The sequence below is a fragment of the Ipomoea nil genome, unplaced genomic scaffold, assembly GCF_001879475.1.
Source record: "Ipomoea nil cultivar Tokyo-kokei standard unplaced genomic scaffold, Asagao_1.1 scaffold1361, whole genome shotgun sequence".
Classification (NCBI taxonomy): Eukaryota; Viridiplantae; Streptophyta; class Magnoliopsida; order Solanales; family Convolvulaceae; genus Ipomoea; species Ipomoea nil.
This window is the reverse complement of record NW_017617789.1, coordinates 83384-155472: the sequence shown is the minus strand read 5'-3', so window position 1 is coordinate 155472 and position 72089 is coordinate 83384. Positions and strand designations below refer to the sequence as shown.

Sequence of the window (72089 nt, the reverse complement as noted above, 5' to 3'; positions counted from 1 at the left end):
CTCTCTTTGTTTTTTATTTTTTGTTCAATGACTTAATTGGACTTTGTTCTCCAGTTCATAACCTATTTGCACATTTTCCAATTTAAAATAAATCATACTTTCTTATATCCTCTTTTGAAAGTCACTAGAAATCAAACTAGATAGAATAATTTTGATTTAGAAAATATTTTGGAGATGCTATAACAGTTTAGGTTCGGTTTGGAACTTGAAAAATGACTCTCAAAAGTAATTTTTTGATTTTTTTTTTGTTTTTGTTTTTTTTTTTTTTTTTTGTTTTTGGGCATTCAAAAAAAAATAAAGTAAAATAAATATTCATTCTTGTCAACCAAAAAATGTCCATTTTGACGAAAAATATCTTCCTATATTTTTAACTAGTATAGAAAACATTTTATAGATTATTTATTCTCTTGTCTCTCTCATCTCTCGTCAAGTTGGTTTCCGAGTATTACTATCACTATAAAATAAATTAACTTTTTTTTAATAACAAATAACTTTTATAATATATTTATGTTCATTTTTAGAAAAGTAAATCAAATAAAAAATATAAATTCTTAATTCTCAACCAAACAAAAAATATATAATTTTATGATCTTCAAGCAAATACCAAAAAATTAAAATATTATCCCAAAAATGAGCCATTTTTTGTAATCATTTTATGGAAAACATTTTTTAAGTTTCTAAATTGACAAAATCCAAACCGATGGATCAATAAAAATTGAAGAATAAATAATAACGTAAGTGTTTAAAGTAAGGCCACACTAGTGTGTGACCGTCTCACAGATCCTTGTCGATGAGACGGGTTGGGTTAGGTCAATATGAAAATGTAATACGTATAATGAAAAATGTAATACTGATTAGGAATAAAGTGTTTGTTACTTACAAGTGAAAATGTAATACTTTTGAGAACAAATGCAATAATATTACATATTGATGTAAAAATATTATTTTTTTTTATCAAAAGTATTACATTTTCTCTTAGTGGCAAGTGTTTGTTACATATAAGGGAAAATGTAATACTTTTGAGGAAAAATATAATACTTTTGGAGTCCATTTGAAATTATTTCCAGAAAATGACTCATTTTCTGAAAAATATTTTAATTTTCTAGTGTTTTGTTGAATGTCATAAAACTATCTTTTTCTGATTTGCTGAAAGTTAAAAAATTGAAATTTCCTGTTTTGTTAATTTTCCTAAAAATGAACATATTATTTAATTTGTTATAATAATAATATTATTATTATTATTATTAATATTAATAATATGTGGTGATGGTGGTGTGGTGTGGTGGTGGTGGTGATGGTGGTGGTGGTTGTGGTGGTGATGTTGGTGTTGGAGGTGGTGGTAGTGATGGTGGCCGGTGTGGTGGTAGTAGTGGTGTTGGTCTTGGAGGCGGTGGTGGTGTTGGTGTTGGTGGTAATGTTGTGGTGTTGGTGATGGTGGTGATTGTGGTAATGGTAATAATAATAATCTAGAAATTAACTTTAAAAAAAATATATGGAAGAAAAATGGAAAATAAAAAATTCAGAAAATGTCTTCCGACTAAAAAACTAGAAAGACATTTTCTGTCAAATTGGACCATTTTTCCCGTTGATCAGAATGAATATTTTCCTTTGACTTAATTTCCTTGATTATTCAAACATTGAAAAATATGAAAAATGATTTCTAGAAGTCATTTTTCAGGTTTCCATACGAACCTTTAAATCAAAATGTAAAAGAATTACATTGTTTCAAAAATATTATATTTTCTCATATAAGTAATAAACATTTTATTCACCAGTGTTGATAATTGACCAGTGCAAGACAATGATGTCTTTGTTTAATTTTATTTCGTTAAGCTATGTGCCTAGACAGTTTAATTTACATGCTCATACTTTAGCTTCGTTAGCTTTTACTCAGGAACATTCTATGTATTGGGATTCTATCCCTCCTAACGCTATTATAGCTTTCATCAATTAATACAATCGACAGATTGGTTTTTTCAAAAAATAAACATTTTATTCCTTATTAATATTACATTTAATCTTGACCTTACCGTCTCACGGATAAGGATTCCGAGACGGTCTAACACAAATTTTTGCATTATATAATAATTAATATCGTAAACAAAATTTCAAAAAGTTAAATCTTACCTAATCAGGAATAGAGGCTAGGTACTTGTTGGTTTGGTGGCACACAGAGATTGAACCTCCTAGATGCCTAGATTTGCTTTTATATACGGAGTAAATCATATTAAATTATTTAATAATGATTTTCAGTTTTGATTTTTTGAATCAGATGTTTTTATACATAATCTCAATTATATATAACATTTTGACTTTGAATTTCTTCCTACAAATTTTCTGTCCAAATATCACATTGAAGCTAAGACGATGTGCACAGCATATGACTATGTAATGAGTCTAAAATCATCAAGACGCGTTGCATAGTAATTCCTAAGTTGACGATTTTAGCCAAATATATATCACATAAAGCTAAGATGTGCACATCACATGGCTCAACTAAAACACAAGGTCAAATGACTAAAATTAGCAACAATATTATTATCAAAAGGCTAATTCAATTCAGTGGGCAAGGTTGTAAAAATCGCGCCTGAGCGCTAGCCGGCTCCCTAGAATTTCATCATAATTAGTATTCTAGGCGGTCGGTCACTTAGGCCCTGACTAGGCAGTGGCGGCCTAGGTGGCCAATTAGCTATTGTTCTATTTTTTAAATGTGTTATTTTGCCAAAACGACTTCATTTTGTGCGAAATAATCCTAGATTGTTCAAATCGATCTCAAACTAAAAAAAAAAAAATGTATTAAAAAATCTAAATCAGCTATTCTAATATTAATACTTTCTGAGTTGCTTTGTGGAATTGTGTTTTGATTTTTTAAATCTTTATACAATTTACAATTCTAGTTGTTTTTTAGGTTAATATTTAATATTTTAGTATTGACTACTAAAGTATTAAATAGTTTATAATTATCCAGTCTTAAAATTTTTTATTTTTTTTTTAAACGAGCATCTGAGGATCGCCTAGCAATTTTTGCAGCCTTGCTGGTGGGTTGCTTGTGCGACTCATAATTTACCACCGCTATGACTCTAGGGGCGAGATCCTGTGAGTTTAGGATTATCTCCAACAATGCATATATCTTGACTCTCCCTGAATTCATGCTTGTATATATCCATCAATATTCTTCTGAAAGGTTGAACCACAACCCTAAGGGCCCTTCACACCTCGGCCCGACAGAGAATCTGGGAAAATATAAATCATGGTAACTCAACTGAACGTAAATCACAGAGGCTAGATATTTGCTTACTGTGCACAAGGAACCCCTCACTTTGAGAGGATATATCCATCAATATTTATATACTGAATACAGTAATAATTATTTTAAATTTGGAATTCAATTTAGTACTAAATAAAATTTCAACTACTAAGTAGTCGAAAATTGCCAACAATCACCAATCATCATCAGTGACAACAATGTAACCGTTCAAATTTTATGATGACCTTTTTAAGTAGTTAGTATTTCTAACCACACTTGTAGGTGGTTGGTATTACTCAACACATGATTTTTACGGATTCTAGAAGTGGTTAAAAAATTGATTACAAACTTAATTTTTGACTATAAAGCCTCAATATTTTTATTTTTCAATCACTTTTCAATAATTATATATGAAGGCATTTCTTCTTTCTCTAAAGGCATTTGGTCGAGACAATTCTTTATTATTTCTTAGTAACAAACAATATTCCTTTTCGTACTCCAAAAAAAAAGATTCCTTTTCTATTTGTCTGCTTACTTTGATTACTTTGGACAGATAAAGCCAGCGAGAGATCGTATTCAACATAACCACGCCTTTAAGGCAATTTATATCCTACACCACGGCGCGCGTTACACTATGCGCTCAGATGCAAAACGACGTCGTTTTAATTTTTTTTTTTTTTTTTGAAATTTCCCGCCCCAGTGAATGGCAGTAGTTTTTTCTTTTAAAAAAAAACTCGCTGTTCAAGAATGTACATAATGTTATACTAGAATACACATAATTGTATACATGAATGTACATAATTATATAACAAAATATACATACACTTTTTAAAAGATAATACGCATAATCTAACATAATACATAATAAACATAAATTTTTAACATAATACACATCAACTATTAACATAAACAAATTTTCTGATTCGGATGTACATAATTGTATAAAAAGAATGTACATAATTGTATAAAAAATGTACATAACTGTATGAACCAATACACATAACTGTATGAACAAATACACATAACTGTGTGAACAAATATCCATAATCCCAGCAACTTCCTACCGCGCCTCCCAAAACGACGTCGTTTTGGGAGGCGCGCTGCGCACAGTGCTATGTGCGCCGTGGTGTAGGGTATAACGATTCCGCCTTTAACCATCACAAATTATTATTATTATTATTTGGCACAAGTATCAAATAGGCTCATCTACTATTACAAAGTGTTCAATTCCTACCATGAACTAAATTAAGTGTCAAATAGATCTATTTACCAGCTAAATTTGTTCAATTGACCTTTTTTACAGGTTACCAACAGGTTGCCTATTAATTATTAAAATAAATAATTAAAAAAATTAAACAAAAAAAATTAAACAAAAAAAAAAGAAAAAAAAAAAAAAGAAGAGAACAGCCACCAGCTGTCCTCGCCGGACAGCCGGTGGCTGCCATTTGAAAGACAACCGTGTCTGTCTAATATGAGGTCCAGATCTGGACCTCATGTTTGAGGTCCAGATCTGGACCTCAAAGGCCGGGAACGATGGCCGCCGCCCTCGTTCCATACGGCCATGGACGGCCCCGGACAACCATGGCAGTCTAAAAAAAAAATTCGAATTTTTTTTAGACGGCCATGGCCGTCCATGGACGTATGGAACGAGGGCGGCCTCCCGGCCTTTGAGGTCCAGATCTGGACCTCATATTAGACAACCACGGCTGTCTTTGAAATGGCAGCCACCGGCTGTCCGGCGAGGACAGCCGGTGGCTGTTCTCTTTATTATTATTATTTTTTTAATTATTTATTTTTTTTTGAAAAATTTTAATTATTTATTTTAATAATTAAATAGACAACCTGTTGGTGTAGATAGACTTATTTAACACTTAATTTAATTCATGGTGGGAATTGAGCACTTCGTAGTAGTTGATGAACCTATTTCACACTTGTGCCTTATTATTTTATGAAAATGATGGTTTATATACATCTACAAATCCACATTACATCTACAAAAATAATTTACATCTACATCTACATACATACAAACTTAATAAAAGCAAATAAAGTTAGGCCTCTAATTTGAACTAAAAAAATATTGGTACTGTGTAATTGTTAGTTGAAATGAATAGTTGATATTATTTTGATTTTTTAGTATTTTTTATTAGTATTTTTCTTATTTTACCCCTATTATATCATTTACTTTTATTAAATATCCCTGCATTCTATTAGTGTAAACTTTCGTTAACTATTTATTATTGTTAAATTACTCATTGATTTTAATAAAGAAGGTTTTAGGTTCGAACCACGTCCCAATCAGAATTCGCATAATTATTGAACATATACTATGAATATGTTAGAGTGTATTAAAAAATATACAATATAAAATTTAACATGAACTTAGGTCAATTAATCAAGAATTCATTTCTGTTGGAAGTGGCAACAAGATGAAACATCAATCACGCCAAACTAGTAAAATTAATAGGGTCCTGTGTTACAAAAACTATGTTTGGAAACTATTTAGTGAGAGAGTGTTTCCCTCTAAAACTTCTATTGCACTAATTAATCAAACATTTCTGTCACAAGGTCATATTTACGTATTCTTGAAATTTTTTACTTTTATAGAAAATTTGATAATATTGCATTGATATATGACATGATACCGAATGATACTTTAATAAATTCTGAAATACTAATTTAATAATACACATTGGTCATTAAACTATTCGGGCAATCCACGTCGTCTGGTAACTAGTATAAATATAAATTTAAACTACAATGTATCATTACATATGAACTAATCATTTATCCACAAACTGTTTTTTTTTTTCTTCAAAAATCTGAGGCTATATATAGTCAAATTCAATAAATTAAATTTATTAATACCCACCAAATAAATATATACAGAAATATAATAATATTGTCTACACTCATATCTAATCTACTATATCTGAAAAACTTATAAGAGTGAATCCAAGTTTTTTTTTTTTTTTCAAAGTTACTGGCCTATTACATTGTAGTATCTATTCATATACTTTCTCAAGAAACACAAAGAACCAATAATACCTCCATTGAGGCTCAAACTCATAATCTTTCAAATGGAAGTCCAACCTGGGTACCATTAGACCACATAGTCCTAGTGTGAATCCAAGTTAATATATTCCTTATTTGTCTCTGTATTTCTATGTTTATTAAGTTGTACATTACACTATAACTATTGTACTATCATTTAAGTACAGTGCTCGATTTATATAATGTAAATTGTTGTATCTTAGGAAACAATGCTTCAATGCTCCAAATACCCCCATAAGGAAGCAAAATGTTTTAAACAAATTGTGTGTTACATATGCCTCACACTATTGCTTATATGTGTATTACCAGAGTTGATAAATTTAAATATATATTAAATTTAATCCAACAGTAAATACATCATATCATACACGTCTGACAATGAGTTAAAAGTAAAAAGCATAAACATTTCATCAAAAATATAAAAGAAGTATACAACATATAATTAGGGGAAAATGTAACTTTTTTCTCCTAATTATAAACTTATAGCATTTTTTTCCCTAAATTATTCATGTATTTATATTTGCCCCCTCAATTATTTTAAACGGAGCAGTTTTTCCTCTTTGATTTTAAATGGATAATTTTACCCTTAAAATAATTATTTCATTTATTTTTTTCCTCCAACAAATTATTGCTTATATGTAGGGATGACTATGATTTGATTTGAACAAAACCAGACACTATAGCAATCGAACTTAAATAATAGGGATGGTTCTTGCTACGATTCAGGACTGAAAAAAATTAAAATAAGATAAAATAATTATTGAATTTAGACTATTTTAAAAATAGAAAATATAATTTACAAAAATAAAAAAATAAATAAATTTTGAACCAGCAGTTCAAACAAAAACTGGAATCAGAATAAATGTGAACTGGAATAGAACAGATTTGTAAACATTGTTTATAAATGATAAATCTGTTTGGTTCCGGTTTCCATTTATTCTTATTCCAGTTTGAAAAAAAAAATATTTATTTAATTATTTATTTTTGTAAATTCTATTTTCTATTTTAAAATAGTCTAAATTCAACAATTATTATTATTATTTTTTCCAATTCTAAATCGTAACAAGAACCAACCATACTATTTCAGTTCAATTGTTATAGTGTCCGATTCGGTTCAAATTGAACCATGGTTATCCCTACATACAAGTAATAATTTGTTAGAGAAAAATAAATTAAATAAGTATTTCAAGGGTAAAAATGTTCATTTAACATCAAAGAGAAAAATCGTCACTTTTAAAATAATTGAGAAGGTAAATATGGATGCATAAATAACTCAAATAGAGAAAAAAATACTATAAACCTATAATTTAAGGAAAAAAAAAAAAGTGACATTTTCCCTATAGTAATTAGCGCAAGCACTTGAATCCAAACCTTCTCATTGTCATTTATAATAAGGTTGTTAATTGCTAAGGTCCTGGAGATGAAAAGCAAAGGGAAAGGGGATTAATTGGAGAAAAAAAAAAAAGATTGGAAAAGACCATGTACCATGAATCTCTAAACATTCCAACCACCTACTGCCTACCCTTGTGATCATGACAACGTAGTATAGCGCATTCATAGCTTTGGAATTTATTTACTTTTTAATTCATAATTCTTGTGGTAATAATTTAATTAAGTTATCGTTATCTGGCGGCCGCTCTTAACTTCTTTTCCCTATCGTTTTCAATGCCTTTTTCTCTATGGATTCTTAGTTATTTTCTTTAAACTTTGAATATATAATGTTTTATATAATTACAATTTTGGTTAATCAATCTAATATAATCACCAAGACTATGTGGTCTAATAGTACTTGAGTTGGACTTCCATTTGAAAGGTTGTGAGTTCGAGCTTCAGTGGAGGCGTTATTGATTCTTTGTATTTCAGTAAATTGAGAAAGTATGTGAACAGATACTACATTGTAATAGAGCCCGTAGCAATAATTAAAAATAATATCCTAAATATAATAAAAGATGAAAATATAACCAACATAAAAAGTCAAAAAGGGATAATCACTAAAATTACTTTTAGTAAAATTCCATTCTCATCTAAATTAGTAATAAGGTTTATATAATACATAAAAATAAAAGGAAATACTAAAAATTACTTTTAGTAAAATTCCATTCTCATCTAAATTAGTAATAAGGTTTATCTACATTTAATAAGAGCGAATCTTGTTAGACCTTTAACCGGAATAAAAAAAATGTCGGTACACCACACGCTCTACCGAGTTGTACTTTGGGCTCCTGTTGTAGTACAATGCTAATTGCAAATCCTAATATAACCTTATTACTCTTAATTTTAATGACTTAACACCGTCAGATTTAACGACTCTGTCAACAAAGATGCGCGGTGGCAAATTAGAAAATTTACGCCAAATTGAAACCCAATTACGAGGGAGGGTTAAGGACATTCCAGAGAAGCACGCGATCTGCGATTCTGGCAAATTAGAAATTTACGCAAATTGAAACCCAATTATGAGGGAGGGTTAAGGACATTCCAGAGAAGCACGCGATCTGCGATTCTGGAGCGATTCTGGCAAATTAGAAATTTACGCAAATTTGTGCGGGTATGTTTTTCTCATTATTATTTGACAGTGATTTGCTATGATATTATGTTGTGCAATCACAATAATTTCTCGATAAGCTCAAAGTTTTGCTTTAAAATGCTTGTGCATATATATTTGCATATGTTGGGATTCAATTCGATTGCTATGTGTGGTTTATGAATGATTGAATGCTGAGTAGTGTTTAACAGTGAAGCTCACACCATATATATATGTTGGAAATTCTTATGAAAATTTACGTCTTCACCTGATGATTAATTAAGAGATTATCATCATATATATCTTATAAATTTTCTTGGTAGAATTGCCTTGCTAAATTTAGTGCGTGGATGTTTTGGATTGGGGGCATAATAATCTGTGGGATCGTGCCTAAATGTTTGTATATATATTCTGCAAAATTGGTCATTTAAGATGGCAAACATACTCTATGTTTGATAATGTTTTGAGGCAATTTCTCAATTTTCAACAATAAATGTGTTTTGACTTCGTTTGGTGAACACACTTTTGTGAACTCCATTCACTTTCTGTACTGACCAATTGCTCAACCCTTTAATAAGAAGTATTGGGTTCAATCCCTGGAAAAGAACTCCTTGCCTCTTTTGAGACATTGCATGACATATGGTCCTCTTCCTTACTCACATGCATGCAATATGTCAAAGTAAATACATTTTCCAAGCCCCAATGCAGGAAATATCCATTATATTATGTAGCATTGATTTATAGGATTCAAACCCCATGTAAACAAACCTGTTAGAGTTCAATTTTTTTTTGTAAAATAATAAAAAATTGAAGAGATTTTAATCTTGTGAAATTTGGGCTGCTGTTGGTGTCGTGTTGATTTAGCATACAAATTATGGTGGTGGTGATATGCTCAGTTGAGGTAGAGTAGTAACTGCAGTGTAATACTTAGAAAATAGACGTTTGAGGTGCTGCCTTTGTTCTGTGAAACTTCATTCTTACCTTATGGCTGCCTTTGTTCTTTGAAACTTACTTCATTCTTACCTTATGCACTGCCGATTTGGATGTTGTGCATCATATTTTAATTGTATGTGGCAAAGCAGGCAAGATAGGCTGATGAAACCAGTATGTATTCAATTTAACTTTTTTAAAGAAATACATAAGATTTATTAAAGAAGGAACATATGCTATTATGAATGAAAAGATTAGTGTGCCCATTTTTGAATTTATTGTTCGGAATTTTGATGTATGTATTGGGGGCGATGCATGAGATTGTGAATTTTTTTTTTACCTTAATAGATCGATGTGATTGTGTATTTTTGCTCTGATCTGTATTGTTTGACCAAAACATTATGAGTTGAGGTTGAGTTTATAGGGTATGAAAGATGAGATTCATTTCTGCGATTGAATACAAGTTGATTAGTTCACCTGTTTATGATTGGGTAAAAACTATATTGCCCTTGGCCGCTTTCAAAAAATACTATATGGCGGCACTCTTGCTAATGGATTGTTTACATGAAAATAACATAAAACTCTCATTTCTTTCAAGAATGTGTTGATAAAATTAAAAACGATGCTATAAGTGAAACTGCATAAAAAAAATCATGCATGCTATATTCAATGAATTTCTTCCTTTCATACTGGAGTAAATTTTCACTCTCATATATCTGTCTCCATCTGTTGTAATTTCTAACTAAAGTTTAATGAATCTTTGTATTGGCAAACAGGGGTTGTACCAGAAAGATTATGCACTGCGGCAGAAATAAGATTCTACTTCAATAACACCTTCACAACATCAGGGAGTTCCAGTTACCTAAACCCCGGCAGAAATTGTAATTTGACTTCTTGGGAACCTGGTTGTGAGCCACGATGCGCTTCTCCAGAAGTGTGCTTCTCCAGAAGTGTACCAAAACTGGTAAGAGTTGCATACTCTCTTCTTTCTGTACTTATTTTTCTTGGTTCAATATTGCATCTGGCTCCCATTTGAAAGTAAACAAGGAACTTGATAAAGGGTTCTGGAGTCTGGACTCTTTTTTTAATTTTCTAATTTTAATTGATGATATTCTATCGTTTTGCTTCGATCACTCATCCACTTTCTATTTCAGAATTGCAAAAGGATGGAAGGTAGGTTGAATCTGAGAAGAAAAGCGGTGTGTATTTGGTGTTGGCGTCCCCGAACCGGTAAGTTTCACTTTCAACGACACACCTCAAGATCTCCAGTTTACATTCTATTATAAGAAACTCGCTGACATTATTCAAAACGATCATTTTATATATGTTCGTAATCTTGCAGCAAATTCTGAAATGGTGGATCTGGTTTTACTATCTAATGCCTACATCTTGGTCCCTAAACGGCATGCTTTCTTCGCAATATGGAGATATAGAGAAGGATATCGAGATTTTTGGAGAAAAGAAAACATAGGCAACCTTATTGAGGGATTATTTTGGATATCACCATGATCAATTACCAATTGTGGCTGCAGTGCTGATTCTGTTCCCTCTTCGTTTTGCCTGTTTATTCACACTTTGCATTTAGAAGTTGAACTTTCAAAGGAGGTGCTAGAAATTGAAATATCTGGCTGGTTTATGCTTGGGCAGAAAAACATGTTAAATATTCACTTTTACTATAATGTTTTGAGAGAATATTGTATTTTCAAAGGGTAGATATGAGGATATCATACATATTTGTAGATTTCTTATGACTCATATCCGTGTTTGGAGTAAATACTCCCTCTCTCTACTGGACACACTGATTAGTTCAGAAAAAACAAAGTCTGTAATTTTTGTTTCCTTTCCTTTTCTTTGTCTATTTGGAGTAATACTCCCTCTCTCTACTGGACACACTGATTAGTTCAGAAAAACAAAGTCCATAATTTTTGTTTCCTTTCCTTTTCTTTCTCTAATTGTTAGGAGTTGTATTCCCCAAAAGTGGCTTCATTTTGTCTGCTAAATGTTAATCGCAAAAATTGGGTATGTTCTTTGTGCACATAATATTTGTAGGAAAGTTTTACATTGTCAAAAAGATTAAGTGTTTATTAATAAATAAACTAAAAAATTATTTGATTTATATATAAAATACTAAACACACACCAACCCGATTCAATCACCAATAAGATTTATTGTTACGCGTAGTTTGCTAGGCCAAGTTCAACATCGATCAAATATGGTATCGGTATCTATGCATGATCAACTCTAATATAATCTTGCATTGATATACTTTAAATACTTATATTAAAATATTAGTTAGGCTGTGCGTATCAAATGAAAACACAATGATTGCAGTGGCTCCTTGTTTAATCATAATTTTCTTACCTAATCTTCTATATTTTACATAATTATTTCGTAGTAAACTTAATCAATACACAAATAGTAATTTATTTCCATATTACGATACTTTCTTATTTACTAAATATGTCATCTTCACTATATCAAATATATATACTTGTCATGTCATTATTACCATCTATATACAATTGTAATTTTAAATTAGAATATAGAATACAAATATTAATAGATTCCTAATTTCAAAATTAGAATATTGATCTCTTAAGTAATAGAATTTTCTTACCTAATCTTCTATATTTTAAATTATTATTTCGTAATAAATTAATCAATACACAAATAGGAATTTATTTCTATATTACGATAATTTCTTATTTACTAATTATGTCTATTCACTATATCAAATATAGATACTTGTCATGTCATTATTACCATCTTTATACAATTGTAACTTATAATTAGAATATAGAATACAAATCTTAATACATTCCTAATTTCAAATTAGAATATTGATGACTTAATTAATAGAATTTCTATAATACAAATCTTTATACATTCCTAACTACACCCTTAATCTACGCAGAACAACACTATATTAACCCCTGGTATTCAACAGACACAATACCTAACTTCTTTTGCAACACACTATTCAAGAGACATTCTACAGGTATGAATATAATAACTTTCCTATCATTACTACATAATTAATTAATATATATAAATAATATAATACTCCTTCTTACTCCTTATATTATTTCAATTTCAATCCCTAATCTATGATTTTTCAATTTATGTTCTGGTTCTCATTATATTATTTCTTTACATTTTTTATGCACATATTTTCAATGACAGAAGAATATTAGTCATGGCAAATGCATTAAACTTAATTGATATTGACACACAAACTGTGAGATGGAGTTGTAAAGTTCGTGTCATTAAGAAAAACGAACCTCACCAAACACGCCCTAAGAAAATTTAATTTACTCTGCTCAAAATACTACTCTTTTCATTATAGATAGTCAGCTTTTGTTAGTGGTTTATTTGTTTACACTTTAATTCTAATTTAACTATTTCGAATTTCTTTATCTTTTATTAAAATATATATTCACCAAGACTATTTCTATATCTTTTTATTAATTACACATTTAACTTTAATTCTAATTTAGTTATTTCAAATTTCTTTATCTTTTATTAAAATATATAATCACCAAGGCTATTTCTATATCTTTTATTAATTTCACATTTTTCTCTCTCTCTCATTATTATATTATATGAATACTTTAACCAATTAAGAAACACTCATTTATAAAAACACATTGGGCATTGGTCTATTCGCGCAATACTTTAACCAATTAAGAAACACTCATTTATAAAAACACATTGGGCATTGGTCTATTCGCGCAAAGCGCGTGTCAAAACTAGTATAATACATAAAAATAAAAGGAAATACTACTTAATTAAAAACATGTAATTATGTAAAATTCATAATATATTGCGGCTCGAGATCTGTAAAACTAATATAATGAATTCTATCCAGTGGCGGACCCAGAAAACATCTTCAGTGGGGGCGAAACGCATTAAAACAAAATAGATAGTTTGATAAAAAATAAAACACTTAAAACTATAGCTATAAAATAATTCGAATAAAAAATACATTAAAATATTTATAACAAAATATGAAACATAATTAATTTGATAAAATAATTCGAATAAAAAATACATTATAAACACATATCATTATTAGTATAAAAGAAAGTTATATATATATATATATATATATATATATATATATATATATATATATATATATATGTGTGTGTGTGTGTGTGTGTGTGTGTGTGTGTGTGTGTGTCACTTTGACACCTAAGTAATAAAGGGGGTAGATTTACACAAATACTAAAAATTCAAACCCTGGCCACTGCAAAGACACGCCATGTGCCTTACCACCTGATCTACTCATCTTTTGTTAATTTTTATCTATTTTATTATATTTATGCTAAAACTTGTACTATATATACATATATACATACAAAGGTTATATATGGGGTGGAGGTGGGGGTGAGGGTGGGGTGAGTGGGGGCAGCTGACCCATGCTGGGTCCGTCCTTGATTCTATCCATGTTCACTATAAAATGTATAAAATATTTAATATATTTTCAATTTGGTATGAAAAGTAGACAAGTAAAATTAAATGGACTCACTAATCAAATCGATCTGAAGCGTTAATAGCTATTAATAAGGGTAAATGGTCCTAAAATTAAAAACAAGTGGTTTATAAATAAGGGAGTGAATATTTATTTTAGAACGAACTAAACAAAATTATAAGACAAATAAGGTGAGACAAACAAAATAGTAATATTCGCAATATTTTTTATTTTTATTTTCATATAGAATAATACCTAAGCTAGCTAGCTAAGCTATAGCGCAGCCTATATGACATCCAAATTACAAAGCTAACAAGGTTGATGGTTTAATACACAAACAATGTTCATGCCAACATGGCCAACAAGCACACTATTATATAAAAGAACTTTTTTTATTAAAAAAAAAAGTTGTGTGTATGATTTATAATCTGACAAAAATTTTGTGTAAAACATTACAATTTAAGGATTTTAATATTAAAAAAATACTATCTTCCAGCTAAAACTTTAAGATTCATCTTCATTTTAAGATTTAAAATACAAATGGATGAAGACCCCAAAAAACTAGAGAAATCTAACACCAAGCTATCCCGATCTATCTATAGATGTATTAAATCGAATAATACACCTAATTTTAATATTGTTAAACAACACTTTTCCACTTCTTTAATTAATTACCTGCGAGCGCATATATATATATATATATATATATATATATATATATATATATATATATATATATATATATATATGTAAACAAAGAAAATTGAATATATTCAATATTCAAAATTTTGGGTTACATATTAAGTATCAATGCGGTGTGGGTACATGTCTCTGGATATCCTCTGATTCTTCAATTGATGCCTTGAACACTCCACCATTGAAGGGCCTCCGGGTTTCAAGTGGCTTGATCTTCAAAGAAGGGCTTGTATATATAGCTTGTTCTTCTTGAAGGGCCTCCGGGTTCAAATGGCTTGATCTTCAATGGAGGTTTGGATCAATAGGCATAGGCATGATCATTATGGAGGAGAGACTTCTACTTTCAGTATCACATTTTTATTGTGATCCTGAATAATATTTTTCTAGATGTTTACATCACTTTTCCTAGGATGTGTGTCATTACGTAGAAATGAAAGGCTCTATTTATAGTTGTAGGATAGAGAGTTTTGATAAGCTCAAACTCTTTTGATATTATCTAATTAACAAATTAGATAATATCAATATTATCCAAAATATTTCAAATATATTCAAATATACTAATATTGATAAATAATCAATATTTATCAAAATTTAAGTGTCTACAATATATATATATATATATATATATATATATATATATATATATATATATATATATATATATATATAATCGCACTCAGGTGCGAATGCTTCGCCGAGACGCGAAATAGGAATGGATTCTGTCCGTCCACGTGTCCAGATCTAATGGATGAGAAACACTGATTTTTAAAAAAAACGCGGTGGCATTTTCGTAAATAATTGAACATCGAAGTGCAAGTAAAATGTATTACAAGTGCATGTAAAATGTATTATCGGTGCAAGTAAAAATTTACACTGAGCATCAATACTTAGTTGCATCTATAGTTCTAAGTAGTTGCACCTATAGTTCTAAGTAGTTGCACACATAGTTATAAGTAGTTGCACCTAGGTGTATGAATGTTTGCGAGTGGTTTTCAGGGGTATTACTACGCGCTGAACTCAGATCAATGAATGTTAACAAGGCAAAATTACATGCACTTATAGGTGAAAGTAGGTGCACCTATAGTTATAAGTAGTTGCACCTATAGTTATAAATAGTTGCACATATAGTTATAAGCACACCCAGGTGCATGAATGTTTGCGGAAAGTGAATGCTAACAAGGCAAAATTACATGCACTTATAGGTGAAAGTAAGTGCACTTGTAAGTGATTTTACTTGCACTTCGATGTTCAATTATTTACGAAAATGCCACCGCGTTTTTTTTAAGTTATTAGATCTGGACACGTGTCGCGCGCTGATTCGTTCGCATTTCCCTCCTGAGCACTTATTCGCACCTGAGTGCATCCCTATATATATATATATATATATATATATATATATATATATATATATATATATATATATATATATATATATATATATATATATATATATATATATATATATATATATAAGAGCGCTCATATGTGGTCATGTCATTAGGTGTGACGGTGTGGTCGTATCTGTGTCGTTGAATCAGTTTAATCTAACGGCAGTGGCAATTCTGAGGATTTTCGCGCGTTTTGGTAAGTGGGGATGTTATGGTAATTACAGTGACCATTTATAGCGGTCGGATTCCAGAATACACCAACAGTGTTGACAACATGCACCAATAGTGTAATAAAACACACCACAGTGAAACACACCAATGGTGTATTCCCGTGATATGGTAATTACAATGGCCATTTATAGTGGTCGGGTTTCAGAATACACCAACAGTGTTGACAACATGCACCAATAGAGTAATAAAACACACAACAATGTGATTTCCCTATTTCGGTGCTTTATGACAAGTTTACCCTTGCAGTTCGCTGGGTAGGAGAATGTGCGCGAAAATACTGAAAGAATTTTGATTAATATGATTCATTGGATCTATCTAATCTAATGGCCTATAATTGACCATATGACAACACCTAACAACATGGCCACATGTGATCACCCCTATATATATATATATATATATATATATATATATATATATATATATATATATAGAGAGAGAGAGAGAGAGAGAGAGAGAGAGAGAGGTTTAGGATCAGGTGCACATGACACTTCTCGTGCGAAAATGCGGTTGGTGCACTTGAAGGTAAAAAAATTGCATTCAAAGGCAAATAGACGTGCAATTGATGCAATTTATGGTACCAAAAAGGGGGGTTAATTACCCATACAAATCGTTTGTAAATCTCACAAATTTCATTAGAAATTTAGTTATATGTTATTGAAAAGAATGCACAAGATATAACAAATACTGCCCAGAAGTTGTGCACTTGAAGGCATAAAATTGTGCACTTGAAGACAAAAAATCTGCACCGAAGGAAAAAAAGGGTTCACTTGAATGCTAAGTTTTTTTTTAAAAAAAAAAAATTACACAATAGTAAGACACACATACACTTGTCGGCATAAATTAAGCACTTGTAAGCATAAAGAGGATCACTAGAATGCAAGGGAGAGAAGAAAAAAAAAAAAAAAAAAGACACTAAAAGGGAAAATTCGAAGGAAATTAACTATGCACTCTTAGAAAGGAAAACATGCACGTGAAGGCCAAAGATTTGCACTCAAATGCACAAAGATGTGCACTCAAAAGGAGAAAGTAAGTACTATAATAAAAGCGATGCACTCAAAGAAGGAAAAATGTGCACTCGAAAACAAAACACAAGCTGACTTATTTGCTCAAAATTACAAGAATTTCACTACGCGTTTTTTAATTATCTTCAATCTGGGTTGTTGATTTGGACTACATCTATGCTTGAGACTTAACCTTATTTTTTACCTAAAGACCTCCTGCGCATGTGATCCGCATCATATATATATATATATATATATATATATATATATATATATATATATATATATATATATATATATATATATATATATATATATATATATATATATATATATATATATATATATATATATAAAAGCTTAGGATCCCATGAGAACACGTCCTTGGAGAAAACTAAGAATCAATCTCAGTCTTAGATATGTAAAAATTGGACGGATCAGATAAATTTTTTTTTTTAAAATGTGGTGCCGTTTTCTAATTATTGCCAACTTTAAAAAACATGATGAAATTATTGTAATTATCGTCAATTTTATCGTGTAATTTTTAACATTATATTATGCACTTTTTAACAACCTAAAGTGAATTTCTATATAACTTTTAAAAGTATCAACGAAAAAATTAAATTTTAAACCTAAATAGTAAATATTAAAACCTAAGTAGTAAAAAGTGAGCCCTTCAACTAAATATAACAAAAAGAACTAAGTCGTAAACTCTAAAATTTAAACCTTAAGCGCATTGCACTTTTACATTTTGAAAAATGTAATATTTAATGCTAAACGTGCACTTTTAATACAAACTTTTAAGAAACAGGATAATAAATACTTGTGTAATATAAGTATTTAGGTGGAAATCAAAACCATTCAACAAAGGATAACAATAGACATTTCAAACAAGGGCATTTTTGTTTGTCATTTTGTTTTCACGCCAATTGATTGCACTAAAATATTTGCACAATGATCACGTTCACAAAATGGGAAAGAATTAATGAAATTAAAATACAAACACAATTCATCACTGCTTGAGATTGGGAATAGTAATACGAAAGTGGAGAGAAGAAGTTTGCAGTCACCTCGATGAAAGAGGGAGGAAACTCCAGTGCATTAAATAGCTTGGAAACTAAATTAGATATTAGCGTTTGATGTAGAATTTGTCATTAATGAATTCAGAAGTAAATATTATAAAATAAGTGAAGGGTGACTTGGTCAAATTAGAACATATATAGTTTATTAATTTATTTAAGAATATATAGCTACCATATACTATATGAGTGTGACTTTTGTTGAATTTGTCTATGCAAAGTTAGCCTACTGTACTGTTAGAGTTACCAAATGATGGATATAAAATGTCTTTTTTTTTTTTTTTTTTCTTGATTTGCAAGCTATTACACAATAATGGAGTTTATCTAATGCACACTCTTAAATAGTAGTTGTTGATTTATTCCCTCGTCAAGAAAAAAAATTGCCTTTTTAAAATATATCGGTTGAGTATGAAGTGACAATTTTGGTCAATATTTTACAAAGTGACAATCTTTAATGGTTTAGAACTATAATTTACGTTTGTATTCCAATATTAACTAAAAGACTAACGTATGTAATACAAATGTGATGGACTTTAATGGTCTGGAACCAAAACCATGGACTTTAATGGTCTCTAAGGAACCAAAACCTCCACTTTATAATTTTTTTTTTTTTTAAAAAAAAGGTTAATAATGCTTATGTCTATAATTGAAGTACTGAAATTACTAATTCATATATATATAAATACAAAAAAAAAAAAAAACAAAACAAAAAAAAAAAAAAACAAAAAGTGCTATTTTTCCAATATCTTTAAAAATAAATTTATTTCTTGTGAATTTCATATAGATTTAACCTTACCCAACAAAATATTTTCATTTATATAATATAAATATCAATCAATATAACTTAATAGACCGGTACGTGAACTGACTGTGGTTGAAAACTTCCATCACCATAATAAATGCCCCCTCCAAAAAATAATAATAATAAAGAAGGATTTTCTAGAAATTTCCAAAAATATATACATCCAAGTTGGCGCTCACCATTGAACAGGAGGTCCTACTCTAACAGTGGAATTTATATATCCAGTCTTCCTGGAAGACTTTCAAATTAAAACCTCACAAGACATCCAAGTTTCCATGACTTTTTTTGGTTCCTTTTATTGGTTATCTGTATCTAGACGTATCAAAATCCATCGTTTTCAGCTGGCCATCAGTCAATTTTGTTGTGTTTTGTTTTCTGGTTGTGTTTGTTATCTATTTATTTGGGGGGTTTAAGTGAATAAATCATGGTAAAAGAATAGGTTAACTTGGATAAACTTAATTATGGCCACTAACGTTAAATTGGTTCACATGAATCCTATGGTGTAGCCACCTATCCAACGTAAGATCGAGAATGTTTTATTAGGTATACAAGTCGAGGTAAGACACGTAACTTTTTTCTTTTTTTTTTTTTTTTTTTTTTTTTTTTTTTTTTGTGATTCTTGAAAATTCGTGTAATATCATGCATACTATTTTGTGATTTTACATTAAACTTCAATTATTAAGCAAGTGTCATCTTAAATCAATCATATCAACAATGTACGATTTGATTTCATCATGATATTATTGTCTAATGTTACTAAAAGTCTAAAACACATAATTAAACTCAAATTCATGTGTAACACTTGTATCTTGTGATATCTCATTATACTATATAGCACCAATGGCACTATTATTTGCATTCAATGTGTATTAGACTTCAAATCAAATTTCATGTGAATTGAGTTAAGCTATCATCACTTTGATGATTCAAACTAGACTACTGTGAACACTTTCTTTTATTTCTCTTCGTAGAATAGAAAAGCGCCCACCACGTCAGCACACATAATACAACAATCACAGTTTAATCATGTGAAGAAAAGTCAACATTTCTATAAACAGCCCAAAAAAAAATTAAAAAAATCTTGTGATTGAATAACAAAAAGTTATGGTTTTATCCCTCAGGTGTAGATAAGATGATGTAAATTTCTTACTACTTTATCGAATGGCTTGAGTTTGAGCCCTAAAAATGTAACTATTGGAAAAACGTTTTAAAATCCTTCAAATATTTACAATTAATTGTTTTGGTCCACTGTCAAAAGTTGTAAAACTTATCCTTACTTTGCATAACAGAAAACACTATAAATTTTAAATTCACCTTAGATGGAAAAAAATATCAAAAATAAAAATTTAGCTATGCAGTAAAGGGAAATCAAATTAAAGATTTTAAGTCGTGCGTGCGAAGGTGATAATTGAGGAGATTACTCTGGCTGGGCATCCAATGTCGTTGGATGAACAAAACCTCTATGTCTTTCGTGGTATTCGGCCAGAGTTTCGTGCTATAGCGTCATTGCCGGTTAATTCAGGGTCTCCGGCTGATATTGATGAGTTGTATGCTTTTTTGTTGGCTCAGCAATTCATTGATTCTTATGATTCTTGTCGTCTAAGGGTTCGTATGGTGATGGTGGACGACGGACTGGTGTACCTTATGCTATGGTGGATCAGCGTCATGACCGCTCAAATGATGGTGGTTGAACATGTGATAGATGGAGGACGCTGGCGTGGTGGTCGTGGAGCTCATCCTGCTAGACGTGGTGAGCGAGGGGGCGTGGTAGTGGATATCCTCTCTGCCATATTTGTCGCAACCGTGGTCACATTGTAGTTACCTATTATCGATGATATTCTAATTGCTCGGCCCGCAATCTCACCTTGCCTTTTTTGGTGATAGTTCACTAGTGGAGCATGGCAGTAATCTCTTGTCGCATAGGTGGTTTCCTAACACTGGAGCCACGAATCATGTTACCCCTGACTTGAGTGTATTGTCGGCGTATGAGGGGTATCACGGTGATGATACGTTGCGTGTTGGCAATGGTGCAGGTTTGACTATTTCCCATGTTGGTCATGCTTCGATTCCTACGTCCTATAGGTTTTTAAGGATGTCTGATGTTTTGCATATTCCCGCTCTCTCTACATCATTATTATTTGTTCAACACTTTGCTTCTGATAATAATGTCTTTTTTGAATTTCACCCTTCATTTTTTGTTGTGAAGGATCTCGTCACCAGGGATGTACAACTTAGAGGTCCTAGTTCGGGAATTCTCTATCCGCTACTTGTTTCTCCCCGTCCTGCTGCGTTTCTTGGCATAATCGTTTAGGTCACTTGTACTTTCGTGTTTTGAGTCGAGTCTTACAATCTTATTCGGTTAGCAATAAAAATGTTAGCTCGTCTTCGTTGTGTTATGCTTGTCAGTTATGCAAATCTTCTCATTCTACTTTATCTCGCGTAGAGTCATCTAGTGCTAATGCACTTGATCTTATTTACACTTATATTTGGGGCCATACGCCTGTTTTTTGTCTGATGGATATCGGTACTTTGTTCTTTTTGTAGATCATCATACGCGTTATACTTGGTTTTTTCCTTTGCGTTTGAAATCTGATATTTATAAGGTTTTTGATTAGTTTCGTGTTATGGTTGAACATTTATTTTCTCGCTCCATTAAGTCTATTCAATCTAATTTAGGAGGAAAGTATCGTAAATTGCACTTTGTGTTCTTGTCTCTTGGTATTGTACATCGTAAGTTTTGTACGTATATACATGAGCAAAATGACTGTGTGAAACGTTGTATGTCATCGTCATGTTGTTGAGATTGGTCGTGCACTGTTGGCTCATGGCAATACTCCCTCCAGGTATTGGGATTTTGCTTTTTGAGAAGTCAGTTTTTCTCATTAATTATTTACCATCGTTGGAGAGTCATTTTCCAAATTATATTGTTTCGTTCTCCAACTTCATATTCTTTCCTTCGTGGTTTCAAGTGTTTGTGTGTTTCCATGCTTTCGCCCTTATAATAAACATAAGATGAATTTTCGGTCTGCTCTTTGTGTCTTTCTAGTTTATCATGAGTTTTTCTGTGGTTATCGTTGCATGGATCTTAACACTGGAAAAATATTCATTTGTTATCATGTGCGTTTTGATGAGGCTGTCTATTCATTTGTAGAGTCTTCTTCTATACAGGTTCCACGTGGTAATGTTGAAGTGGGACCTTGGGGTGTTGGTCCCTTAGTGTCATCTTATAGTGGCTATAGTTGGTTCTTCGTATCGTACCTGTTATACTTAGGATGTTCGTTTTCTAGAGTGGCGTGAGGCGATGGATCATGAGTTTAATGCATTATTACATAATAACACCTGGTGGTTGGTTCGTGCAAAGTCTGGCATGAATATCATTGGCTACAAGTAGGTTTTTCATTCCAAGCGTAAAGCTGATGGATTATTGAGTGTCATAAAGCTTGCTTGGTGGCCAAAGGTTTTAATCAAGTAGTTGGTGAGGATTTTTTTCGACACGTTTAGCCAAGTCGTTAAGCCTACCACGGTGAGGTTGTTGCTATATCTTGCCTTGTCGCATGGCTGGTTTTTGCTGCAGTTGGATGTACATAATGCTTTTTTGAGTGGTAGACTGCAGAAATTGTGTACATGTGGCAACCCCTTGGTTACTCTGATCCAGTTTATCCTAATCATGTTTGTTTGATGTAGCGCTCTCTTTACTGTTTGAAGCAAGTTCCTCGTTCTTGGTTTAGGCGTCTGCATGATTTTCTTATTTCTGTTGGTTTTCAATCTTCTAAGACTGATGTTTCCCTATTATATTATTCAAATGCTGGGTCGTCGCAGATTTTTCTGTTGGTATACATCGATGATATTCTAATTATCGGTCATGACTCTCAGTTGATTTCTTCTAGGCTCCAGCGCTTTTTCTGTGGTGTTTAAGATTCGTTATCTGGGCGCTCCAAGCTTCTTTCTTGGGATTGAGACTATTTCGGTGGACGGTGGTATTTTTCTTTCTCAATGCAGATATATGGGTGATATCCTTAGACAGGCAGGTATGACTAAGTATAAGCCTCTTGCTACCGATGTGTCAGTTTCTCGGTCGGATGGTTCTCTTGCTGAGCCGTATGAAAATCCAACTCAGTATCGCAGCCTAGCGAGTGCCTTGCAGTATTTAATGGTTATTAGGCTTGACTTGTCATTTTCTGTTAATCAGCTCTGCCGGTTCATGCATTCTCCGACGGTGGTGCATTGGAGCTTGCTTAAGTGTGTTATTCGCTATGTGAAGGGTACAATGCATTACGGATTGTGATTGCGGCCTTCAACCTCCAGTGATCTCTATGCTTTCTCTAACTCCGACTGGGTTGGTTGTCCTTTCAATGAGAAATCTACTAGTGGCTTTGTTGTGTTTATGAGCAGTAATCTGGTGTCGTGGGTGTGACACAAACATCGCACTGTGGTTCGACCATCTACTGAGGCTGAGTATAAGTATATGGCCAATGTCTCTAATGAGGTTACTTGAATTGCTTCTTTGCTTCAAGAGCTTGGTTTTCCTACCGTGGATCCACCTCGGTTGTGGTGTGATTACTTAGGGGCGACGTACCTCTTTGCCAATCCGGTGTTTCAGGCAAGGACCAAGCATGTGGAGGTTGACTATCACTTTGTACGTGACAAGGTGGCTCCAGGTGAACTTCAAGTCAATTTAATTTATTTCGTCCAAGGATCAACTTGCGGACATATTCACAAAACCGTTGCTGGCTATGTGTTTTGAATTTCTTCGAGACAAGTTCAATGTTGTATCCTACCAACCTTGTGCTTGAGGGGGTATATTAGAACTCTATATATAGTTATAGTTCCTGTATACTTCTACTTCCGTGAATATCTCTTTTTGTATATATATATCCTACTGTTGTATACATACATTATTATTGTGAATATGCACACAACTTCTGGGTTCCCAGTACTCATCAGCCATACCATGTAACTTACCTCTTTCATCAAGTCTCTAGGACATGAGCGGTGATGGGCTCTTAAATTTAGAATTCAAATTTAAATTAAAGATTTTAAAGTTGTGTAATACACTACTGGAAATTATGGAATTTCCGACCACCTGAAAGTGATCTTAAATCAAGTCAAAAATCTTGTTCCGACCACTTTTGGTATCCGGAAAAACCTTTGTTGCTATTTCCGACCACTTTTTGGACTTTTTGGTATCAACTTAATTTAAGATTATTTTCAGGTGGTCGAAAATTTCATAATTTCCAGTAGTAATAGAACTACAATCGTTATATTGTGGGCCCTAATTCAATACACATAATTTGACTTCATAATGTATAGAATTCATGGTCATAATATACAGAATTTATGTTCATAAAATAAAATTAGGGGAAGAATATGATGTTGTATATATGAAATCTTTTTTATGCAGCGACCTGTATGGGACTGATATATCGAGGGGTCCAGGGTGTGACTTTTCTAGAAGCGTGACATGAAGAATTATACAAAATATACAAAATAATGGTCAACAGAGTCCTATATATAGGCTATAGGTGACGATATATTCTTATTAAAAAAATAGGAGATGAATTATCAATTTATTAATTTCATGTTGTTTTTTAAAAGAGATATTAAAGCAACATTATAAGTAGTCATGATAGTAGTGAAAGCAATGAGAAAAAAAAAATGCATATTTGCAAAAAAAAAAAAAAAAGTTGGGACAAAATAATAATAATAATAATAATAATAATAATAATAATAATAATAATAATAATAATAATAATAATAATAAATGATGACAAAGAACATCTTTATCTAATAAATTAAATTTTGTATTAACACCGAAAGTAATGATCGAGTAAATAAAGTATAATTCTTGTTGTTAAATGGTAATGGATATGATTTGCATTACATTTCCAATTCACCCTTGTAACTACTTTTTCAAATGTACCATAAGTTGTGCATAGCAAATGTAGCAGATATCATGTCTTGGACATTAAAAAAAAATAACGTATAAAAGTGTGATCATTTATGGACATTAGGACTATCTCAAACGGTTTTGTCATTCATCAAAGTCTTCATCATCAATTGTTAGTTTTTGGCCTATTGCAATAGTTTTGCATTTGGGAAAGTTCGAGGAAAAGGCACCAGAATTAAAAATCGGATATTCTTTTATTAGTTCTTTACTAAATAAATACATAAATAAAAAGGAAAATAACAAAATTGGGCCATCTTAATTTTATTGTTATTCTGTTATACAATTATGTACATTCTATTATACAATTATGTATATTTGAAACATGGAATTTTTTTAAGAGTTAAGAGTTTATGTATATTATGTATTATGTTAGATTATGTGTGTCATCATTTCAAAAAAGATTATGTGTATTCTGTTATATAATTATGTATATTCGAAACATGAAATTTTTTTAAAGAAGTTAACAGCAACACGGGAAACGAAATTTTCAAAAACAAAAAGTACAAAACAACGTCGTTTTTTACCAGGGCACACAATGCATTATGTGTCCTGGTGCACGATATAATTTGCAACAAAATGGGGTAGGAAAATAATAATATTATTACCTAGGGCACTAGACCCAAAAGAATACGTACAATGCCTGAGACACCAGCCCAAATAATAAATAAATAATACAAAATAATAAATAAATAATACAAGCTATAACCAAAATAATTAAAATAGAAATAACAATGTTACCGCTAAGAATTGAACCCTGGTATGTCAGTAGAAGGGAGAAGACTCAGACCAATGAACCAGAAGGGGTTTGGTGAGCCAATGGATGCTTTTTAAGGGGAGGGAACGATGCCTATTTATATTGTTGAAGGACTCACGGATGTTGACAAATGGACAGCAATGGGCAACCATCATTCCTAGCACACACGTGTCCCCCACTACTTTGCTTCTAACGCACTCCCATGCATAAGTAGAACTTCTTGCTCTTTAATATACAAGATATTTAGTAGCTTGGTGGTTTAGAAGTTGTGTTGTTATGCTTAAGGTTGTGCGTTCAATACCCCTTGGTAACATTGCTTCCTTCTTTGTCCTTAGCAATAAAATGGACACCCTCCGCACTATAGGTTGAATCTCTAACTCTAAGGATCCAACAAGAAATCTGTCCACTTTGAACATAATTCAAATGTACCATAAGTTGTGCACTTGTGCATAGAAAATGGCGCAGATATGATGTATTGGACATTTTTTAATAAAAGTGCGACCATTTATGGACATTAGGACTATCTCAAACGGTTTTGTCATCATATCATTCATCAAAGTCTTCATCCTCAATTGTTAGTTTTAGGCGTATTGAAATAGTTTTACATTTGGGAAAGTTCGAGGAAAAAGAACATAATTAAAAATCGGATGTTCTTTTATTAGTTCTTTACTAAATAAATAATTTTTTTTTTGTTTTCAAAAAAAATAAATAAATAATATTTTTTTAAAAAAAAGGAAAATAACAAAATTGGACCATCTTAATTTTGTTTTGAAATGCAAAATTACATATTTACAACGTAAATGGGGTGTCATCAAAACGTAGACATTTTTGATAGAAATTGGAAGGTATGTCCAAAATAGAAGTTGGATTTGTTTATTCCAGCCTTTCCAGGTCCAAAAATGAAGTGAAATAATTTGCTGAAAAATGTTCCTTGTATTATACTGATCTTTGATAAATATATTTTATTTTAATTATATCGAAGTTTAAATTTAATGAAATTACACATTTATTATTTTATATATTTTATCCTCAACTCACCAAATTTAAGTAATTCTTGCTCTCACTTGGAAGTTAAGTGGGTAATATCAACAATGACGAAACAACGGATATTACAGAAAATACTCATAAATTTTTTAGTTAAAATAGAAATTGTAGCTATACTTCTTTTTTGATAATAAATAAATAAATAAATATATATATATATATATATATATATATATATATATATATATATATATATATATGGTCGCGTTCAAGTGTCCACCGGCATTAACATGCATATCTTTAAACTACTAAAGGATTGTATTGCACCGGACACGAATGCACCACAAGTTCATCCAGACATGTCCCGGAACTGTTGCAGTACATCCATGATCCATATAGTAGTTGCGGTGCATTCATGTAGTAGTTGCAGTGCAATACTTTAGCAGTTCATTTGTAAGTTCGAATGTTAAGACTAGTTTGCATTTGATCCTAATTATATATATATATATATATATATATATATATATATATATATATATATATATAAAGTCATGTTCAAGTTTTACTGACACTCTTAGTTAAACTCGTCTCACAAAATCTTTTTATTCTAATTTATTTTTTATCTATAATTTATGAATTATTACATCAGATATTTCTCACCGATCCAAAGTTGAAAATTATAGTTTGTAACATGCATCTTCAAGAATGAAAACATTACAAAAAGCAAATTGGTAAGTGTACACGAGAAATGCATTACGCTTTACCAAACCATGAATACAAAATATAACAAAATTCAGTTTTAAAAACCCCCAAAAATGAGGTTAAAAAAAAAAAAAAAAAAAGCTTAATAATTGGACTTTATGATATCATTGAACAGAAATCTCTTACTCGGCCGCCAGAACAGATTTGACCCACGTGTTGGATTACTTCGTTAGTCAAGTTGTCAATATTTTATTCACAAATAAATCTCAAAAACATCCTCCTTAGACACCTTTCGTCACTTTCTCCTTCGTCTGTCTTAACTTTTTTAAAAAAAATATATATATATATATATAATTACCAAAATTTCAGAAAATATTACTACTTTCCAAAATTTGGAAAAAGCACTGGTTTTAAAACGATTATTATAGTGAAATTTACAGATTATTTATAACAAATTACTAATAATAAAATCTAATTTTCATCAAAATGCAATATCCACATTTCTCCACTACTCTACATTATTATAATTATTAATATTAAATTTATCTATATTTGAGATGATTCATCAAATGATTACCTTCCCTCCTTGCAATCTTTTGTTGACTAAAATCAGAAAACGAGATTTACCTAATGCATACTATCCGATAGTGACTACTGATTTCTCTCATTATTTAAAAAATTTATAAATAAATAAATAAAATTATCTTTTGTTAAAAACGTTGTGATAAAGCAACATAAATGTGATCCTCCCAAATAGAAGGTCACAGCTTCAAACTTTTTTACTGTTGAATAACATTATAGCAACTGCAGACTTTCCCGTAAATGAATAGATTATCCATAAATAATACTCGTACTATGTAAGTGTTAGATTTAGTTTACGTAGGTCCCACTCTTGAGTATAAATAGAAGCAGAATTCCATGCTTATTCTCATAATCATAATAACAGAGTGAAACAGAGTATAGTCTAAAACAGAGCAAACGCTAAAGAAATAAAAATGGATTCTTCTTCTTCCTCATCCTTCTATGTTCAAAATTCAGACTTCTCTTTCGAACCGCCGGAATGTTTCCAGTGGGATTACCGGAGTTTCGACGCCTCCCTGCCGTTCAACGTGAACGACTCCGAGGAAATGCTCCTCTTCGGAGTTCTAGCGGAGGCGGCGCAAGAAAACTCGGAGACAAATTCCTCGGAGACAATAGTCAAGGAAGAAGAAGTGAGCTCGGAGGAAACGAAGAAGGAGAAGCCGTACCGAGGGGTGAGGCGGCGGCCGTGGGGGAAGTTCGCGGCGGAGATACGGGATTCGACTAGGAACGGGATTAGAGTGTGGCTGGGGACGTTTGATAGCGCGGAGGCGGCCGCCCTGGCTTATGACCAAGCGGCGTTCTCGATGCGGGGGTCGGCGGCGATCTTGAATTTTCCGGTGGATACAGTCCGGGAGTCGCTCCGGGAGTTGAGGTGCACGGTGGAGGAGGGGTGTTCTCCGGTGATGGCGCTCAAGAAGAAACACTCGATCAGGAAGAAAAGCTGCAAAAAGAGTTGCAATAATAGGGAAATAAAGGTGGAAAATTTATTGGTTTTTGAAGACTTAGGCGCAGAGTATTTGGAACAACTTTTGAGTTCAAGTACTTCTTCTATTTCTTCTTCTACTAATCCTTGGTAAATCCAACCTAAAACTTAGCCATTTTCATTATATATATAAAATATGTTTATGATCTTTGTTTATTTTATTTTTTATTTGTAATTTTCTTTTGTATCTTTAAGTCCTCAATATTTGGTTAAAAAATATTAGCTACTACCAAAAGAGACTTAGGTGGGAGGGATTCATAATTTATAGATTCATAATTTCTGTACTGTAGATTCATAATTTTTATACTGTAGATGCATAATATTTGTACTGCGAAGACGAAATAATGTGATTGCGAAGAGAGAAACGTCATTAACAACAAATGAAAAACAAAATTATGAATGTACAATATAGAAATTATGGATCTACTCTTGTTTTCACCATGCGCATAGTGAACATGTTTCTACAGCATAATTTGCGCAGACTAATCCCCAATCGCATCGGACCCGCCCAATTAAGGGGCAGACTATATTGTATTTCTCTTTATTTCGATGGGATATAACCTTTGTATTTTTATTTCTTATATTTGTTAACAAGAAAGACAAGATGTTGATAATGGAGTAATGTGAATCTTAATTGTGATTAATGATAGTTTGGGTCTCCATTATTTTTTGTACAGGACAAAGTGTCAATCATCAACTACAAAAACAAAAGACAAATCTCATATACAATAGCAAAAACTCACATTATAGTTCCCATGCATAACCAGATAGTGAACAGTTATCTGTCCATCCAAATCTTGAGATCAAGATTAAAGAAACAAGATAATATATACAAAAGTTTTTTGATAGTATACTTAGGTTTATCTAAATTGTTGGATACAGGGTGTTGGATCCGTTGGTGGAAAAAACAAAAATAAATAATAATCAAATAAAATATGATTATTATTTTCTGGAAAACAAAGGAAGGAAAGATGGAGAATTTGGCTAGTGTTTGGTGTTGGGTTTTTGCAAGAGTCAAGTGATCACTCTTTCCTTAAAACCTTATTTGTCACCTCCCAAAGATGCTAGGAGCGTTGTGGTCTAGGCTTCCCATGATAAAACTTGCTATGATTCAGTGTTTGAGCATTCAAACAAAGAATCCGGCGAGCAAGACAAGGTTATGAACACAGTATGGCTAAGAGAAGGAGTAGAAGCAGAATTTTGAAGCTGGGAAAAACAAAGTTTCGTGTAGTGTGCTTGTTGTTCTCTCTGTGTGTAAAATCTGCTTCTCACTACCCTCGCTTATATAGGGATCAAGGAGTTAGATAGCTTTTAATTTGGCATTTAAAAGCACCCCCACAACTCCTGTAACAGCAACCACTAACAGCTGAATTAAAACCCCAACGGTCACAAAAGGAAGGAGCTTCAGTTTAGCCACGAAAAAGGCCGAACTCACAAGGCCAGCCAATTTTCGAGGCTTGAATCAAGCCTTTTTCAATCTCATCTAGTTGGAATTTGATTTGCACCCCCGCGCGAGAGAGCCTCTATACTATACAATTCTACAAGTTTCAAAAGAGCTCTTGTATATAGGGGGGGAAAAATCCTCATTCCAAACCAATGTGGGACAAAGCTCACTTTTCCCTTCATTTTTCCAACTCAATGGGTCTACTTTAAGAATCAATATCTTATTCACCCATTATCCGTTTTGAGCGTACAATATATCAATCTCTTCGTCTCAATACGAAGAACCCGAATACACTTTGATCCGATCCAAATCGAAAGTGGACCCCACTGATAATTGTACCATAAAATAGCCACTTAATATGTCATTTTAAGCTATTTTTCCAACACAGGGAAGCAATATAATATCTCAAAGATATGGTCTAAAAATAATAATTTATGTACTAGTAAAAACGTCACGATTGGATAAGTTACGTTACTCATTTTGTCACCTTATTTGTACATCTTGTATTCATAGTATTATTATGAAAATATAATTAATAATGAATAGTTTATTTATGAATAAACATGTATGGTAGGTATTTTATCACATTGTTTGAATACATTTTATTCAAAGTATTTTTCATGTGTTCCACAGCCGCTAGTTTAGCATGATTTTTGACTGATCAACGTGAGCTTTAAGGAAACTTCTATTATTTTTATTTTGGAAAAATGGCACTTTTTCCCCCTATGTTATATGCTTATAGTACTTTTTTCCCCTGAGTTATTCATGCATCCATATTTGCCCCCTCAATTATTATAAAAGTGGCAGTTTTTCCCCCTGATAATATTAAATAGACATTTTTACCCTTAAAATACATATTTTATTTATTTCTCTTGTTCAACAAATTATTGTTTATACGTAGGGATGGCCACGGTTCGGTTCGAACTGAACCGAACACTATAGCAATCAAATAAAAAAAAAACGGTTATGATTCATAACATAACCCAATATTTTGGTTTCCGTTTATTAAAATTGTGAAGTGAAAAAAATAGATTCTGAACCGTGAACCAGAGGTTCAAATCGGAACAACTACTAGCAATAGCTTAAAATTAGAATTATAATATTTGCAAATAGTGTATGTTTTTTTTCGCATTTATATTGACTCTCACATATAAGTATATATAATCGCGATTTGGTTTTTATTTTGAATCGTTGTTTCACAATTTCGGATCCAATTTGAACTATTGGTTCAAACATTATTTTAATATTTTATTTTTTTATTTTTAAAGTATTCTAAATTCAACAATTAATGTATTTTATTTTTTCAAATTGTGGTTATAATTTGTTGAGAAGTAAAATAAAGGAAATATTTATTTTAAGGGTAAATATGTCCATTTAATATATCAGGGGGGAAAATTACCACTTAAATAATATAGGGGGAAAAAGTGCTATAAATATATAACACAGGGGGAAAAAGTGCCATTTTCCCTTTTATTTTTATTATATTATTAGAATTTTCATTTATGGTGTCGATTGACATGGGTGCTAAAACTGCTAATAATATAATGTTTGGTATAAACCGTATAATACATAAATATATAAGGTATAATAATACCTGCTATAATATATAACTAGTATAACACCCGTGCGATGTAGGGATAGTAAAATATATTCAATAATTATATTATTTATCAAATTTAAATAATGTAAATAAATAAATAAATACTGAAAATATTTTATAATATTCTAACAATATTTTATTATAATAAAGTATGTATAGTACCTAATATCAAATTTTGCTTTCTAATGACTTAGTGTTGGGATTAAATAAATAAATAAATAAATAAAAGACCATATACCCATCACTTGTCAAACTACAAAAGTACCATAGGCATACAATGAGAACTATACCAAAAAAATCACAAAGGCTGAACCTAATTTGTGAGTATTTATAAGTAAGCTAAGGGACATATAAAAGTTAGAGTGCAAAGTGATTTGCTAGACACAAATTTTGAATTTGAAAATTTTAATTAAATGTGGTCATCACAACAAATAATGTATTTGACTGTCTAAAAGTATTAAAATTTGCATATACTAAACTATTACACTAAATATAATGTAAGATTAGTAAGTGTAGGTTATATGTATTGTTTAAGGTTTCCAAGATAATATATTTTTTTAGTAAATGTAGGTCATGCGTGTTGCTTCCATGGTGGACCAGGATCATTCACCTTCCATGGTGGATCCTGGTCCAAAACGATGTATGTCAATTAGTACATCATAATTAATAACATTATATAGACTATGTTCATAATATTTGTTCTATATGTCCATAAATCAAACCTTAGTGTCCATAAACACAAAACTAAATATACATTATATACATTTTCATTCATCTATAATTGGTTCATAATATTATATTCATTCTATATGTTCATAAAAATAAAGCTTAATGTTCATATACAATATACTTTGAACACATCATGTTTAGTAATATTCATTGTGTGCTATACTCATAATATTTGTTCTATATGTCTATAAACATAAACATTAATGTTCATAAACACTAAACTAAATATACATAATATGTATTTACATTCTCTCTATAGTAGGTTCATTATGTTCATAAAAACAAAGTTTAATGTATATAAATATTACTATACACGCATCATGTTTAATAACATTCATCTCGTACTATGTTCATAATATTTAGGACCAAATGTGATACAAATTACATACTCATGCACCTAATTAGAAAATTTTAATAGTCAATGATCAAATGTGATTCATGTATAATAGTCAGTGAACTAAAAGTGAAATTTATTATAATATTTATTCTATATGTCTATAAACATAAGTTGTAATGTCCAAAAATCCTAAACTAAATGCACATAATCACATGTATTCCCATTCATTTTATAGTATGTTCATAATGTTATTTCTATATGTTAATAAAAACAAAGCTTAATGTATATAAATAGTACACTAAAGTAATGACTTTATGTACCTATAGATTTATTTAAAAATAAAAATAAAATAAAATATATCAATATGGATGTTATTCAAATTAAAATATCTTAATTAGAGCTTTTTAATGATAAATTTTCTATACATTAATTTTTTTTTTTGAAAATAATTTTATTTTATTTTTTTAAAAAAAGAAAAAATAAATTCAAGTTGAAATTAACATAAAATTACCATATGAAAGGAAAGTTTAATTAATTTTACTTTTAAATGACATTTTTGTCCAAATGATTGATATTACATAAATGCCTTGAGTTTGGGCGGGAAAACTTAGCTAGGCACTTCTATTCTATTATCTATCTATATCTATAGATAGATATAGATTGTATCGAGTACTATTGATACTGACAGTAATTAGATGTTAAAATTGTATCAAGTAGTATTGATACTGTAGTTGAGTGACATGATTGTGACTCTCCCAAATGGGAGTTTATAGATTTGAATCCCCGTGGAGGTATTTATTCTTTGTGTTTCACCTTGCATTATATGGATAGATCTTGTTCTATGAATTGAACACCATTTGAGGCTTCTTTTTTTTTTTTTTTGGTGCGCTAGAGGGATCCAAAGGTCTGATGAGCCCCTCTCTCAAGCCCTATAGCTTAGCAATGAAATTGCTAGTGATACCAATTTTAATAGAAAACCCCACAACTCAGGAACCATTATGGTCGCGAATAAGACCTCTCGCACTAGCCAAGCCGATCATTTGAGGTTCCTCCCGCACTAGCCAGGCCGACCATTTGAGGTTCCTCCCGCACTGGCCAGGCCGACCATGTGAGGTTTCTGACCATAGTTATAGAGAGCAAAATTCAAAAAGCATTATATTAAAGGAAACAAAATGTTATACTTGTCATCAAATTGATACTATATAGAAGTAAAATTCATAAAGCAGAACTAAAAAAATCAGTCAAGAAGTGCAAACTAGCTTCTTATATTCTTCACCAGATCAGAAATGGCATGCTCCGATATGATCCATAACCTTAATTCTCTGGGTTCACAAATAACTTCATTGCAACAGAGGCCACTCTCTTGTAAGGCAGCACGTTCCATTGTTTCGCATTCATATACACCTCTGCCAACTCCAATATAGTGCCTTAGCTTGGGGTGGATGATGCGCACTACTGGAAATTATGAAATTTCCGACTATCTGAAAGTGATTTTAAATCAACTCCAATATGAACTTTTCTCGCTTGTGCACTATTAAACAAACCAGGAAAGAGAGTATAATGGATTTCGTGGCTATATGGAAGAAAGAACTAAATAATATGTGAGATTGACCAATCTAAATACAATCAGTTCCAATGATAGGTCGGTGACAAATGCACATTTTGAAGAGATAGATAGAAGATCTAATCTCGAGGGAATACTTTAGCCATTTTGTGAAATAGTCCGGGCAACAACAACCGAATCGACCCAAGAATGTGTGGTGGAAGGGCGATGGCTCCAAGCCATCCCACTTCTTACACAAAAAAAGAAGAAGTACAACTAGAATGTATATAGAGGGGATGGGATGGGTTGGAAAAAAGATGGATTCAAGATCAAAACAAAGAAAGGTTGAGTGCGCGCCTTTGCTCGACGACAAGTGGCTACCATGTGTATATTTTTGTGTAATAATAATAATAATAATAATAATAATAATAATAATAATAATAATAATAATAATAATAATAATAATAATAATAATAATAATAATAATAATAATAATAATAATAATAATAATAATAATAATAATAATAATAATAATAATAATAATAATAATAATAATAATAATAATTTAAAGCATTTTCATAAATATGATAGTTATTTATAAAAAATAATATGTTTTACTAAAATGATTTACATATTTATTATGTGATATACAGTTTTAATTTGTGTATTTTATTTTATCAATTTTAAATTTGTGTGTCAAGCACCTTGGGCTTAATTGATTGTGATTATAGTGTAATAATGTGGATAATACTCAAAAAAATTGTGTATTTTGGTCCTATTTGGTAAATAGTTATTAGCTGTTAACTGTTAGCTGATTGTGTTAATTAGATGGTATAACCAGGGACGGAGCCAGGATTATATGAAGAGGGGGGGCGAAACACGATTTAAGAGTGAACAATTAAATACATTAATATTTATTTAATATAACCAAAATACATCACTACATTACAAATTTACTAAAATTTAGAACGTATCTCTTGCATACCACGTACAATCATTTATAATTGAATATATACTAAATTGTTTTGCAATTTGCTTTTCAATTTTTCCATCTATATCGGGGTGGGGCTACTGGTCTTCGGGTTCGCACTTTATGGCATTTCCACTATAAAAAAATCAAATCCCTCACTAACAAACAAGTACAAATAGTACGAGAATACCTAGATGACAGAAATAAATACTAATTGACTTTCAAAATATTTGATTAAGATATAGCAAAAGGCAAACCCATGGAAGGAGCTAAGGCAAACCCAGTAACCCTTGGAAGGAGCAAAGCAAAAATGAGTTCTGACTAAAAGTGGAGAATAAAGTAAAAAGAAGATGGTTTTCTTTGCTCCTCAGCAAAGCAAAATAAAGTAGAAGAAAAAAATGGATTTTCTCCTCTTTTTCTGCTTGTTGCGTACTGTCTGAATAGAATCAATAAAATTGAGATGAGTTGAAATGGAGTAATAAAATAGAGAGTTGAAGTGGAGTAGTCTTTAAAAAAAAAAAGTGAATTTGTGGTCTTGACTCTTGAGAAAACAGAATGAAGAGTGGAAAGTTACCAAAAAAAAAAAAAAAAAAAGTAGCAGTCCACATGCATTGCTGCATGACTACCTTTCAAACTTTTTTTTGGTGTCAACTGTCCAGGTCCTTCTCTGTCCGTTTAACGGTCCAGTCCATCCGGTTCGCTCCGAGAGGCACAAAAACTAGCCCAAAAAATATCGTCACTTATGAGAATTGAACTCGAGTTATCCCGAAACTACCTCTCAAACTTTTAGTTTCTCCCCATGTATTTAATATACTCCGTAATACATGCCACATAGGAGTGACCCAACACCACAAAATATATAATGATGTAAATTTGTAAAGGAGAATTTGTTGAATCGTTGAGAAGCTAGGAAGGGGCAAATATTTTGAGAAGGGGGCGGGGGGGGGGGGGGGGGGGGGTGGAATTACTGAGTGGGGGGGCTGGGGGCCAATGTATTCCTTAAAAAAATTTGGTTGGGGGAGCCATGCCCCTTGCAGATTAAATGTACTTCCGTCCCTGGGTATAACTAGTTGATAACATTAGCTAATTGTAGAAATGTGTTTGATAAATTAGCTATTAGCTATAGTTATTTGAGTATAATTTCTTTTCTCAAAATGTTAATTGAAAAATTTACTTTGAGTAACTTTTTAAATTTTAACATTTTAGAGTACAAAAAATTAATTAACCAAATATTTATATTAATTTTTAAATCAAATCAAAAAATTAATAATAATTAAATAAGTCAAAATTAACCTATAGATTAACTATTTTACAAAACAAGGCCTTTACGTAATTGGCATAAAAGTAGTTGCATAAAATTAGGGTCTCTAGTCTCTACTCTCTAAACTGTCGTTGTCACTTACATCTATATTACGGAATATATACGTACGACGTTATCTTTTTTCTTGGAGCCTACGCAATTCCGTACTATAAATTCGCCACCCACAATTCTACTTTTCACACTCTCATCGTAAATTCGTAATCACACCCCTAATCGACGTTATATAAGTTTTCAAAAATATTCATTGTTGTAGAATTAATACTATATATTAAGTATTATTAACAGTATAGGCAAGAATTTTAAAGATGGTAAAAGATTAAATATATTTATTCTTCCAAAATGTTGAACCCTAATTCTAGGGGCTCCCACACTCTAGCCCGGCAGAGTATTTGGAAGGATGTAAATTATGGTGACTCAATTGAACATGAATCAGAGAGGCCAGACATTTGCTCACTGAACACAAGGAGCCTCCTTCACTTTGAGAGGTTGCTCCCATACTGCCGCTGGTGAGACTCGATCCAGTTTCAGATTAAATATATTTATAGTTTTAGATATGGTAAATTATTAAATATAATTATGGTAACATTTAATATATACCAATAGAAGTTTAATAATGTAAGATAGTTAGTTTGACAAAAGTTATAATAAAATATGAGAAAATATTTGATGCACCGTCGTTGTATAGGTACTATACAACGGCAGTGAACCAAAATACGCCACTTCATTAAATTGTAAAATCAACTTCAACTGAACCCTTTTATACAAATTATAATAATTTTAATATAGTATGATTATTTTATTTTATTAAAGATAATTATTATAATCAATTGCGCCATTGCCGGCAAGAATCGGCACATCACCGGAGATGAAATGGGAATGAACATGGTCTCCAAGGGGGCGTCGAGAGAACAAGAAGGGATTAGAACCCGATGGAGAAAGCACAGAGAACAAACAAGAGCTATTAAATTAAAACGAAGTATAGCATGTTCTTACAGGAAGGGATTAGAACTCCATGGAGGAAACACAGAGAACAAACAAGGCTTTATTCTCCTCTGGCACAAGGCACTCCGAACAGATCAGATCCTTTTGAAGAATCATTTCCAGTTCATGAGGGAAAAACGCAGCAGAGAAACCACACCAGTAAACGAGAAGCCACAATTAGCAAGTCAATCCGCAACAAAATTTTGTTCTCGGTGCACATGGCAACAATCCACCACATCAATTAAAACTAAATAATAGTATTAGATTTATTTTTCTCGACCTTCGATCCAGTTTATGACGGCGAGTTTTTTGTCAGAGTAGTAGTCCATACATTCTAGACGTCCTTGGAGACCATGTTCATCCCCATTGCATCTCCGGTGGTGCGCGAGAATCTCATGTGCCAATTCTTGCCGGCAATGGTGCCATTGATTATAATAATTATCTTTAATAAAATAAAATAATCATACTATATTAAGATTATTATAATTTGCATAAAAAGGTTCAATCAAAGTTCACTTTACAATTTAATGACAACGACGGTGCATCAAATATTTTCTCATAAAATATTTGTAGTGTAATGTACAATTCAATAAACATAAAAATAAATGACATAAATCATGGGTAATAACATTGATTCAATCTTATAATTTTTTTTTTTTTTGAAAATAATTGTAATTTATGTCCTTACTTATATGCTAATTATAAATGTCACATTTCAATTCTATGTGTATAAATATTGTTATTGAATTGTTTGAACGTGTGTATATATTGTCCATCCTCATTATAAATGTTGCCCGAATTCTTAATTTTTTTATGAGGGTGAGGCAATATATACACATGTTCAAACACTTTATGGACACAATTTATACCACTTGTGTGACATTTATAATTGGTCTATAAGTGGCGGTAAGAAATTACATTTTTTCCTTTCTTATTTAGATTTTAGATATTTATATTATTGTGTAATAATAATAATAATAATAATAATAATAATAATAATAATAATAATAATAATAATAATAATAATAATAATAATAATAATAATAATAAATTTGATAGGTATATTTTAAAAAATAATTAATTAATCTTTACTAATTTAAATCTAAATGAAATCAATTTTATTTAGAGTTAATACCCAAAATCGTCCTCGACTATAGTGGTTTTTCTCAATTTCGTCCTAAACGACTTTGGTGACCTAATATCGTCCCAAACTTTTGTGTTTTGCTCAATTTAGTCCTCCATTTGTTATTCCGTCAAATTGGTGTTAAATAAAGGGACAATTCAATAATGTCAATATTGATCTCTTTTTACTTTCAACTTGTGAAGTGCGAAATTCCTCTTTCTTGTACGAATTACACCCAGAATTACTCCCGGACCTGCAAATAAAATTTTATATTCTCAGTTTTAGGAGTAATTCGTAAAAAAAAAAAAGGGATTTCGCAGTTCACATGTCTATGAGTAAAGAGATGCCAATATTAAAATTACTGAATTGTCTATTTATTTAACACCAAATGGATATAATAACAAATGAGGGACTAAATTGAGCAAAAACACAAAAGTCTGGGACTAAATTGAGCGAAACACAAAAGTCTGGGACGATATTAGGTCACCAAAGTCGTTTAGGACGAAATTGAGAAAACCCACTATAGTAGAGGACGATTTTGGATATTAACTCATTTTATTTATTATATCATTCCTCCAACCCTAAGGGCCCCCCACACCCCGACCCGACAGATAGAGCATTTTGAGAACCCCATAGGCTAGACCTTTGCTCAGGTGAGACTCAATCCCTGTTCATTCTTCCAAACTTTCCCCTCTATGACCAGTTGAGCTGCCCATGCGAATTTATTTATTATATCATGACTCTAATATATACTGTCTACATATATTATTACCATTGAAAAATATTAAGAAAATATATTGTGGATACATGGGCATTGTAATAATGAAGTTATATATAGATAGATTAGATTTAGATATTAAAAAAAAAAGAAGATCTAGATAATATTGATTAGTAAAAATATAATATTTGTTATCCAATAAAAATATCATAATTTTTACTAAAATGATGTACATATTTATTATGTGGTAAAGTTTTAAATTTGTGTATTATATATTTTTTTTATCAGTTTTAAATGTGTGCCAAGCGTGCTCAATAAAAAAAAATTCATTTTTAGTCCCTTGACTATTATACATGCATCAAATTTGGTCATTCACTATTAATAATTTCAAATTAGGTGCATGACTATATAATTTGTATCATATTTGATCCTTAACTATAAATATTTTCAAATTAGGTGCATGACTATACAAATGTATCACATTTGGTCATCCCGTCTAATTTTATGGCCAAGTTTCCTGTCAACTATTGTTGGAATTTTAACAAAAAAATAATATATTCTAATTAAAAGAGTATTTTTGGCTAACTTTTGTCAAAAAAAAAATAATTTTCTCGTTGAAATTATGAAAACAATTAGGCGAAAATTGGACGATAGAATCAAATGCGATACAAATTACAAAAGTCATGCACCTAATTTGTAAATATTAATAGTTAAAAACCAAATTTGATATATATAAATAGCTGAAGGACCAAAAATAAAATTACTTGGTGCTCAATTGATATTTCTGTGGCAATATTGTAATAAAGTTAATAATATTTTTAAAAATTTGTGTATTTTGTGTAATTGGCATAAAAATAGTTGCATAAAATTAGGGTTTCTACTCTTTCTAGACTCTAGAGTCGTTATCACTTTCAACATCTAAATTACGGAATATATGCGTACGCCGTTATCTTTTTTTTTTTTTCTTGGAGGCTACGCAACTTCGTACTTTATATTCGCCACCCACAATTCTTGTTTTCTCACTCTCATCCTAATCGCACAATTCCGCACTATAATGGCTCCAATTCAACTCCTCGGTCCACCTGAGATCGACCGTGCCCAGCTTCCCTCCGTCGCCGATCACGGCGGCGAAACCAACACTCCACCCATCGATACCCATGTCGCCGATTTGGCAACCAAAACCCAGGGGATTAAGCTCGACCCTAGCCGCCCTTTGATGGGTTTCACCGAGAATTGCTCTGCCACATTCCTCTCCTCCGGCAACCCCTGCTTGGACTTCTTCTTCCACGTGGTTCCGGACACGCCGCCGCAGGATTTGATCGGGCGGCTGGATGTGGCGTGGGCCCACAATCCCTTGACCACTCTGAAGCTGATCTGTAACCTGAGGGGAGTGAGGGGGACCGGCAAGTCCGACAAGGAAGGGTTCTATTTGGCGGCGCTTTGGCTCCACTACAACCACCCCAAAACCCTCTCTGGTAATCTCAAGGCCCTTGCTGAGTTTGGGTATTTTAAAGATTTTCTTGAAATTCTGTATAGGATTTTAGAAGGACCCTATGTGAGGAAATTTGAGAAGGAGCAGAGAATGGAGAAGTCCCGCCAGAAGATGCTTCGTCGATTCAATTACCCGGAATACGATGAAGATGATGAGAATGATGATGAGGAAAATGAGGAGGAGGAGAAAATAAAGGAGAATTCGGCTGAATTGATGTCTGAGAAGGATGAAATCATGAAGGATTCGGAGGAATTGATGTCTGAGAAGGATGAAATCAAGAAGAATTCGGAGGAAACGATGGCTAAGAAGGAGAAAATCAAGAAAACTCCAGAGGAATTGATGGCTGAGAAGGAGAAAGCAAAGGCTGAGAAGGAGAAGGCAAGGGCTCTAAGAAAGCAGAGAGAGCTAAACAAGGCAGTAAAGGCTTTAGAAACATACAATACTGATGAAAAATATAGGTTACTACATGACAAAACTTCCGATCTTTTTGCAGAAATGTTAGAAGCTGATATTGAGAAATTGAATTCAGGGAAGCTCGGGGACATCAGCTTGGCTGCAAAATGGTGCCCCACTATTGATTCATCATATGATAAGTCCACCTTAATTTGTGAGAGCATTGCAAGAAAATTATTCCCTAGGGATAAGTACATGGAATATGAGGGCTTAAAGGAGGCCAATTATGTTTATAAGGTGAGGGACAGACTGAGAAAACAAGTTCTTGTGCCTTTGCACAAGGCATTGGAGTTGCCCGAGGTGTATATGAGTGCCAACCAATGGAACGTGCTGCCTTACAAGCGGGTAGCCTCGGTTGCAATGAAGAACTACACGAAGAAGTTTTCGAAGCATGATAAGGAGAGGTTTGGTGAGTATCTTAAGAAGGTGAAGACCGGGGAGGCAAAGATTGCAGCCGGGGCATTGCTTCCTCATGAGATCATAAAATCATTGGAACGTGCAGCCCCGGAGGAGGCAGAAGTTGCAGAGGTTGCCGAGCTACAGTGGAAAAGAATGGTGGAAGATCTTGGCAAGAAGGGGAAGTTGAGTAATTGCATTGCTATATGTGATGTGTCTGGGAGTATGTCAGGAATACCTATGGAAGTCTGTGTGGCATTAGGAATCTTAGTTTCTGAATTAAGCGAAGAACCATGGAAGGGAAGGCTGATCACTTTCAGTGCAGATCCTCAGCTTCAAAAAGTCGAGGGTGAAACCCTGTTGGAAAAGACTGAATTTGTCAAAGAAATGGACTGGGGTGGGAACACAAATTTCCAGAAATCGTTTGATAGGATCTTGGAGATGGCAGTGGAGGGGAATCTGAGCAAGGAACAAATGATTAAGAGGGTGTTTGTTTTTAGTGACATGGAGTTTGACCAGGCATCAGAAGATCCTTGGGAGACTGATTATGAAGTGATACAGAGGAAATTCAGGGAGAAGGGCTTCACAAATGTTCCAGAAATTGTGTTCTGGAACCTCAGATCTTCAAGGTCCACTCCTGTTGTGGCCAACCAGAATGGTGTGGCTTTGGTGAGTGGGTTCTCCAAGAATCTGCTGACCATCTTCTTGGAAAATGGTGGCATTGTGAACCCTGAGGAAGTCATGGAGATTGCCATTTCTGGGGAAGAGTATAAGAAGCTTGCTGTTCTTGATTGATTTTGTAGTGTTCTTGCTTTTAGAGTTAAGAGGAGTTTTTTACTTCTGGGCAGTATCAAGTCGATGGAAAACAATTCTGTTATCTCTAATGCTTTGAACTTTGCTGCTCTGTATAACTATAAAATAGAGTTATTGCCAAATAATTGTGGTGTAGTCGTGTAGATTGAAAAAGAATCCTGGATATTGAATGCAAGACAATCCCTGTATCAGATACAGTAAACATAAATAAACAAACAAAAGGAAATACAGTAAAAACCAACTATTGTTTATGCGTTCGTTGTAAAAATTCTTACGCAGGGGGGTCGGAGCAAAAATTTCTTTGCCGGGCAACTCATGATCAATTCACTAAATGATCAATAAAGATTACATGGGTGGTAATACTTCATAACCAAACACAATATATAACGAAGAGGACTATAGTAATAATCAGTGTTGCAAAAATCGCACCTAAATGCCTATTAATCGATGCAGTAATAATCAGTGTTGCAAAAATCGCACCTAAATGCCTATTAATCGATGCCTAGACGCTACGTGCCAATAAGGCCAGAATTAGTCTCCTCCGCAGCCGGCTAGGCAGCCGCCTAGCCGGCCAACACGTCGCAACATTTGTTTTGCAGTCTCCCCATGCCAATCTTCAGTCCGTTGAAGCACCTTCGCCACCCCACGCGATCGTCGGTTGCCCCCGCCTCCACCTCCGCCAGTCACCGGCTCAGGGTCGATGGGTTTTTTTTCGCACTGGCAAGTGGTAGTAGATCGGTTGCCTCCGCCAATTGCCGGCTTAGGATTGCAGGCTCAGGGGGTAGATGGGTCTCCCCCACTGTTGCCTCTATCAGTCACCGGCTCAGGGGGAAGACGGTAGTAGATCGGTTGCCTCCGCCAATTGCCGGCTTAGGATTGCAGGCTCAGGGGTAGATGGGTCTCCCCCACTGTTGCCTCTATCAGTCGCCGGCTCAGGGGGGAGACGGGTCTCCTCCATCGATTGCCGGCTCAAGGGCGTAGTGGTTGCTGTGCGTTCTCTAGAAATTAAAGTTTCTAGTAGATGAGAATTAGAGACTAGAGAGATGATGAGACTTCGTTTTCAAAGATTAAAAAAAAAAAAGATGATGAGACTTCATTACTTCAAAGATGGGGAAGAATTTTTAGAGCAACATTATCACTTGGGGAAGAATGTGGAGAGAATGTAAGAGTGATTGGGAAAGAGAATGTGGGAGGGGAGAGAAAAAAAAGAAAAAAAAAAAGAAGAGAAAACGCGTCAGGCGCGTTCAGTGCATGCGCCCGTGTGGCACTTGGTTGTGCGCAAACGCGCACAACTTTTGTTCTTGTTTTTTTTTTTCTTTTCTTTTTTCTGACATTATTTCAAACACTTGTAGGCTAATTATTTTTTCAATAATTCTTCTCCACATCAAATATTAACTTTGCTTGAGAGAATTCATAACTCCAAAATAACCACTATAGTGGATGCTCCTAGGGAAGTGGGAAAAGTAATGGGTTTTTGAGAAGTGGGAAAGCAGTGGCTTTTGGAGAAGTAGTGGTTTTTTGGTAAGTGGGGACTCATTAGTCACGCTAGGTGGCAGTCACACACGTCTAAAAAAGAGAAAATTTTAAAAAAAAAAAGAAAAAGAAAAAAATCAATCGAGCGTTTAGCATCTTTTGCAACATTGGCAATAATACTTCAATCACTTTGTGTGGATTATGTCCTAACCGAGGTACATATTGCTCTGGAGTAGATCTAGGCTCAATTCTAGAACCCCATAACCAAATACAGACTAATAAAAATAACTTAAGTTTTGACAAATAATTTAGCCGATATAAATGGAGTAAAATGTGTATCATTTGTACATTTACAATCTCCTCATTTGGTAATTATTTGACAAAATTGAAGACAAATATACTTTAGGGAAAAATAGATAATAAATTGACTTTAATTTGTGGTAACAATTCATCATTATATATTAGTTAATTTCCATATAAAATTTTGCCACTAATTAAGCTTTTATTTTAAGCTACTAGCTTATTTTAATAACAATACCAAACAGAACTTATATCTTATTAGTAGTTTAAAATAAACTATAAGCTCCTAAATAAGCTCCCTGTCAAGCAATAATAGTATAGTTGGTAGAATCTATATCTATATGCATATAATAATAGAAGTGCCTAGAAAGGTTCCCAAAAAAAAAAAAAAAAAAGGACTCAGGGTATTTCTGTAATATCAATCATTTGGACAAAAATGTCATTTAAAATTAAAATTAATTACATTTTTCTTTCATATGGTAATTTTATGTTAATTTCAACTTGAGTTTATTTTCCTCTTTTTATTTTTCTAAAAATAAAACTAATGTGTAAAAAATATATCATTAAAAAACTTTAATTAATATATTTTGAATGACATCCATATTGATATATTTTATTTTTTATTTTTAAATAAATCTATAGGTACATAGAGTCATTACATTAGTGTAATATTTATATACATTAAGCTTTGTTTAGTAACATATATAAATAACATTATGAACCTACTATAAAATGAATAGAAATACATATACTTTCAAAAAAAAAAAAAAGAATAGAAATACATATGAAGAATTTAGTTTAGGATTTTTGGACATTACAACTTATGTTTATAGACATATAGAATAAATTTCACTTTTAGTCCACTGACTATTATACATGAATCACATTTGGTCATTGACTATTAAAATTTTCTAATTAGGTGCATGACTAAATAATTTGTATCACATTTGGTCCTGCTATCCAATTTTTCAGCCAACTATTGTCGGAAGTGCTCTTTCTGGAATAAGTAAATGCATGCAATATTCTCATTCTAGAAGTGGTCATTCTGGAAGAAGCAAATGCAACACTTTTGGCAATAGTTAGCTTGGAAATTGGACGACAAGATCAAATGCGATACAAATTACATAGTCATGCACCAATAAAATTTTAATAGTCAAGGACCAAATGTGATTCATGTATAATAGTCAAGGGACAAAAAGTGAATTTTTTTCTAAATATTATAAACATAGTACGAGATGAATGTTATTAAACATGATGCGCCTATAGCAAGGTTGCAAAACACGTTAGGCGCCCCGTAGGCGCCGAGGGGGCGCCTAGCGCCTACGACGTCGATTATTTATTTATTATTTATTTATTTTTAATGTTTACACGAGATTGCATTTGAGTATAGTATTGCACGAGATTGCATAATGAGAATGTTTGTGTAAACAAAGAAAATTGAATAATATATATTAATATTCAAAGTTCTGATTTACATATCAAGTATCAATGCGGTGTGGGTATATGTCTCTGGATATCCTCTGATTCTTCAATTGGAGCCTTGAACACTCCACCATTGAAGGGCCTCCGGGTTTCAAGTGGCTTGATCTTCAAAGAAGGACTTGTATATATAGCTTGTTCTTCTTGAAGGGCCTCCGGGTTCAAATGGCTTGATCTTCAATGGAGGTTTGGATCAATAGGCATAGGCATGATCATTATGGAGGAGAGACTTCTACTTTCAGTATCACATTTTTATTGTGATCCTGAATAATATTTTTCTAGATGTTTACATCACTTTTCCTAGGATGTGTGTGATTACATAGAAATGAGAGCTCCTATTTATAGCTGTAGGATAGAGAGTTTTGATAAGCTCAAACTCTTTTGATATTATCTAATTAACAAATTAGATAATATCAATATTATCCAAAATATTTCAAATATATTCAAATATACTAATATTGATAAATAATCAATATTTATCAAAATTTAAGTGTCTACAGTTTGCACAAGATTGCATTTGAGTATAGTATTGCATGAGATTGCATAATGAGAATGTTTGCACTAGATTGCATATTGAGAATGATTACCCAAGATTGTAGATTGAGTATGATTGCCTTAGTTGCATATTGATGTATGATATTTCTAGTTTGCATGATGAGAACTTGAAAGCATGAGAATAATTTCTTATTGATTGATAGCACGAAGTTGCTTGATAAGTTTATGTGTTAGCATGAGATAGGATGGTTATTGAAATGTTATACAGAATTGAGATTTGCTATGTTAAGTATGTGATAGTATGAGCATGTTGTTAGGTTGATATTGTTGAAGTATGTCTATTTGATATCATAGGTTGCGAGCATATAGAAAGCTTGTAGTTTATCTTAAAGTTTGCCTAAGTGTTTGAGATTGCTTAATTTGAGTATGTGGGCAAATGTTTTTCCAAAGTATATACTGTAGTACTTTACAGGGTGGAGTGTGGTTATACTTAGCTTCATGCTAACGGGTGTTTTCTACTTGTCTACTTGTTGTTTTGCAAAACCCCTTTCAGGTGGGCCCAGCGTTTAAGAGTTGTTCGAGTTGGACTAGTTTAGTAGATCTAATAGTCTAAACTCTGTTTATTTTTATGATGTCATGATGATGGATTATAGACTTATGTTATTTATGTTTGGTGATAGGCACCGGTGTGTTTTTTCCCCCAAGTGACTTTAATTAAGTATTTCAATGTTAGTTTGACTTAATGACTTAGTTCTACCCTTAGCCTGTGCAATCACCGTGGAGAAGTGGTTGTGACAGTGACATTCCCACTAGTTTGTTATTTAAGTTTGTTTATCCGCTGCTTAGTTTATCTTGTTTTTTGTTTTAGATATGTAAATAAGTTTAAGAAAAGTGGGGTGTTACAGCCGAGCCCTGGGAGCAAAACCAAGATTAGAGGAGCCCCTCTCTAGAGGCAGCACCATGAGAGATCCAAATTATGCACGAAAAAAGGAAACAAAGAAAATGGACCAAACACAAGCAAAGAAACCAAAAGAAAGATAAGAAACCAGCAACCCAGAACCCAGATTAACTAGGAAAGGAGCCACACTCTTGGCCAAAGCTAGAATCCTCATCAAGGTCAGCAAAGACTTCTTCCTCCATCATATTATCAGTTGGTTCATGGATGGGGGTGGGGGGTCATTGGGTTTTCTCCTATGAAAGGAGCCGCTTGTCTGCTCTGAGTTCTCGGCCTAATTGTATTGGGTTTCTCCGATGAATTCTCTCCTTTAAAGCCGCTTGTCTCTCCATTTTGCATGCCTATGTCGATGGCTCTCTTATCCAAACTGGGGGCATTATCTCTCGCCTTAGAAGAAGAAATGGGTGCGCTAGCGTTTGAACCCAGTGGTTTTTTTCCCGGCGTTTGGACTCATAATTTAGGACCTAATTGGGCAAAGAGAACATTAACCACACCATGGCTACAAAATCTGACTTTGCCCTGCCAAAAGACACCCAACATATGAAATGACTCTTTTACCCCTTATTTAAACGTCTAACTAACGGAAGGACTAATGGTGGAACGATTCTGATAGTCAAGGGTTTAATTCGTCCAAATTAAAAGACGATGACAAAATGTGGAAAATCACAATAGTCGGAGGACCTTTGCTGGAATTAACTCAAAACTAAAATTAAGAGCAAAAGAAACATTTTTTTGAGAAATTGGTGGGGTAAACCGCGTTTGAAAAAAAATTGTCGAAAACGAACAACCGAGTCAAAAGTTATGCATTTGCAAAGTTTTTAACCTAAACTCTATAAAAAAAAAAAAAATTGGCGGTTCGGCCGGCTAGGTGCCCGGCCGCGGAGGAGGCCGATTTTGGCCTTCCTCGCCGCGCCCAGGCGCGATTTTTGCAACATTGGTCTATAGTAATATTTATATACATAAACTTTGTTTTTATGAGAATTATGAACCTACTAATCTACTATAGAGTGAATGTAAATACATATGATGTATATTTAGTTAAGTGTTTATGAATATTAATGTTTATGTTTATATACATATAGAACAAATATTATGAGTATAGCACACAATGAATATTACTAAACATGGTCTGTTCATAGTATACTGGCTATTAACATTAAGCTTTTTTTTTTTTTTTTTTTTTTTTTTTTTTTTTTTAAATTTATGAACATATAGAATGAATATTATGAACCAACTTTAGATGAATGAAAATGCATATAATGTATATTTAGTTTTGTGTTTATGGACACTAAGGTTTGATTTATGAACATATAGAACAAATATTATGAACATAGTCTATGATAATGCTATTAAATATGATGTATTAATTGACATTTGATATAAAATGATGTAAGTTTTGGACCAGGATCCACCATGGAAGGTGACCCTGATCCACCATGGAAGCAACACACGCATGACCTGCATTTACTAAAGAAATATATATATTTTACCATTCTCATTATAAATGTTGTCCTGAATTCTTAATTTTTTGAATGAGGATGGGCAATGCATACCCATGTTCAGACAGTTCAGGGCCAACATTTATACTAGGCCACTTATGTGACATTTATAATTGCTCTATAAGTTACGGTAAGAAATTACAATTTTCTCTTTCATATTTAGATTTTAAATATTTATATTATTATTGTGTAGTACTGTAGTAATAATAATAAGTATACCAACCACCATAACAACAACAACAATAATAATGTAAAACATTTTCATAAATTTGGTAGTTATATTTTAAAAAATAATTAATTAATTCTTAATAATTTTTTTTTTTGAAAACGAAAATATAATACGAAGTAATAAACAAATAAATAAATGCTTAGATTCGAACCCATGTCATCCCATAGTGTTGCAGCGATCATTTTCCAATGCTTTAAATCTAAATGAAATCAAATTTATTTATTATAGAGAAAATTATGCTTTTGGTCCTGTGACTATAGTGGGCGTGTTAATTTCAGTACTTAACTTTAAAAACTAATAATTTAGTCCTGTAACTATATAATTTTTAATACATTTGGTCCTCCAAGCCAAATCACCGGCCAAATGTCGCCAGAAAAATGTAAATCTGATTAAATTATTTACTCATGGGCAAAATGGTCATTTTCTTCTTCTCCTTCCTTGACATGTTGGCCGGAATTGCAGCTAGACACCTGGATTTGTTCTCTTCGTTTCCCCCACCATCGCCGCCGCCACCCTCCGCCTCTTCTTCCATGACTGCTTCGTCAACAAACTCCCAGAATTTGGACTGGATTTTTCTAAAGCGATGGACAAACTAATGATTCCAGCACCGATTATCACAACATCGAAGGAGCCAGACGCGGAACTCTGCTTTGAACCGGCAACACGAAGCGGCACGTATCCAGTCCTACGAGTTTTGTCAGTTCAAACCGAAAATGAGAGCGGTTCATAACCGACAGCAAGTTTGTGTCCAAACAAGTTTGAATTCTAACGTACAAGACAGGCTGTATAATCTTATTTCGAGGAACCAAATGGACGCCATTGCTGTTATGTTTGACGCCATTACTGTTATGTGATTTAGAAAAATCGAGTCCAAATTCTGGGAGTTTGTTAAGCCCGCCTGGCCGCCTCCGCCTTCGCCGGCCGACTACCTCGTTGGAAGCCAAGCCCGACTCTGACTCTGTTGATTTTTTAGAATTTAGATATCATAACCTGCATATTAGACTACAATTTTAATAATTTCGTTCTTTTGTATAGTCCATTGAGAAATGAAAAGAAGACTAGATCTGTACTTTAAGTACACATCCGGTAAGACAATCCATCACCTTCCATTTTCTTCTTGGATGCATTCCAGTGACCAGTGAGCATATTTTAGCTTCCTTTACATCAATGTTAAACACCATGGGAATAGTAAAAGATAGGGAAAGCCTCGATTTGGTCAGCATGGCTCTAATGGCGGCCTCGATTTGCATGTACCGGAGAGAAAACAGAGCTGGAAGAAGAAGAAATGGCTTATTTCGAAGGCGATTGTGCTACCCTTCAGTTCAGAGCGGAAGGTGTGTTTCTTCGCTCATAATCGCCATTTTTGTAGGTGCCGGAGATTTCGAAGGAGAAGAAATGACTTAATGACCATTTTGCTCCCATAAATAAATAATTTAAAAAGTTTATTTTTTTCTGACGATATTTGGCCGGGTGGACCAAATGTGTTAAAAATTGCATAGTTACTGGACTAAATTGTTAGCTTTTAAAGTTGAGTATTGAAATTAACAAGACCTTAATAGTCAAGATCAAAAGTGTAATTTTCTCTTTATTATATTACTGTAGCTAATATATAATGTCTACCTATATTATTAGCATTGAAAAATATTAAGAAAAGATATTATATAAACATGTGCATTGTAATAATAATGATAACAGATAATAGAAGTTATAATGGTAAATTATATGTTTATTTTATTTATAGATAGATTAGAGTGGATCCTCGATAGTACTAAAAAAATTGTGTATTTTGTGTAATTGAGTCGTTATCTTTTTTCTTGGAGCCTACGCAACTCAATACTATAAATTCGCCACCCACAATTCTTCTTTTCTCACTCTCATCCTAATCCTAATGGCTCCAATTCAACTCCTCGGTCCACCTGAGATCGATCGCGCCCACCTTCCCTCCGTCTCCGATCACGGCGGCGAAACTAACACTCCGCCCATCATCGATACCCATGTCACCGATTTATCTACCAAAAGCCAGGGGATTAAGCTCGACCCGAGCCGCCCTTTGATGGGTTTCACCGAGAATTGCTCTGCCACATTCCTCTCCTCCGGCAACCCCTGCTTGGACTTCTTCTTCCACGTGGTTCCGGACACGCCGCCGCAGGATTTGATCGGGCGGCTGGATGTGGCGTGGGCCCACAATCCCTTGACCACTCTGAAGCTGATCTGTAACCTGAGGGGAGTGAGGGGGACCGGCAAGTCCGACAAGGAAGGGTTCTATTTGGCGGCGCTTTGGCTCCACTACAACCACCCCAAAACCCTCTCTGGTAATCTCAAGGCCCTTGTTGAGTTTGGGTATTTTAAAGATTTTCTTGAAATTCTGTATAGGATTTTAGAAGGACCCTATGTGAGGAAATTTGAGAAGGAGCAGAGAATGGAGAAGTCCCGCCAGAAGATGCTTCGTCGATTCAATTACCCGGAAAACGATGAAGATGATGATGAGGAAAATGAGGAGAAAATCAACAAGGATTCGGAGGAATTGTTGTCTGAGAAGGATGAAATCAAAAAGGATTCGGATGAATTGTTGTCTGAGAAGGATAAAATCAAAAAGGATTCGGATGAATTGTTGTCTGAGAAGGATGAAATCAAGCAGAATCCGGAGGAATTGATGTATGAGAAGGAGAAAGTCAAGAAGAAATCGGAGGAATTGATGGCTAAGAAGGAGAAAATCAAGAAAACTCCAGAGGAATTGATGGCTGAGAAGGAGAAAGCAAAGGCTGAGAAGGAGAAAGCAAGGGCTTTAAGAAAGCAGAGAGAGCTAAACAAGGCAGTAAAGGCTTTACAAACATACAATACTGATGAAAAATATAGGTTACTACATGACAAAATTTCCGATCTTTTTGTAGAAATGCTAGAGGCTGATGTTGAAAAATTGAATTCAGGGAAGCTTGGGGACATCAGCTTGGCTGCAAAATGGTCCCCCACTATTGATTCATCATATGATAAGAGCACTTTAATTTGTGAAAGCATTGCAAGAAAACTGTTTCCTAAGGATAAGTACATGGAATATGAGGGCTTAAAGGAGGCAGTTTATGTTTATAAGGTGAGAGACAGACTGAGAAAGCAAGTTCTTGTGCCTTTGCACAAGGCATTGGAGTTGCCCGAGGTGTATATGAGTGCCAAGCAATGGAACTTGCTGCCTTACAAGCGGGTAGCCTCGGTTGCAATGAAGAACTACACGAAGAAGTTTTCGAAGCATGATAAGGAGAGGTTTGGTGAGTATCTTAAGAAGGTGAAGACTGGGGAGGCAAAGATTGCAGCCGGGGCATTGCTTCCTCATGAGATCATAAAATCATTGGAACGTGCAGCCCCGGAGGAGGCAGAAGTTGCAGAGGTTGCCGAGCTGCAGTGGAAAAGAATGGTGGAAGATCTTGGCAAGAAGGGTAAGTTGAGTAATTGCATTGCTATATGTGATGTGTCTGGGAGTATGTATGGAATACCTATGGAAGTCTGTGTGGCATTAGGAATCTTAGTTTCTGAATTAAGCGAAGAACCATGGAAGGGAAGGCTGATCACTTTCAGTGAAGATCCTCAGCTTCATAAAGTCGAGGGTGAAACCCTGCTGGAAAAGACTAGATTTGTCCAAGAAATGAATTGCGGTATGAACACAAATTTCCAGAAAGCGTTCGATAGGATCTTGGAGATTGCAGTGGAGGGGAATCTGAGGGAGGAACAAATGATTAGGAGGGTGTTTGTGTTTAGTGACATGGAGTTTGACGAGGCATCAGAAGATTCTTGGGAGACTGATTATGAAGTCATAGAGAGGAAATTCAGGGAGAAGGGGTTCACAAATGTTCCAGAAGTTGTGTTCTGGAACCTCAGATCTTCAGGGTCCACTCCTGTTGTGGCCAACCAGAATGGTGTGGCTTTGGTCAGTGGGTTCTCCAAGAATCTGCTGACCATCTTCTTGGAAAATGGTGGCATCGTGAACCCTGAGGAAGTCATGGAGATTGCCATTTCTGGGGAAGAGTATAAGAAGCTTGCTGTTCTTGATTGATTTTGTAGTGTTCTTACTTTAAAAGTTATAGCTTTACTTCTGGGCAGTATCAAGTAGATGGCAAACAATTCTGTTATCTTTAATGCTTTGTACTTTTCTGCTCTCTATAACACAATGAAATATACAGTTATTGCCAAATAATTGTGGTGTATATGTTTCCTCTGTCAAGTTGAATTAGTGTCATCATCTTCTTCTGTCTATTTCTCTTCTTCCATTTTCTTATTTTTGGTTCACAGTTTAACTCCCTTAATTTTATACTTGAATGTAACATAAAAAGAGAGGAAACTTGAGAGAGTTGCATAGTGTAATAACACCATTTCAAATAAATCAAAATTAACTGATAAGCTAACTATGATACCAAATAGGGTTTATATTTTTTCCTTTCTTCAAAAGCCATTGATTATAAGCCAGTCCTAGTAACCAACTTGGTGGAGAAGCATAGAAGGGAGAAACCGATGGTGGAGAAGGAGAATGCAATAGCCTTGAGAAAGCAGAGAATGCAATGAAGCCATGAAGGGTTTACCATACATTACTGATGAGAAGTACAGGTTGCCACATTGTCAATTGCCCACATCCAAAACCATCAAGTTTTTACTTTCTTTGGTAAAAGCTTTGTTTTGTCCCACATCGAAATTGTACTAAACAGTCAACCTTCTAATAAGTATGCTATGTAAACTCCATGATTGGCAATTGACAAGGTCTTTAATCAAAACAAACTCAAAAACCAAACTCAATTGCCATTTTAGATCCCACACTAACAACCCCAAAGCATTCTATCATATTATTATTCCATTAATTCATTCATGACAACTGAAAGAACAGGGTTTAACCAACTGAAGAGAATTTTGCTTGGATAAATTGGACAGATTCCTTATCAATCCTGAAAGCTTTGGACAGAACATCCTCGGATATTGCCGGATCCGACCCAAACAACCCATCTGCGACGGTGATCACCCCCGGATTCTGGCTATTGAAAGCCGTAAACATCGTGGCGTTGCCGGCTCCGACGTTGTACATAAAATGGATAAGCCCCTGCGGGATCACAAAAGCATCTCCGCCGTTCAGCGTCTTCGCAAACAGCCGATTCTTCCCGCGATTCCTCGGATCAACGGCCACAAATCCTGCATAAACGGTGCCCTGCACCACCAGAATGAACTCACAAGAACGAGGATGCGTGTGAGGTGGAATCAGCCCGCCCGGTCCAAGCTCCGACCGAACCACCGTGAGCCCCAGCGTGTTCCCTATAGCGTCCCGGGAAACGCCGCCGTCCCTATAGCGTCCAGACCAGAAGCGAAGAAATCGTCCGCCGTCGCAAGTTTCGGATCCTTACACACCCTTCCGTTCATGAAAACTGTATATATATATATATACCAATTAACCAAAAAGTTCAAGAAATTAAAACTGCATTATATTTTACTTATAAGAATCAAAAGAAGAAAAGAAAAGGGTAATATATATATATACCAGCATGCTGAGGATCATTTACTGCAACGCAGAAGTCTTGGAGAGGGCTTGGATCATAAGCATAAGCAACTGAAGAAGTAAAAGCAACAATGCATAAGGTTACTAGGAAACCAGCGGCCATTGTTGTAGCTAGTATGAATATGAGACCATATTCAATATAATGCTAGTATTATATATTCAAAAATTGATTGATATATGAAACACTTCTACATATTTTGGAAAAAAATAGCAATGTAATCACTTAAAATATCATTTTCATGCTAATTTTTTCAAACACTTGTATCATTTTAAAATAAGTTATTATTTTAAACTCGTTATATTTTACCAAACAAAGCTTATAGCTTTTTTTTTTTTAACTGAAAATAAGATATAAACTTTAAAATAAGTTTTACTAAACAAAACTTGTATACATTTGGAAATGATTTTTCGCGATCAGCTTACAACTTCAAATCAAGCTTAGGAGAAAAAAATTTTAAAAATAAAAAAGTAATAAAAATTGAGGTGTTGTTTTCGTCCCGAGCGCAACTTGCAATGATGTGATATATACAATGTAAATTATTGCTTCTTTTAAAATTCGTGTACCATACTTTGTCTCATATAATTATGATTTTTATAATTGTAACTATTGATGAATTGATAGAAACTTTTTAATTACTTTATAGTTTATACACGTTAGTCAAATTAAATTATTTTAAATGTAAGGTCCAAATGTCACTCCAGGCCAAATTATGAGGTTAATTACTCAATGACACATCAATTTAATGGAATTAAATAATTCATGATAAACTTAAAATTTTGGTTAAACTATATCTAAAAACTAATAAGTGTGAATACATATTTTACCATTCATTTATGTTCGTTTTTCCGTTATATGTTTTTATACATTATGCTATAAGAATTATACTATACAATATTTTGGACAAACATATTTTTACTATTATAACTTCCATTATCTTTTTCAATATTATATTGTTACCATGCACATGCATCCACCATATATTTTCTTATCTTCTTCAGTAGTAATAATAATAATAATAATAATAATAATAATAATAATAATAATAATAATAATAATAATAATAATATACACTTTTTTGCCCGCATGGGCAGCTCAACTGGTCATAGAGGTGAAAGTTGGAAAGAAGGACCAAGGATCGAGAAGTGGGAGCAACCTCTCAAAGTGAGGGGGCTACTTGTGAGCAGTAAGCAAAAGGTCTAGTCTCTGTGGTTCATGTTCAGTTGAGTTACCATGATAAAAATATATAAAAGTATTTTACATTATTATTATTTACAATAATATAAATATCTAAAATCTAATATAAGGATGTGTTTGGAAACCCGGAAAATGATTTCTGGAAATTATTTTCCAGGTTTCTAATGTTTGGAAAGAAGGAAAATTTGAAGTCAACTGAAAATGAGGTATTGGTCAATGGAAAATGAGCCTATTTTTAAGGAAAACAACTTCCCCTTTAAAAAAGGGGAAGTCATTTTCCGGATGTTGACTTCTTCATTTCTTCACTTCAAGAGCAGTAGACTTTCTTCATCTTTATTGACTTCTTCATCCTTTGGATTTTGGGCTCACTGGTTTCTGGTAGGTTTCCGCCGGAAACCTGAGCACTGGTTTCCTAAGCTTTGGTTTCCGCCGAAAACCAAAGGTTATTTTTAAAAAAATAATAATAATAGTAAACAACCCATCTGGTTTCCGCGCAGAAACCAGATCTTGGTTTCCAACGCGAAAACCAGATGGTTTCCTGCCGGAAGTCATGGTTTCCGGCGGAAACCAGATCTTGATTTCCGCCGGAAACCAATGAATATTCTGTTTTTTTTTTTTTAAATAAATAATATTATTTGATTTTAAAAATAAATATTATTATTTAAACAAAATAATTAATTATATAAAATGTTTAATTATACATTTCTTCATCATTTTCAGAAAATAAGCCAAACACCAAAAGACAGTTTTTCATTATGCGGCCAAACACAGGAAAGGAAAATGGCTTTTGAAAAATGACTCATTTTCTAAAAGTCATTTTCCAGAAGTCATTTTCATGCTTTTCAAACGGACCCTAAGTAAATGATTGAAGAAAGCTATTATAGGTAAAAGATGATGTTTAATCTCATCCCTTGATCTAATCAAAATCAACCGCCCATATTGAAAATAACTTTAAAAAAAATGAGGTGACAAGTTTGTATAGTTGATGCCTAGACGACCTAATCGGTGCCTAGGAGGCTTAGGCAGCCTAGTAACTCGCCTAGCCGGTCAACCAATGATGGTGATACGCTAGGCTACCGGTCAGTGCCCAACATTATTAATTGGTACGTAGACGGAATTTTTTTATCACAACAAACTCAAAATTAAAAAACCAAACTCAATTGCCTTCTTGGATAACCGCAAAACACTCTTATCATATTAGTATTCCATTATTCATTCATGACAAATGAAAAAAACAGGGTTTAACCAACTGAAGAAAATTTTGCTTGGATATGTTGTACAGATTCCTTATCAATTCTGAAAGCTTTAGACAAAACATCCTCGGATACGGCCGGATCCGACCCAAACAACTCATTTGCGAGGGTGATAAACCCCGCATTCTGGCTATTGAAAGCCGTAAACAGCGTGGCGTTGCCGGCTCCAACGTTGTGCGTAAAGTGGATAAGCCCCTGCGGGATCACAAAAACATCTCCGGCCTTCAGCGTCTTCTCAAACAGCCGAGTCTTCCCCAGATTCCTCGGATCAACAGCCACAAATCCTGAATACACGGTGCCACGCACCACCAGGATGAACTCGCAAGAACGAGGATGCGTGTGAGGTGGAATCAGCCCGCCCGGTCCAAGCTCCGTCCGAACCACCGTGAGTCCCAGGGTGTTCATCCCGGGTATGCGGTTCACGTCCGCCACGTTCACCGACATGCTCAGCTCGGGAAACGCCGCCGTCCCAATAGCGTCCAGACCAGAAGTGAAGAAATCATCCGCCGTCGCAAGTTTCGGATCCTTGCACACCCTTCCGTTCATGAAAACTGCATATATATATAATATACCAATTAATAACCAAAAAGTTCAAGAAAACTAAGGCCCTGTTTGGTAAATGATTTTTAGCTGATAACTGATAGCTGTTAGCCGATTGCGTTAATTAGAGAGTATAACTAGTTGATAATAGCTGATTATAGAAAGATGTTTGGTAAATTAGCGGTTAGCTTATAACTGCTTGGTATAATTTCTTTTCTCAAAAAGTTAATTGAAAAAGTTGCTTTGAGTAGCTTTTTGAATTTTAACATTTTGGAGTATAAAAAGCTAATTAGTCCAAACACTTGTATTGATTTTTAAACCAAATCAAACAACTAATAGTGGTCAAATAAGTGAAAATTGATGTATATGCTAACTATTTTACCAAACAGGGCCTACATACTTTTTGACTACTTCTGACTTTGTTATAATATAGTATCTGTTCAAGAAAACTGCATATATTTTACTTATAAGAATCAAATTAAAGCACAAAAGAAAAGGGTAATACCAGCATGCTTGGGATCATTTACTGCAACACAGAAGTCTTGGAGAGGGCTAGGATCATAAGCATAAGCAAGTGAAGAAGTAAAAGCAACAATGGATAATGTTACTAGGAAACCAGTGGCCATTGTTGTATATAGATAGTGTGAATATGAGACAATATTCAATATAATTCTAGCATTATATATAGGAATTTACATGATGTACAAAATGAACCGCGTTTAATTTGTTACACATTGCACATTGTTTTTCACCCACACATTGTACCGGAAACTAGTATACTGTATATAATGGAATGCATCAATGACATTCTAAAAGATGTTGCCATTACGGGGGACAATATAAGTTGAGGACTTATTTCACCTAACACAATAAGACATATGTCTTCTAATTTGTTTAATCACTTATCTATTCGGGAAGTTATGGACAATACATCTATCTAATCTTAACAATGGGGGTTTTATTTCAGATTTGTTGATATCAAGGAAAAGAGAGGAAATTTTTTTTTAAAAAAAAAAGGAAAAAGAAAAGAAGCCAAAAACTGCAAACGTGCCCAACCGGTAGGTGCAGGGGATTGTGGTTGTGCTCTAAGATGGGCAGATCTGACTAAAATGTCACATGGGTACTCCGTATATATATATATATATATATATATATATATATATATATATATATATATATTTACATTCAGGTAAAAACACATCTTAAAATACAAATATGTGGACAATTTAACACCATTGGATGGTGGTATTGGACGGTCCTGATTTTTTTCTCCTACGTGCTATGTGCATGTAAGTATGTTAATGTGTGCACGAGCTTTGATGGACGATTGTGATTTTTCCTCATACGCGATGTGTGCATGTGAGTATGTTAATGTGTGCACGTGCTAATCCCAGAAATTGTTGGCAGTACGCCCTGTGAGCATGTAAGTGTGTTAATGTGTGCACGAGCTCAAGTTTGTATTTTAAAAGGAGTTTGTATTTGAATGCAACCATATATATATATATATATATATATATATATATATATATATATATATATAATTGACTCATTAAATCAGCTAAAATTGTACTATTGAAATCAAAATACACGGTAAACTGATAATGTGTTCAGTTGTCAATTTGTTTCTAGTCTAGTGTGGATATCATTAAACAATACTCAATGTTTTTTTTTTTTTTTTTTTTTTTTTTGAATGCTACTAGTTCTATTACATTGTAGTATCTGTTCATATACTTTCTCAACCTACTGAAACACAAAGAACCAATAACGCCTCCACTAAGACTCGAACTTACAACCTTCCAAATGGAAATCCAACCCGGGTCCCGCCTTCAATGTTAGTATTATATATATATATATATATATATATATATATATATATATATATATATATATATATATATATATTTTTTTTTAGATATTGAAGACTACTCTTCAGAATTCTAATTGTTATTTTATATATATGTTGTTTTCTTGGAGGCGTACGTATATTGGCATATGCTTCGTGATCAACTTACAACTTCAAATCAATCTTGAGAATACAATTTTTTTTAAAACACGTAATAAATAATTAATTAAGCTGGTGTTATCGTCCCCGGCTTGCTATGATATAATTTTTTTCCCATACAATAGTAGTAATAATATATTTGGTTTGATATTTATAAGATTTTTTTAGAAAAAAAAATATAATAACCTTCGAAGACATCTATCTATTGTTGTCGACTTCACTCTCCCAGTTACATTTGTCTTTTGCCTAAATTTTTCTAGATCGTATTGAGATGACTTCATGTTCGTCCTTTCTTAGGGAAGAAGACGAATTGAAGGCTGGCCTACCATGACAACCAACTTTTTTTTTTTTTTTTTTTAATTTAATCAAAACCATATTCTTGTTTTATATATTGCAAATTTGCAATGTTCTTTAATGAAATCGTTCAATGACTTGAAGTCTGGAACATCTTTCAATCAACTTTATTTGATATCAAATCGTAAAATGTATTTTATTATTTAATTGATATTTATATAGTTTTCCCCATAATAAAAATATATAAAAGTTTAAAAAAAAAATGTAAAGATGAAGAAGTGGTGATGGTATGGTGACGCAAGGAATGACGTAAGCTCCATGTTTCAATAATGGTTTCATTGACTCATTGGTGAACAGTTTAATGTGCTATTTTTTTTTTATAAAAAAAAAAATTACACTCCAAAGTATTCTTATGCACTCTTTATAAAAGTCAGACCTTTGACCTATAATTATATTTACAATTTACTAGTATTTGCACTCGTGCGATGCACGGAATGGATTTGTTGTAATATATTAAGAATATATGAATCGATATATAATTATTTAAATTAGAACATCAAATATTATATAGTGCAATTAAATATATGGTTTGGATCGTTTATATATTTTGATGTTATCATTGCTTGAATTTGTGCAAATAATTGCTCAAATTAATAGCTAATATCTAGATGTACGCATACAGTGCTATAACTTTGAAGATTTTATTTATCATTGTTTAGAATTTTCATAAATTAGAAAAATGTGCCCGTTCTCTAACAACTCAGTTATAGAAATGAATTGGTATGCTTATTCATTTGTATGGAAGATATATTTTTTTGTCTAGATATATAACAATTTATTCATTAAAAAAAAAAAACTTAATATCACCTGATGGGGTGAGAACCCCGGCCCAAGAAAAGAGGCCCAGAAAGAATGCATGGGCCGAGTCCAGGACTCGGCCCAGGTCCAAAGAAGGAGGCCCAGTTCGGAGCCCGGAAGGACGGCCCAATGCCGAACGGGGGCGAGGAGTCGGCCCAGGCACGACCCAGGAGAGGACCCGGTCCAGAGAGCCGTTGAAGGAGCCTTCAGAGCAGTTAAGGCAAGGAGCCGTTGAGGCATTAAAAGGTCGGACTCGGTCCGCCAGTTACCGGCCAGAGAGAGCCGTTGGCAGAGTCCGTAACGTCGCCCAACGGCTCGGCGCATTAAATGTAATCTTGAAGTCGGCCATCATGAGCCTTTAAGTCAGTAGAGGAGGAGCCACTATAAAAAGGGCTCCTCCACCCTTGTAAGAGGCAGATGGGAGAACCCGGAGAGGGAATAGAGAGCACTATTGAGCATCATACTTCACTAAAAAATCTAGACTTTTTGTGAAAGGTGTATCCTCCAGCTTAAGGTTGTGTTGGACCTCCTTGGGCCCGAAAACCCAAAAACCATCACTGGTACCGTCTGTGGGGATCGAACGAAGAGTTGCGTGCCTTCTGAGCAAAGCGGGTCCGAGAGATCATCAAGAAGAGTCCTGGGCGTGGGGAATTGAAAGACTTTACCATGACAGGAAGCCAAGAGCAATTGAGCCGACGCAATGGGCTAGGAGCCGACCTAAGAGATCAATTGAATCGAAGAAGCACCCGAAGCCGGGAAGACGACGCAACACCACCACCAACACCGCAGGTAAATACACAGCCGACTGCGGTACCACTCACCCCGGATCAACTACACGCGATAGGACGCGCTTTTGCCGAGGCAAGTCGGGGAATACGGGAGCAATCCGCTACTCGGATACCGCAACAAGACCCCCCACCGCCGCGAAGGCCGGACAATCGACAGTCAACCCGCCGGGCGGTGAGTCAACCCGTCCAGTCCGTTCATTCTCGGCTAGGCCCCGGTGTCGAGCGACGGTCGGCAAGAGAACGGCTGGGACGAAGAGAACCCCTCCGCGCTCCGGTAGAAACTCACGGTCGGCAGAGCACACGTGAGCGTAGCCGTGCGGGGAAAGGCCGGACGGTGGCTCGCCGCGTGGGGCAGCCCGCCCGAGACCACGATCAACCCGCCGAGTCAGGGGTTGGCGAAAGCGCGGAATCGACAGGAAACCACACCCAAGAGAGGGTCGAAATGGCCAACCTAGCCCAAGAGGTGAAAAATCTGAAAGAGCAGGTAGAAGGAAGGACCAAGGCCCCCGGACGAGCACTGCTAACCGCGTTACCCTTCTCCGCTGAGATCATGGCCTTTAAGGTACCGGGCGACTTTAAGTTCCCGGAGCAAGCCACGCTCGACGGATCAGGCGACCCACGAGAACATCTGTTGAGTTACCAAGCTAAGATGCAAGTCCTAGGAGTGCGGGATCCGGTCATGTGTCGTGCCTTCTTACCCACGCTGAAGGGGCCCGCCCAAAGGTGGCTTGTAAGTCAGTCCCCAGGGTCGATTCACAGCTTCGAGGAACTGGCAGACCGCTTCATGAGCCACTATGCCGCTAACATCAAGCCACAGAAGGATCTGACACACTTAGGCGACATTCATCAGGATGAAGGCGAGTCCTTGAAAGCCTATCTCGCTCGCTGGCAAAAAGAGATCCAGTCAATAGAAGAAGTGGAGGACCAAACAGCGCTCACCTTCTTCATTGAATCTTTGCGATCCGGACAGCTGTATCGGGACCTAAGGGACAACCGCCCGGCGACGTACGCGGAGGCTATTCAGATGGCCAACAAGAGGGCCAACACAGAGCATGCCATGAAGCATAAACGACAGCGCGAGGTCGGTGGGTCCGCCGGCGGAAAAAGGACGCGGGCGGAGACGAGAGAGAGGCGCTCGGATGCAGTCCGGCGACCCGAGGCCAGGCGACCGTATGACCGCCCCGTCGTTCACACCTATCGACCGGTTCCAGAGCGACCGGTCCACGAAGTACAGGCGGTCGCCCCGCCTCCGCCTCCGCCGATTGACGACCGTGCAGTAGACGAGGATACAGGTAAGACTTCTAAATATTGTCGCTATCACAAAACTTATACTCACAGCACGGAAGAATGCTACTATCTAAAAAAGATCATGGAGGGGATCATCCAACAAGGAACACCGCCCCCTAACCAATGGAAGCGAAGGTCGACCAGTCGGGGAGGCGAGGGACCCGCCGCCGACACAGAAAACAGCCGAGGCAAGCAGCCGGCTTCCGAAGAAGACGAAGCCCAATGGCGCCAGAAGCCGGTCATTAACATGATAGTCGGCGGGCCAGAAGGCGGCGATTCCGCGAACACCCGAAAAGCCTGGGCTCGGCAGCTATATGTCGGAACAGTCTATGGTCGAGAAGAGAGTTCCAAAAAGATATGCCGGGAGCCCATCGTGTTCACCGATAAGGACCTGCCAGCCGGGGAAACCCCGCATCGAGACGCGTTGGTCATCACCATGGACATCAACGGTGTGGTCGTTCGCCGAATCCTGGTCGACACCGGGAGCAGCGTCAACGTACTGTACCTGGAGACCTTTACCAAGATGGGGCTGACCCGAGCACAGCTCAGACCCGTAAACACCCCTCTCGCCGGTTTCACCAGGGACTCGGTGGAGGCGGAAGGGTCCATCACTCTTCCTGTGGAAATCGGCAGCTATCCGAACGTACAACAGTTGAGCATGAAGTTCATCGTGGTCGATCTAGCCTGCTCACACAACGCCATACTCGGCCGCCCGGGTTTAGAAGACCTCGGGGCCCTAATCTCAATCGAACATCTATGCCTGAAGTTTCGCACGCCGAACGGAATAGGAACGGTGCGTTGTGACCGCAAGGTCGCCCGCAATTGTTATCTGCAAGCATGTAGAGGAATGGGCAAGCGCGGGATGCAGGTCCATGAGATCACCGAGAGGCCCCCTAAGAAAATAGTGATACCTCGCCCAGAGCCGGCCGTCGAGCTAGAGGAAATTGAGATTGACCCAGCACAGCCGAGCAGGCGAGCGAGAATCGGAGTCGGCCTTTCGGAGAAGTTGAAGGGGGAAATCACGAAAGTACTCCAAGAGCACCGGCTGGTTTTCGCCTGGGGCCCAGAAGATATGCCCGGCGTAGATCGATCGATCATATCGCATCGACTCGCCGTAGACCCAGAGCACCGGCCGGTCGTGCAAAAGAAACGGTACTTGGCCAACGACCGGAGGGAGTTTGTGAAGAAAGAAGTCAGCACGCTGTTAACAGCCGGGCACGTCCGTGAGGTCAAGTACCCGGAATGGTTGGCTAACGTGGTCCTTGTGCCCAAGCCCCCGACGTGGCGAATGTGTGTAGATTACACTGATCTTAACAAAGCATGCCCAAAAGATCCGTTTCCTCTGCCCCGAATCGACCAGTTAGTCGACGAGACGGCCGGGTCGGCGCTGCTCAGTTTTATGGACGCCTTCAGAGGGTACCATCAAATATTCATGCACCCGGCGGACGAGGAGAAGACCGCCTTCCTAACTCCAGACGGAGTTTATTGCTATCGAGTCATGCCATTCGGACTCAAAAATGCCGGGGCTACGTACACCCGAATGGTCGCCCGGTTGTTCCACCACCTGCTAGGAAAATCGATGGCCGCATACGTCGACGACATGCTCGTCAAGAGTCGAGAGGAGGACAAGCATGCGAAAGATTTAGCCGACTGCTTTAAAGTAATGATAAAGTACAACCTCCGATTGAACCCCAAGAAGTGTGCGTTCGCCGTCCAGGGCGGTAAGTTCTTGGGCTACATGGTCACCAAGCGAGGCATTGAGCCTAACCCAGAGAAAGTACAAGCCATCCTCGACATGCAGCCTCCTACTACTATCAAGGACCTACAACGCCTGACCGGACGACTGGCTGCTCTCAGCCGTTTTTTGAGCAAATCGGCGGATAAAACTGTGCCTTTCTTCGAAGCCATGAAGAAAAAAGAGGGATTCGCTTGGACTATCGAATGCCAACAGTCGTTCGAGGAATTAAAACAATATCTGTCGACTCCCCCAGTACTGTCTACCCCCCAGGAGGGCGAGCCCTTGCTGTTGTACCTCGCCGCCTCGGCTAAAGCGGTAAGTTCGGTGTTGGTTCGAGAGGAGGACCGAGTCCAGCACCCGGTTTACTATGTAAGCCGCTCACTGAAAGCTGCTGAGACACGGTATACCGTCCTGGAAAAGATCGTGTATACCTTGGTGGTCATCGTGCGCAAGTTGGCACCTTACTTCCAAGCCCATACCGTCCGGGTCCTGACGGATCAGCCACTCGGGAGTGTGTTACGGAACCCCTTGTCCTCCGGCCGGCTGGTAAAGTGGGCCGTCGAGTTGACTCAATACGGGATCGAGTACCAACCCAGGCCCTCCATCAAAGGCCAAGCTTTGGCCGACTTCCTGGTCGAGTGTACCGCGAGTGAGGAGGAGAAGGAACACGCCTCGGAGAGCAATCCGGGCGAGTGGTGGGAGATGCATGCGGATGGAGCATCAAGTCGACAGCACTGCGGAGGCCGCATTGTGCTCATCACTCCGGAGGGATTTCGGCTGTATTACGCCTTGAGGTACCTGTTCTCTGCATCGAATAACGAGGCCGAGTACGAAGCAGTATTGAACGGCCTCCGACTCGCCAAGGATCTAGGAGTCGGACGGCTACGAGTCAAAACCGACTCCCGACTAGTAGTCGGGCAGATCTCGGGTACGTGCGAAGCTAAGAACGCGAGGATGGCGTTGTACAAAGAATGTGCCACCGAAATGTTGAAGGGGTTCGAAGCTTATGAAATAGAATACATATCCCGGACGGACAATGTAGAGGCCGACATCTTGTCTAAAATCGCCCTGGAAGGGGTGCCGGACCACTTAATAAAGATTTGCCAGAAGGAGGAGCTAAGTCGGCCAAGTATCGAAGAGGCGCCGCTAGATGTCCAGCAAGTAAACATCGAAGGGTGGGATCGAGAGAAAAACCTTGAGATGTTCTGGATAGATGACATTCGGCGATTCAAGGAAACGGGCGAGTTGCCAACTGACCCAGCAGTCGCCGCGAGGGTTCGGCGGAAAGCCCCCTCCTTCCGGATCGTTGACGGAGACCTATATAAACAGTCGTTCGGAGGACCCCTGTTGAGATGCCTACTTAGGCCTGAGGCCGAGAAGGTAATGGATGAAGCTCATAGAGGCATTTGCGCGGCGCACCAGGGCGCTCACACGCTCGCCCGAAAATTGGTCGTTCAAGGGTATTACTGGCCGACCATGATGCGAGACTGTGTTGAACGGATGTCCAAATGTGGCGTTTGTCAGGCATTCGCCAGGAAGGACACTCGGTCAGCCACCTTCTATACACCGGTCACCACTGCCATTCCCTTCGCCAAATGGGGAATAGACCTGTTGGGACCATTACCCGTCGCCCCGGGAGGAGTGAAGTTTTGCGTCGTGGCCATCGATTACTTCACCAAGTGGGTCGAGGCGGAACCCTTGGCTACCATCACCGAGTACCAGTGTCGACGTTTTCTGTGGAAAAAGGTGATCTGTCGCTTCGGTTTGCCCGAGCACATCGTCAGCGATAACGGGCGACAGTTTGATTGCCAGGCATTCGCCGAATTCTGCCGCCGACACGGCATTAAGCATACCAAGGTGTCGGTGGCCTACCCCCAAGCAAATGGGCAGGTTGAGAATGTGAACCGAACCTTGGTCGATGGGATCCGGAAGAAACTCGAAGACGTTCGAGGAAACTGGGCGGACGAGCTTGATCGAGTCCTATGGGCCTATCGCACTACCCAGCGGCGAGCGACGGGAGAGAGTCCGTTCTCGCTCGCATACGGCTTTGAGGCCAAGGTTCCTGTCGAAGTGGTCGAACCCACCCACCGGGTTCGCACCTACTCGGACGCAGCAAATGAAGAGAGCCTGCAGATTGAGAAAAATTTTCTAGAAGAAAGAAGGGAAGCCGCGAGTGCGCGAATGGCTGAGTACCAGCAGGCAGTAAAAAGATACCGCGACCGTAGAACTCGCCCGCGAACCTTCCAGGTTGGCGACCTAGTGCTACGGGATCGACAAGCCAGCCAGCCTACCGAAGGAGGCAAGCTCGCGGTCAAGTGGGAAGGGCCATACCGCATCGCGGCTGTAGTTCAGGCCGGAACTTACAAGTTAGAGACCATGGAAGGCAAGCTTATAGATCGTATATGGAATGCTACACATTTGAGAAAGTTCTATCAGTAGCCAATGATAGGTCATGTATGAGATCAAGGATTCCAAGAGATCTGAATAAAGTGCGTGGATTGCAGCCAATCGTCCCAGGGACTCGGCGAGAGAAAGATAGGAAACAAGGGCCCAGGCCCTTAGACGTTTCCGTGAAAAAGCCAAAAGGAGTCGCCTCGACTGAGGGACTCGGCAAGTATATATATATAGAAACAACGGGGCACTGACCCTGAACCGTTTCTGAGAACAGAAAAAGCCTAAAGGGTCGCCTCGACTGAGGGACTCGGCGAGAGAAAGATAGGAAACAAGGGCCCAGACCCTTAGACGTTTCCGTGAAAAGCCAAAAGGAGTCGCCTCCACTGAGGGACTCAGCAAGTATATATAGAAACAACGGGGCACTGACCCTAAACCGTTTCTGATAACAGAAAAAGCCTAAAGGAGTCGCCTCGACTGAGGGACTCGGCGAGAGAAAGATAGGAAACAGGGGCCCAGACCCTTAGACGTTTCCGTGAAAAAGCCAAAAGGAGTCGCCTCGACTGAGGGACTCGGCAAATATATATGGAAACGATGGGGCACTGACCCTAAACCGTCTCCGAGAACGGAGAAAGCTTAAAGGGTCGCCTCGGCTGAGGGACTCGGCAAAAGGAAGCTAGGAAACGAGGGCCTCGACCCCCGATCCTTAGACGCTTCCAAGAGAAAAGCGTAAAGAAGTCGCCTCGACTGAGGGACTCGGCGAGAAAGGGCTGGGAGACAAATTGTTTCTCGGAGGAAGCATAAAAGAGTCGCCTCGATTGAGGAACTCGGCGAGGAAAAAGTAAGGTTCAAAACCTTAGAAGAATGCCAATATTAAGAGAGCCCCAAAAACAAACTTCGTAAAAAAAAAAAAAAGAAGAAGGGAAAGCTGTTTTTTATTAAAATACGGCCGATAAGGAGGCCAGCCCTTACAAAAGAGGGTCTATTCTAAAAAGACCCTAGGCTACGGGGGGAGGGGTATCGACGGCGACCCCTTCAACTTGCGCCCCTGCCGATGGTCCAGCAAGGGGAACAGAGGAAGGGTCCTCGGCCTGAGGAAAGGACTCGGCGAGCTCTGGAGGCGTCGCCGCAGGAAGAGTCGCCGGGTCAGTAGGTGCAGCCGGCCCATCAGCGTCCAGCACCGGCTTGAGGCCCCAGCTCTCGGGAGTGAACGAAGAGTCGCGGGCCAACAAGGTGGCGTGAATCTCCATCTGCGCCTCGCGGAAGCCGAGGCGGTAATCTCGCTCGCCCAGGTCGAGGAGGAAATCATCGCCCTCTGGGGTCGCCAGCCACTCCTTGGCCACCTCTCTCCTCCGAGCTGCCACCGCCGCCTACACATCCGCCTCGAAGGCCGCCGACTTCTTATAATCTGCGACAGAAGTCGCGGCGATCGTGGCCACTTTGCCCCTCTCCTCCTCCCACTGACGGGTGACCCTCAGCAACTCGGCGTTGTGCACCTCCACCATCTTGAGCTGCTTCGCCTGCTCTTCCAGGAGAGCTTCCTCTGTCTGGCGCTGCTTGGCGGTCATGGCCCGCATATCGTTCCTAAAGCCCTGGAACCGATTGCCCAGTTCCATCTGGAGGGTGAGGTCCTGCACACCAAACCGTCAGTCGAACGGAAAAGGAAAAAAGAGAGTAAACAGGGGGAAAGGCCGAGTGGGTAACACTTACGCGATACGACTGCCGGAGCAAGGCCTCGATGATGAACCCGTCGCCAAGAGCACGGGTCGACTCTACGTCCTTTGGCAGAAGGACATCCTTGCACCACTTGCGAATGGAGGTGTTGCCCATCCAGATTTGGGCATCCTCGTCCACCTCGTGGCACAGCCTAATCCTCTTCGGAGTCGGCCCCTCCGTATGCTCAGCAGGCCGCTTAGAGCTCGGACTCTCAGTAGAAGGAGGAGGCGGCTGCCGACTGGGCGATACCACGGGCGAAGGCGTTAGGTCGACCACGTTGTGGGAAGGTGGAGGAGTCGGTCGAACCACCGGCGACGGCTGAGAAGAGGACGCAGTGGCAGCACCGGTAGAGCGTTGCGTCAGGCGACGCCTCATCTTTTCCGCTCTATTTGCCATCTCAGGAGTCGGTGCGATTGCTTCGCCGGAGCTGGAAGAGTCGGAATCGTACGGACCTGTAAAAGAAATTCACTCACTCGTGAGTGTTCCCATAGGAAATAAGAAGCAAGTCGAGAAAGAGATGAAAAAGACGCTACCTACGGTGGCGGCGCCCTCCGGCAGAAGGCCATGCTTGGCCATGGCCCGGACTCGGGACCAGTACTTGACGGAGTACGGCCCGAAGCCCTTCAAGAAGTCGCCGCCCATGACAGCATCCTCCGTAAAGACGGCGCGCCGAGAGCAGGGCTTGAAGAGAGTCGCCGGCCAGATGGTCGGAAAGGTGAAGGAAGAGGAGCGAGGTCGGACGAAGAAATAAAGGGGCTTCCACTCTTTTATCGAGTCGGACAACCCCTCGAAAAGTTGTCGCCCCGGACAGGCGGCGACTTGGATGAAGCCGGGCGAGTGAGAGCCGACCTTGTTCACGGTAAAGAGGTACCGGAATAGGTCCAAATCTGGCTCGCACTGCCACCAATGGCAGAGATTGATGAAGCTGGTCAGGAGTCGGTGAGAGTTAGGCACTAACTGGCCCGGGACCAAGTTATAATGCCGAAAGAGAAGCGAAAGAAATGGGTGTGGGGGCACTCGGAAGCCGAATGCAACCGAGTGCAAATGGATACCCACAAAACCCTCCGGTGGGTCGTGGATAGGCCGGCTCTCCGCCGCAACGACCATGGCCGAAGGGCCAAGCAGAAAGCGGGCGATATCCAGGTCCGCCGCTGTGGCCGACGACGGAAGGCCGGACGGCCGGACAACCGAGTCAAACTTGCCTCGCGGCCGTACAACGCCGCCCGGCAAAGCCGCCACCGTAGTTAACGGGGCTGGGCTCATCGGAGTGGCCGCCCCAGAAGAAGAAGGGGCTAAGAGGGAAGAAGAAGACACCGCCTGGAAGCCCGCCGGCATTTCCAGGCGGCGGACGACAGAAGAAGAAGAAGAGGATGATGGAGAGGTCCCCGCCGGATTGTCAAAAGACGGCCGACGGGAGGAAGAAGAAGAATGAGAAGAGGAAGGCATTACTTACAGATTGGAGTTGAGGCTGAGAAGACGATGAAAGAGCAGAAGCTTGGTGGGAGAATTGAAGAAGAAGAATGGAAGGAAAAGGCCTTTTAAAGGGAGAAGGAAGTCCAAGAGGCTGCCACGCGGCACCTCCGTAGTGGAGGAATCGGAGGCGAAAAGACGTCGAAGGGACGCCGCATTTAATGCCTCGATGGGCGGAACGACGGTTCAGGCCTAGGGCTAGCCTGCAAGCGGCGCGTCTACCCTCGGCCAAGGCTGAGTGACGATGACCCGGCCTGCCAGACCAAAGGCCCATCAAGGCAAAGACTATGGGGGCCCATCCAGATCACGCTGGAAGTTTCTAGAAGTGACCCGGCTGGGTCCGGCCAAATAGAGAGGCCCGGACGAGCTTCAGGTTGCAAGGTCGGCCGACAAATTTGCCGAGTCCTACACCCACGGGGCTTAGTCGGACAAAGTTTACAAGTCGGTCATAACGACCAACAGTCGGCCAAAGGAACACGCAAAAACCAGGGACCGAAAAGTAAAAACGAGATTTTATTCCATAAAGACAGGGGTACAAGGCCGAGGACTCGGCTACAAGCATTACACAGAAAAGACAGGCCTAGGGCTTAACTTCCTCCTCCTCCGCGTGACGCACCGGCTGCGGACCCTCCAAGTAGTAGTGGGGGCGGAAAGGCAACGGACTCGGCTCAGGCTCGGGCTCGGGCAGTTCATCCAGATACACAGCAGGCTTCCCATCTATGACCATCCGCAGGGGCCTCTCCAGAGCACTCGGTGACATGGCCACGCCAAAAAGCGGAGGAGCCTCCCAGTCTAAGTCCCCCTCTGGCTTTGGATCTTCTACCATGGGCACCATCTCGTCCTCCTCCGGTTCCACGACCATCGGATCAAGCATGTCAGGAGGCACCACGATGGGATCAGAAGCGGAGTCGCCCACCAGGTACCCTCCGCTAGCCGCCCTCTTCCGCCGGAGCTCCTCCTGCCGGACATGCTCCTTATTACGGATGGACCAACGACGATCACCGTCCCTGAAACTCATAGCTTGAGGTTTTGAGAGGTAAAATGGTGAGAGAGCACAGAGCTACCAAAAGCCCTTATATAGAGCCTCGAGAGAGCGATGACCGAGGCGCAAATCACGGAAGGAATCGTAACTGACATAACTGAGCCGGATTGGATGGGCAGCGTGAATCTCTGTCAGAGATTAATCCCATCCAATTAGCTCGGGAAGGGTGAGATTCGCACGCTAAACTGAAAAAAGCCTGGCTCGCCCTGGGAAGCGAGATTTTACAGGTGTCAAGCGGAGGGAGGACTCGACATCGCAGCCGAC

At 36.4% G+C, this 72089-nt stretch overlaps 4 protein-coding genes, 1 long non-coding RNA gene and 1 pseudogene across 7 annotated transcripts; 3 read left to right on the top strand and 3 right to left on the bottom strand.

Annotated features, from left to right (window-relative positions):
- Positions 1 to 18261: 18261 nt before the first annotated feature.
- LOC109185754 lies at positions 18262 to 36884 on the bottom strand. Its single transcript, XR_002055036.1, has 3 exons — positions 36773 to 36884; positions 36323 to 36626; positions 18262 to 18271 (listed from the first exon to the last, which is right to left on the bottom strand). It is a non-coding gene; the product is annotated as an uncharacterized LOC109185754 (long non-coding RNA).
- LOC109185753 (ethylene-responsive transcription factor 1B-like) lies at positions 28738 to 29533 on the top strand. Its single transcript, XM_019335707.1, has one exon. It carries the CDS (start codon positions 28809 to 28811, stop codon positions 29469 to 29471), a length of 663 nt encoding a protein of 220 aa, XP_019191252.1. The 5' UTR covers positions 28738 to 28808; the 3' UTR covers positions 29472 to 29533.
- A 4258-nt stretch (positions 36885 to 41142) lies between the features above and the next one.
- On the top strand, positions 41143 to 53912 carry LOC109185905. 3 transcript variants are annotated; one of them, XM_019335883.1, is made up of 2 exons: positions 41143 to 41791; positions 52198 to 53912. In XM_019335883.1, exons 1-2 carry the CDS (start codon positions 41198 to 41200, stop codon positions 53767 to 53769), a joined length of 2166 nt encoding a protein of 721 aa, XP_019191428.1. In that variant the 5' UTR covers positions 41143 to 41197; the 3' UTR covers positions 53770 to 53912. The 3 variants fall into 3 exon arrangements, with proteins under 3 accessions (XP_019191428.1, XP_019191427.1, XP_019191429.1); XM_019335882.1 differs by having other exon boundaries at positions 41143 to 41822; positions 52205 to 53912; XM_019335884.1 differs by lacking the exon at positions 52198 to 53912 and adding an exon at positions 41865 to 43431 and having other exon boundaries at positions 41149 to 41825.
- A 434-nt stretch (positions 53913 to 54346) lies between these two features.
- LOC109185801 lies at positions 54347 to 55389 on the bottom strand (annotated as a pseudogene).
- A 2230-nt stretch (positions 55390 to 57619) lies between these two features.
- On the bottom strand, positions 57620 to 58904 carry LOC109185800 (germin-like protein subfamily 1 member 17). The gene is made up of 2 exons (XM_019335744.1): positions 58745 to 58904; positions 57620 to 58250 (listed from the first exon to the last, which is right to left on the bottom strand). Exons 1-2 carry the CDS (start codon positions 58863 to 58865, stop codon positions 57688 to 57690), a joined length of 684 nt encoding a protein of 227 aa, XP_019191289.1. The 5' UTR covers positions 58866 to 58904; the 3' UTR covers positions 57620 to 57687.
- A 3719-nt stretch (positions 58905 to 62623) lies between these two features.
- Positions 62624 to 63542, top strand: LOC109185768. The gene is made up of 2 exons (XM_019335719.1): positions 62624 to 63473; positions 63520 to 63542. The coding sequence occupies exons 1-2, from the start codon at positions 62624 to 62626 to the stop codon at positions 63540 to 63542; spliced, it is 873 nt and encodes a 290-aa protein (XP_019191264.1).
- The last annotated feature ends 8547 nt before the right edge of the window (positions 63543 to 72089 follow it).

Coding starts and splice junctions, on each gene's coding strand:
- LOC109185753 (XM_019335707.1), top strand. CDS start 28,809: ATGGATTCTTCTTCTTCCTCATCCTTCTATGTTCAAAATTCAGACTTC.
- LOC109185905 (XM_019335882.1), top strand. CDS start 41,198: ATGGCTCCAATTCAACTCCTCGGTCCACCTGAGATCGACCGTGCCCAG. Junction 41,823..52,204: donor GGAAAATGAGGAGGAGGAGA/AAATAAAGGAGA, acceptor AAAACGATGAAG/ATGATGATGAGGAAAATGAG.
- LOC109185800 (XM_019335744.1), bottom strand. CDS start 58,865: ATGGCCACTGGTTTCCTAGTAACATTATCCATTGTTGCTTTTACTTCT. Junction 58,251..58,744: donor AAATGATCCCAAGCATGCTG/GTATTACCCTTT, acceptor ATATATATGCAG/TTTTCATGAACGGAAGGGTG.
- LOC109185768 (XM_019335719.1), top strand. CDS start 62,624: ATGGCCAACCTAGCCCAAGAGGTGAAAAATCTGAAAGAGCAGGTAGAA. Junction 63,474..63,519: donor TGCAGTAGACGAGGATACAG/GTAAGACTTCTA, acceptor TTATACTCACAG/CACGGAAGAATGCTACTATC.